Here is a 72,089-nt window from a genome sequence, read left to right as displayed (position 1 = left end):
AACACTGGTCGGCTTATTGTATAATTCACAGCTCACAACACAATTATTATCACATCAAGTGTTAAACACACACACACTTGTTCACAACTAAATATCTTGCCCACAATTTAACATCCCATAATGTCACAATCTACCATCACAGGTTTACATGTATCTCACAAATTAACACATATTCAACTTAATACTTATACTTGATGTTAATAATAATATTATAAGCAGGCACTGCTCATGAATTATACAATACACACAACCTCACACTCGTGTTTCAAACACGTTTAACACATTGCGCTACAATTTAGCACTGGTTCCTAACTAGGAAAACTATATTTTTCCTTTAATATTGCGCATCAACATTTTTCTCAAGATAAACGCTGATCGGGTTATTGTATAATTCATAACTCACAACACAAGTAAAGTCACATCAAGTGTTAACCATACACTTATTCACAACTAAAACTCATGTTCACAACTTCACATCTCATTATGTCACAATCAATCATCTCATGTTTACGTGTATCTCGCAATTTAACGCATTCAACTTTGCACTTATACTGAATCTCCATGATAATATTATAATCGCAAAGTAGTATATTATTCTACAATTTATCATATATTCAATTTATCACTTATATACAATTTCAATCATAATTTCATAATCCCAATATAATTATTTATTATGCTAATCTTATTTAAAACAAAAACAAATTATACAAAAATATTTCTCAATCCACGGGGAGTAAAATCCCTCAAACAATTTCACATAATCATACAAGAAGAATTTCAATACAATAAACATCCCAACATAAACCTCAATTTGATCCTTTAAGAACCCCTACACATGTTCATTCTAACTCAAATTTCGATACACTCATCCCTTAAATCTAAGCGGGCTCACATGGGTATTCTGACAGTAATAGCGACATCTCTAAGAGTTTCCTGAGATTCTTCAAGCTTTTCCTCTAATTGTTCTGATAAGGTTTCCAAGCGTTAGAGAGAGGAGAAGGGATTAAAGCCTCCATTTTACTGTCTATGTGCAATGAGTATTTCTCCCTTCACAAACATTATTTTGAAAATCCCAATGGCGAAGAGGTGTGCAAATGAATATCCAACCCGATATAAATATTTCACAACAATCCAACGGTTTTAATGAGACAGTTTTGGGTTTCTGCGGGAAAAGAAAAAGCTACAATGAAAAGGGTATTTCTCTCAGCTTTGACATGTTTTCATAATTCCCAATGGTGAGAATGTTTGGAAATTAGTTCCAAATTTGGTGCTCAAATTTTACAACGATCCAACGGTGAATGAGTTCGAGATCATCATTTTTCCGAGATAGGTTTGATGGTATGTGGGAAAAAGACAGGGTTTTGGGAGAAGGAGAAGGAGAAGGGAAAAGGAAATAGAAAGGAAGAGGAGGCGTAGGAAGTATCGTCACTCTGAAAACAGACCTAAGATACTTATATTTATAGTTAGGATACTCACAGTCTATTCTTTACTTTATTTTTCTTTGATTATTATTTTATAAACAAATACTCTATTTTATTTCCTATCAAATAAAAAAATAAAATTTCTTTCTTTCTTTTTCTTCAAACCATTAATTTAATACATTTATTTCTCCTTATTTTTTTAATTATAAAATATCACCATTTTCTAAAAATCTCTTTTTTTTACTAAAAAGCCTTTTTAATTTATTTACGAAAAATGAGATGTTACATCCGCATTGACTACACCATCATTAAGTTGATTCAAACTTACAAATGGTGAATCCATATTTTGAAGCATCCTGCAACATAAGGCTGGTTAATACAAATCACATCACGATCAATACAAAACTGCATTTTAATATTCCAATTTTAGAATCTACTACTCTTACACACATTTTTTAGAATAAAAAAACATATACATGTTCAAGCAATACCAAACAAATATCGAACCTCTTTGCTAGAACCTTAGTAGCCTCAAAATCTGCATTGTACACCACTTTTGTACCATAGATACAGTTCTGGAGATGTATTTTGTCTATACACAAATACATCATCACTTTAGTTTAATACCTTTATACACTAAATCACACCACAATAATAGAATAAATAACTACAACTATAACTATTTGTAATACCTTGAAAACTCTTGACTTTAGAAAATTGAACAATGACCACAACATTGTCAACTTCTCAAGATGCCAAAAAAGCATTTAGTTCATCCACAAATGAACCAAAAATAGTATACTCAATTCGAGCACTAATTTAAAAGTCATTCATCAGTCCCAAAACTTTAAAACAGATAAAATAAGGAAATAAAAATGAAATATGGAAAATTGATATCCATACCCGTTAGCCTCTAGTTGGATAACATTCATCTTGCTCCTTCTACCATTTCTTTCATTTTCACGTTAAGTGACCACACTAGTCAGCATCCTCATCACATCTAAGTAGAAGTAAAGACATTAGCTAAAAACTTTTGTCGGTTGAATACTGACACAGAAGACAAACTATATTTTTATGAAATAAATTATTAATTGAATTAAATAACTTACCCACTTAGTAGTCACTATCATAACCACCACTGTGACACCCTCTACCCCGACATATAAGTAAATAAAATATATAAAAAATATCGGTAACCAAATTCACACGGGTAAAAGGTTCACATTCACTTCACTATTATCAATTAAAATTTATTAAAAATTATATTCGACTCGAAACAAGGCTGTCAAAATTTACAAAAATATTTTGTTAAATCAATGAGATAAAATAAAATAGACTAACATTATACAATTAATATAAAACTTATGCCCCACTGTCACATCCTATCAGAGTATTGTGTCCCGACGTCCTTCAGCTCAAGTTTCCTTTAAGCACTTCACCTAGCCATCTGCTTCCCCGAACACAAGGTTCAAGATCATCACATGATCCAAACACAAACAACAAACCGGGAGTGAGTTATCACATTCCTAACTACTAGAGAGAAACAAAATAACATATAGTAGCCAAATACAATTTACTTAGCATATCTCACATTATTTCATCACTTTGTCATTCAAAATTCATTTTTCAATCATCAATCAAACCTTTCAATCATCAATCACAATACACAAGAATCACACACTTCGATCAAGACATAATAACACATCAATTTCATAATGAACAATTAGCAAGCACATGAGACAATTATACTAAGACTCAAGCTTATATGCAATGTGGTACCATGTCAATGAAAAACCACCCTGGGGCGCTTAAGAGTACATAACAAGACACACCACACAATGGGTTTGTCAGGTCACTCTCACTAAGTAAGATCATAGGGAGACCAGTGAGGGTCACGATGTTTTGCGAGAATGCTCCAACCATATGGGATCAGCATAGGCTTAAAGGAGCACTCAAACCCGGTGACCCCCAAGGCCTACACTCCGAAGAGTCTGTCAGGGCCTCTCCCTCCTGATTCAGGTCCAACCCCTAAAATCATTTTAGCACACTGGCACTGCTCGTGAATTATACAATATCCATAACCTCACACTCGTATGTTAAACACGTACAACATATTGCGCTACAATTTAACACTTGTTCCTAAATAGGAAACCTACACTTTCTCTTTAACACTGTGCATTTACACTTTTCTCAAGATAACACTGGTCGGGTTATTGTACAATTCACAGCTTACAACATAAATAATGTCACATCAAGAGCTAATCACACACTTATTTACAACCAAAACTCATTCACAATTTCACATCTTATAATGTCACAATCCACCATCACATGCTTTCACGTATCTCACAATTCAACACATGTTCTACTTTACACTTTTACTCAATCTCAATAACAATATTATAATCTCAAGGCAACATATTATTCCATAATTCATCACATATTTCATTTATAAACACTGCTCATGAATTATACAATATCACGACCTCACGCTCATGTTTCAAACATGTTTAACACAATTGCACTACAATTTAACACTGGTTCCTAACTAGGAACCTACACTTTCTCTTTAACACTGCGCATAAACATTGGTCGGGTTATTGTATAATTCATAGCTCACAATATAATTAATGTAACATCAAGTGTTAAACACATCCACTTATTCACAATCGAATATCATGTCCACACTTTAATATCACATCAACCATCTCATAACATTCCTAATGATATTCATAAGGTACAACACACACATGTTCATCAAATTTAACCATAATATTTTCAAACTCCAACACTTAATAATTTTTGGAATCATACTATAACACTCTACAATATTATTTACATAAATTATTAATATAAATAATTACCTCTATATATATAAGCTAGCATACATCATATTGAATCACAAATATCAAAGTAAGCATTCAATGCACAAATTCAAAATAATTATATGAACACTTTCGTCAATTTCAATTATGATATTAATTTTTTAAATTATATATAAAAACCTAAAAAAAAGCAAGAAAAAGAGAAAATACAAAATCAATATCTCTCTCTAAATTTTTTCTTATTTTATTTCATCAATTCATATTAATTAGAAAAATGCTCGATTTATAGGGTTCACGCTCAACACAATAGCATATCAATTTCACAACAATTGGTTTATCAAACATATATAATTCACTGTAATAATTATAAGGATAAAATGAAAATTACAAATACTCCAAAACTCATTCCAATTGATACTCTAAGGATCCCTACACATGTTCAAACTAATCCCCAATTGTGAATAACTCATCCCTTACCTCTAAGCGGGCTCACGTGTTTTCAGCCAGCGATAGCAGCATCTCTAGCGGTTCCCTGAGATTCCTCCAATTTTTTTCCTCTAACTGTTGCGATAGAGTTCCCAAACGTCAAAGAGACAGAGAAGGGATTGAAGCCTCCACTTGTACTGTCATCATGCGATTTATTTTTCTCCCACTACTAATATTATCTCGCAAATCCCAACGGTGAAAGCGTGCGAAACTTAATTTCTAACAACATACCCAAATTTCATGAAAATCCAACGGTTAACGATACCGGGATCGTAGTTTTACCGAGACAGCTCTGGGTTTCTGCGGGAAAAGAAAATGCTACAATGCGAGGGGTATTTCTCTTAGCTCAGACATAATATCGAAATTCCCAACGGGGAGAATGCTCGTAGTTGGGTTGAAAACGTGGTGCTCAAATTTCACGACGATCCAAGGGTGAATGAGTCCGAGATCGTCATTTTTCTGAGACAAATTAGGTGGCCTGCGGGAAAAAGAGAGGGTGTTGAGAGAAGAGAGAAAAAACGAAATTGTGAGGCAGAGGAGGCTGAGGAGTCAGTCTGAAAACTGACCTAGCATGTTGCAATTTATAGCTAGGGGCATTTACGACCTATTATTTACTCTATTTATTTATTTATTATTTATTATTTTATAAAAATAAACTTTATTTTATTCTCTATCAAACAAATAAAAAATACCCTTTTTATTTTCTCTCAAATCATTATTTTAATTAATAATTATATCTCCTTATTTATTTATTTATAAAATCTCATCATTTTTTAAAAAATTCTATTTATTTATAAATAACAATCCTTTTTAATCTAGTTTACAAAAATTGGGATGTTACAACCACTAACAATATCACTTATAGGTACAAAATCATATGGCTTTGTTAAATAAAAAATGCACAAGAGAAATTATATAAGAGAAGACTTTTATTGCTTCCCAGGAATACAATTACTCAATGACAATTTGCTCTATTTATAAAAGAAATTGAGCCATTACACTAGCCACTAACTCCTAGGTGCCCAACGTGCAAATGAAACAAACCGAAAGACTAAGAAAACATTATCCAGCAATAACAGAATCCATTGAAATACCCCACGTCACCTAACAACAATAACAATATCAATAACAGAAACATAAAAATAACTAAATGACCCACGTCACCTAACATTCCATCCCGTAAACTGAAAATCAATATTCAGTTTAAGCAACAGAACATTATCTCTAAAACTAATTATTCAAAACTGCACACACCAAGCAATTTTGTAGCTTCTGAAATAAAGGTGCTTTGAGAGGTTTAGTAAGTATATCAGCAACTTGATCTTTACTTCTGCAGAAAATCAGATTTATGATTCCATCATTTGAGAGATTCCTCAAGAAGTGATACTTCACATCTATATGTTTAATGTGGCCATGTAAAACTGGATTCTTAGAGAGCTTAATTACTGAATTGTTATCACAATATATTGGAGTTGGTCCTTGTTGCTTGAAACAAAGCTCTTCAAGAATTTTTCTCACCCAAATAGCTTGGCAGGCACATGAAGTTGCAGCAACGAATTCAGCCTCATTCGTAGTGTTTTAAACTCTGAACGAAGTGTTTGAAGCTACTGCCTCTTTGCCCATGCAGAACCTTGGTATTTCTTCTTCACAAAATCCCAAATGTCCTTTGATGTATCCTTGCAAAGGATAGTTTCCAAGATTGGGCGATCAATTGCTTGGAAAAGACAATTCTTTGCCTTGAGATCCTTCAAACGCAACCCTTCTATTTCAGTTTTTTGTGCATTTGTCATTGCCATGCCGGCCTCTGGTATAGGAATTCCATTCGATACAACTTGCCAATACTCCTTGGACCTTAAGATGTTTTCCATTAGCATGCTCTAGTGGTCATAATGACCATCAAATCAAGGAATAGCAGGTTGCACGAAATTATCTGTGGCCATTGTCCTTTATTGCTGCTGCTAAATAGGAATCATAATGAATTTTTTCAGACTCTCTGCCTCACTTCCTAGTGTTTCCCTTGGACTTAACCTTTACGTGTTTACACTCCCACACTTCCCTTTTTACACTCAAAAATCAACCTTGCTCTTGGTACCACTGTTAAATAAAAAATACACAGGAGAAATTATATAAGGAAAGAGAAGGCTTTTATTGCTTCCTGCAAGAATACAATTACTCAATGACAATCTGCTCTATTTATAAAAGAAATTAAGCCACTACACTAGCCACTAACTCCTAGGTGCCCAACGTGCAAATGAAACAAACCGAAAGACTAGGAAAACATTATCCAGCAATAACAGAATCCATTGAAATACCCCACGTCACCTAACAGCAATAACAATATCAATAACAGAAACATAAAAAAAAAACTAAATGACCCACGTCACCTAACAAGCTTATAAAAAACATCAACATTTTCCACCAGTGTAACCTTAGTAGAGTATTGAAAAGAAATCTTATATTTATGGTGGGATGTTCTATAAATACCACCATTTTCTGCAATCCTGAAAAACTGGATTGAATAAACTTTGCCTTCCTTTAATGCTTTCTAAAATTTGTAGATTAAAGTCCTTTTAACAGAACCATGAATTCTATCCCCTTACAACCAATCACAATGGGTTAATCTTTCAGGAAACTGGAAACGAGTAAACAAAATAAAACCTTTTGAAATTTAGAAACACAAATTAAAAAAAAAACACAAATGTAAACCTTAGAGTCCACAAAGACTATTTCCATGGAAAAAGACAATTTAGGGGTTGAGTTTTCCCTCTAATCGGATACATCAGACACCAACCACGTTCATATGACCATAACCAATATCTTCTAGCAATCCTTTTCAGCAACAAAGTTGTATTTGTGAGCCATTTTTTCAAAATAAAAAAACAACAACAAAGTGTATTTCTAATGCAAATTGTTTTTCAGCAAATGTATCATAACTCATCCCTTAGTTTTGAGTTATTTATAGATGAACATAGTAGAGAAGGAGAGTCTAAGCCTTTGGAGGGAAGACAAACAAAATTCAAATTCAAATTCAAAATGGAGCAGATTTATTCAATCACACATATAATCTAATCAGAAAAAAGATTAACCTATGCTGATCTCCAAAAATGCCTTATAGGTGCAAAATTCTAGGTGTATGAAGATAATATTTTTGGGTCCTCCTCCCAAAAATTTGTATTTGCTGTGTGTTGTTAGTCTGCTACACACAAAGACTTATATGTCTGCAAAGGAATGCAAAATTGGAATACAACTTTGTTTGCTTGTGGCTATTGAAAATGAATGAGAACGCCATTGTTGTCCATGTATTACGCAACCAAAAGACTTTGAATGATATGGGTGGTTCGTATATAGCATTTTTATTTTTCCTCAAATAGCCAATTTTTTGAAAAGCAATTTTTAGTCTGATGCACCAGGTATGGACATGTGTATTTTTTTTGCCATAAAATACAATTTGTGAGTTATCAAATGTTAGTATTATAGATTATAGATTACTAAGTCTTCAAATCAATAATTATTAAATGGTTGTTGCTAGGTGCACCCAGCTTATTCAGCTTGATCCGAGTATGCTATGACGTGATCCACATAGGTTTTTATTGATCCGTAGAAGCTATATTTGATCCATAGTTGACATAGATGATCCACAATTTGGTTACGGATGAAGTTGATCCGTAAGCCAATCGTGGATCAAGTTGATCCGCAAGTTACTTACGGATCAACTTGATCCGCAAGAAGCTTGTATCTTTATTTTTTTATTTTAGAAGGGGATTTTATTGTATTTTTGAATACGAATAACATAAAATTTGCACAAATTCAAATGTTAAATCATTCCAAACATAAAATAACATTACATTAACTTCAAACATTACATTAACTTAAACAGAGTCGAAAGAAATAAAATTAGCATCAAATACGACAATTAAGTCATGCTAATTTTGCGATAAGGACATATTATCTTCCATTTCAATTACATACTTACTAAAAATAACTAAAATTTTTATTGGCCCAATTTTTTTCTAGTAGTTAGAATGCACTAACACCTTCAACACGTCATTGTTCGTTTTTAGTTCAATAATTTCGAATTTGATATTTTTATCTGAATACTCATAGTGACTTGGTTGTTGAAAAAACAATCATCGTACCGTTTGTGTTTCATGAATACCATAAGGGGGAATCCATGAGGCGCAACTTGCTTGATCAAATCCTCCAGTTCATCCATGATACATCCGGAAGGAATGTCAAACTTTTTGGGATTTTTTCTTGTGAACGAGTAACCAACAAACTCATTTTGGCGTGGCATGTTCCACCCCCCATTGTAATATAGCAGGGCATCATGAGTAGGGGTCATAGTGGCTTCAAGTATGTTTAATATACCAACCGGTGTTCTACCAATGATGCATAATAACTCAATTGGACCAACACTTGAAAACTGATGATTACACATTAACATTGTGTTAACATCATCATCATTTTTTAGTTGCATACATTGAAAGCGAAGATGGTTACCTATATCTGTGAATGACCGCTGGTAGTAAATTTCATCCAAATATTGTTTGTCGGTTAGTTGAAGGATATTGTGTATTCTGGTTTTTAACGTTTGAAAATCACAAGCGTTAGGTACTCGAAAAGGTACTAGAGTGGAGGTTGTGGAAGCAAAGCTTCATGATGAATCAACAATGATTCAAAGGTGTTTTGATTATAACAATGATGACAACAAAAGATGATAACAAAGGTGATGAACAAAAAGCTCAAAAGATCAAAGAACAACTCAAGTGAATCAAAGAACATCTCAAGTAAATCAAGAACAAGTCAAGAGTTCAAGAATCAAGGAGAATTCAAGACTCAAGAAGAAAGCCTAGAATCAAGAATCAAGACTCAAGATTCAAGAATGAAGAAAAGACTCAATCAAGACAAGTATTAAAAAGTTTTTTTCAAAACTTTGAATAGCACATGAGTTTTTGACAAAACCTTTACGAAAGAGTTTTTACTCTCTGGTAATCGATTACCATATTGTTGTAATCGATTACCAGTAGCAAAATGAGTTTGAAAAAGTTTTCAAACTGAATTTACAACGTTCCAAATATTTTCAAAAGGCTGTAATCGATTACAATGTTTTGGTAATTGATTACCAGTGCCCTTGAACGTTGAAATTCAAATTTAAATATGAAGAGTCACATCCTTTCACTCAAAAGCTTCGTGTAATCGATTACACTTATTTGGTAACCGATTACCAGTGACTGTTTCTGAAAAATCAAAAGATGTAACTCTTCAAAAAGCTTTTGACTTTTTCAAATGGGTTTTAAGTTTTTCTAAAAGTTATAACTCTTCTGAATGACCTTCTTGACCAGACATGAAGAGTCTATAAAAGCAAGGCTTTGTTTTGCATTTTTAATCAATCTTTCTAACAACAATCTTGAATACTTTTGCCTTTCCAATCAATCCTTTACAAGCCTTGAAATCTCTTTGAAGTTCTTCTTCTTCTTCTTTGTACCAAAAGCTTTCTGAAGTTCTCTAGTTTTCTAAACCTTGAAAACTTGTGCTATTCATCCTTTTTATTCTCATCTCCCTTTGCCAAAAAGAATTCGCTAAGGACTAATCGCCTGAATTCTTTTTGTGTCTCTCTTCTCTCTTTTCCAAAAGAACAAAGGACTAACCGCCTGAATTCTTTTGTGTCTCCCTTCTCCCTTGTCAAAGAATTCAAAACGACACAGTCTGAGAATTCTTTTGATTCTTCCCATTCCCTAATACAAAAGCATTCAAAGGTTTAACCGCCTAAGAATTCTTTTGTATCCCCATTCACAAAGTATCAAAGGTGTAACAGCCTGAGATCTTTGTCTTAACACATTGGAGGGTACATCCTTTGTGGTTCAAGTAGAGGGTACATCTACTTGGGTTTGACTGAGAACAAGAGAAAGTACATCTCTTGTGGATCAGTTCTAGTGGAGGGTACATCCACTAGGGTTTCAAAGAGAACAAGGGAGGGTACATCCCTTGTGGATCTTTGCTTGTAAAAGGATTTTTACAAGGTTGAAAGAAATCTCAAGGACCGCAGGTCGCTTAGGGACTAGAGGTAGGCATGGGTTGTTGCCGAACCAGTATGAAAAATCTTGTGTGTTTGTTTCCTTCTTCCCTACTCTTTTACTTTCTGTTAAGTTTCTCTTCTACTCCTCATTCTCTTAACAATTTAGTAAAAGCCTTAAAAGAGTAATTTTTTAATTAGTAAAGGTTTAGGAATAATTAATTCACCCCCCTTCTTAATTATTCTGAGGCCACTCGATCCAACAGAGGTTTGAAAATAAACACCACTGTCGTTGTGAACAATTGAACCATTTGGAAAAATAAAATCTAATGTGGAGTTCACAATTGTCTGACTGCTTGTTTCTCCCAAGAATGTCATACTTTATTCAAAGAGTTGAGTTAGGAATGAAAGTTTGATTTTTTTACAATGTTCGACTGTCTGATATATATAGATGAGTTTCAGTATCATTGATTCAATTTTTAAAAATAAATACATACATGTGCACATGGTTTCTGTCTGTGTTGTCAACCACACCATTGACCTGACATGCTAACACACTTTATGTTAACACGCTTGCATTTTCCAATGTGTAGTTAAGTCTTACAGTGTCCTGTCACGCTTTATGTTAACACGCTTGCATTTTCCAATGTATTGTCAACTCAAACAACAATTTATCATACATGCGTACTTTATTTTAGTTACACCAATTATGATTTTTTTTGAAAAAGAAACAATTAACTAATAATTTTCATGTTAACATAACAACTAAACAAATGTACATTTTCAATCATCATTTAAGTCAACATAGTCTCTTTTGTACATCGTGAAGCTTCTATAATGCTGCATTATACTAATATATGGAGTTGGCAACTGCTTCACCTTAGGATGACAATTGCTAGACCATAACAATGCTATCGGAGGTAAAGGACAACGGTCTTTTAAATAAATCTGTGGTTCATGCATAAAAAATAAATATTAACTCAATCGTACACAACTGATTTCATAATTTTTTTTAAAAAACTTGATATCTACAATGTACCTAAACAAAATGATTGCCATAGACGTGACCGATACAAATTATGTGATGCACCAAAGAATCTCTCAGTGGTTGACTTCTAATAGGAAAGAACGTCATGCTTTGTTGGTGAGACAATGATACAAGGATTACATTATACCTTGATGCAATCACATATCCCATGTCGGTTTTATCCATCCACTTATCCATAGTGACCTGAATGAAACAAATATAGACGTTAAAGTTAATTTTAAAGTTAAGTCTTAAAAAACAAAAACATAAATTAAATACCTTGGTTAACCCATCAACATGTAGTGACATCCTTAAATCCTCAAATCTGTCCGTGCCACCAAAGAGCTTGATATAGTCTTTTGAGAATTTGCCAAGTTCTATAAGCAGATGGGTGTGTACCAAAGACCAATAGTCTTCACCCATACCTAATAAACCAGCAACCGACTGACATCCACAATTTCCATCAGCTTCGACATCAATAATATTATCAATGAAGTCATGGATAAATGGCTGAATTAAATCCAACATAGGCATCATCCTTCTTGGATTGAGTTGGTCAGAAGATGATGAACTACGCCTCACTGATGAATTGCTATTTTGTTGAGAATGAAAAACATCTACATACTTCCAGTAAGATGGATCGCGCTTTGTTGACCTTGGGTTTTTTTTCTTCGGTTTCTTCGGTGCACCTTTTGTGTTAACCTTTGCTGGAGGAGGACACATCGAATTTTGATTAGGGTATGCAATTTCGCAAAGCTTAGTCTTCAAAGTAAACTTACCACAAACATCAAGTTCTTCAAATCTTTTGGATATTGTTTCCATTACTTCCTTGATGCTCACTTCAGGCTTAGATAACCCTTGGTCTGAAAAACTGAGTCTCCTCCAGAACATATGGATTGAATCCAGTGGGATGCAACCAACAACATATTTGGATAGCTCACAAGCACAAGGAAGACCGTGCATGGTTCTCACCACACAACCACAAGTGGAAGGATTCTTGCCAGCATAGTGAACATGCTTAAATTCAGCAGCAATCTGATTTAAGCATACCTTGAAACCATTCCAAGTAGCCTCTTGTATAAGGTTTTTTTGAAGACATGTACAACGACATGTGTACTTGTTTCAAATGATGCTTTAATTTCCGTGTGCTGTAGCGTTATCATGTTGTTCATTGCATCCTAGACACCGCATAAGTCTCCAAGGCTATTTTGTAGCACTCTTTTTAAAGCCAGTGAGCAGATTCAACCCTACATTTCAAATACACAAATAACAATAAACATATACAACAATAAAAATCCATCAATTCATCAACGTTAATAGAAATAAGTGAACAATTTCATACATGTTTGTTGTTGTGTTCCCTAAGTGCATCACCTTATTCGTCCACGCGGTAACAAATTTTTCCTTGTGTGGGATTATCCATGTATCCTTGACATAATCAACAAACATTGGCCAAGGTGAACAAACCATTTCAAACCTCTTTAGGCACTCATCAAAATGTTGCTCCGAAGGACAATCAACAAGAGTTCCCCAAGCATCCATGACATATTCCCAAGCATTTCTTTGACCAATTAACGATTTACATTTGGCCTTCACATTCTTGTTTATGTGAAAGCTGCACAACAAATTTTTACACTCAGGAAATATAATTTTCACTGCATTCATCAATGCTAGGTCTCTGTCAGTGACAATAACTCCAAGGAGGACATCACGTCTTAAAAATATACCTCGGAAGCGTTCTAAAGCCCAAACCACATTATTAAGACGTTCACCCTCCAGATATGCAAAACCGGCAGAGAATGTCATCCCAGTTGGTGTCACCCCAACAAAATCGAGTAGTGAGAGTCTGTACCTGTTTATTTTGTAGGTATTGCCTATCAAAAACACTAAATTACATGCGTTGACTAACTTCACTACATCAAGGTGACACCAAAAGATATCACGAACCACGTCTTCATCCTTTAATCTGTGCCAATGAATATACTAATCCCGTTCAAGAAGTTTCATTAGATGTGCATTTCAGTATCACTTCCTCTTATGGAAGAATGGTATGCACTTCTTGTATTGTATATTTGTTTGATGGTCGTGCAACTATTGGCATTGTGCTCCTTCAGAGTCTACAGAATGTTTCTTGGTTTCACCATTGACTTCGTCATATCAACAATAAGTGTCTTTTCAGCTTTAGTCAATCGCCTGACATATGGATGTCCAAATAATGACTTGGCCAATTCATGATTATGAATCCCACAAATCAACTTCACCATCCAGCCTTGTCCTCCAACCATTGGCTTGCCACAAAGCTTGAAAAGACACCCACATTTCCTAGTCTCAGTGTCTCTTCTAACAAATTCTTTCTTCCTACACCTATACTCGCCACTCCACTCCTTTCACAACCAATTAACACAAACGAAGTCCTTCCTCTACTACCTGTTTTTGTGTCAGACCTTAAAATCACCGTCACAAATCCATTTTCATAAGTAACGGATCGAGCCAACCGCAAAACATCATCTCGGTTGTCAAACACCTACAAACCAATCCAAATAATTTCAGTTTCCTACAACATATTCATTTTATTAAATCACTCACAATCATGAACATTATTACCTGAGAAGTATTGAACGCATCCGAACAATCAACATGTGGTTCATTCACACCACATTCTTCTTCATTTTCATCCATATCAACTTCTTTAGGCATTATACCTTCATGCATCCACTGATCTTCATCCATCTTAACAATAAATCTAAAATTTCAACACAGACATACAACACATAACCGAACTACACATAACATACAAAAACTATACATAATAACTCATCATTAGTAAAAAGCCAAAACCCTATTTCATTCTACACGTATAAAAAATTCAAATAAAAAATGACAATACAAACAAAGTAATAATTTAAAAACAAAATTAAACTTTAAAAATTCAAAAAATAGAGTCTGTTACGGATCAAGTTGATTCGTAAGTCTTTTACGGATCAAGTTGATCCGTAAAAGACTTACGGATCAACTTGATCCGAAGCAATGAAATCTACATGCGGATCAAGTTGATCCGTAAACTTCTTACGAATCAACTTGATCCGCGCGATCTGCCATACACCAGAACACACCCAACACTGTGTACCTCGTATGTCGCCGACGAGCACCGCAACACCGAACACCGGTACCTTCACCTTCACGGAACCTAACCGTTCAGCGAACCAAACCGATAGCAAGGGAACAAACAAAATACGGGGAAACACTGCGTACCGAAGAGAGAAAAGGAGAGAATGCGCAAATGGAAGCATTGTGCCGTTTTTAAAAGCTGGGTGCAGTAAATGGAAGCACTGTTCATGGAAAAGGGAGAAAGAAGGAGCAACGGGGATACTTTTGGAAATTTCAAAAGTTGCTGGGTGGACCAGCAATAATGATGGGTGCACCTAACAACTCCCTTATTAAATTAGGTTTGAAATTCAAATCAAAGTTACTGTTACTAAGTAAAAAAAAGGGCGAGGAAATCGTGTTTTTTTTTTTATAAAATGGATTGAAGTAAGATTGGTGGAGTGGAAAACTTAAAATCCAAATGATGTAATTTCCCAAAAGTCTTCAAAGTGAAATTACAATATTTTCACAAATATTTTAACTTTAGAAGTTGGCAATTGAGTTTGTAAAAACAATAATATATATATATATATATATATATATATATATATATATATATATATATATATATATATATATATATATATATATATTTCAAGTCTAAATTGGATAAATGAAGTATCTAATTAATTTCCTGTATAAAGTTTTTATGGGGAAAAAAGTGGGCTAATATAGGTTGTAGTAAATTTTTAGATGTTATAACAATCTATCCGTACATACAAAACTAAAATGTATTCTTATACGTGACTTAAATGCTTAATAACTTTCTTTAGAAAACAAACCTTTTTGCTTATTTTAAAAATAAGTTAATTTAAACAAATTGTATATATATAAATATAAATTCATATATTTCAAATATAAATTTATAATCTTTATTGACTTAATTAAGTTTTTCATATTTATAAGTCATTTTCAAATTATTACCTAATATTTATTTTTTTAACCAAGTGCATGAAAAATTTGTTAAGATTACTACTTAAGAAATTCATTTTTTATCATATAGCTACCTCAAAATTTTTTCAATTTCATTTGTTAATTTCCCTCTGTTAAGTAATGACGTAAGAAATTAAGTGTTATGTTATCACACGCAATTATTGATACGTTATTAAAGATGATGACGTAACAATGAGATATTCATGATAAAGACATAATGATGTGACACTTCATTTGTCTCGTCATTGTTTGATGAAAAACGTGAAAAATAATTTATATTTCAAATATGAAAAACTTAATTAAGTGATATTTATTTTAAAGATTTCCTAGTTTACACTCATTTAGTATTTTTTTTTAAAAAAATTATGTTACCCTGTTATACAAAGTTATAACTTTAATTTTTTTGTGGGAAAAAAAAAACTTTTCAATTTCCTGATACGTACTTTAATTTAAGTGTAACTTTTAGTAAGCCACACACAATATCTACCAAAAACCAAGACAGTTATAAAATGAGTTAAGACATAAGCCAGGTACTAATGTTTTGTCTTTATTATTACATATAACCAAAATTGATGAAGTTTTGTAGTATTAAATTCAAAGTTTAATCATACAGCGAAGAAAATTAATGAATTGAGAAAGACAAAAAATAGTACTTTATTAGTAGCCTTTTTTCCTTGCTAAATTTGAGATCAAATTACGCTCCTCTGTCCGAACCCGCCCTTTCCTTCGCGGGTCTCATCGACAATTTTTTTTTAAAATTTTCAAGTTACCCTACCCTACCCCACTAGGGTGTCCCTTTCCACTTTTGCTCCCATTTCTATATTCTCGTTTATTGCCTCCAGCTCCTCTGTCCCTCTCACACCCGGCTTTCGCTTTTTGCTACCCACTACCCACTACCCCTCTTCTTTGCATCCTCTTTCTCTTCTTCAAATCAAATCAAATGTTATCTAACTAAGCTCTAGCTCACTCACACTCACTTCCAGTTTCCAGATCTCTACACTTTCTAAGTAGAGCCCGTGAAACAACCACTCTTTAATTACTCACTCACATTGCGCTTCTCACTTCACTTTTTTTTTCTTTTCTCCTCACTTAGATCCAAGCCGTTTAGTTTAAAACGCTGCGTATAGTAGTTTTAAGTTCAGTTCCTTAACTCGGTGCTTTCCTTTTTTTGGTTTTCAGCTTCTAGAAGCTTTTGCGGTTCAATGGAAGTGTCGTCGGAGAAATCCGGCGAAGACGTGGCGCCGGAAATGCTTCAGAGTTCTCCGAAGAAGAATGTTCCAGAAGCTTCCAGAAGAGCTGCGAAAACGGTTGCTGACGGTCCGGTTTCGGCGAAGAGGAAGGTTGAACCGCGGACCGGTTCGGTCACGGCTGCGACGAAGAGATCAGGTTCAATCGGAGGTTCTGCGAGTGCGGGTTCTGCGCCGAGACGGAACAGCACCGGAGGATTGTCTCAGAAAGCGTCGATCTCCGATGGAAGGAGAAAAACCGGTGCGGAATCTGCCGCCGGAGCTAGGAGCGGTGCTTCGTCGGGGAGCGAGCCTGTGCGGAGGTCGCTACCGGAGCTCCGGCGAAGTTCGGTGACTTCTTCACGCGTTGCTGTGAAGCCGGCTGTGGCCTCGCCGGCGGCTCCGGCTTCGGCTTCGAGAACTTCCGTTGCGAGTAAGGTGGAGGTGGCGAAGAAGCCGGTGAGTAAGCCGGCATTGTCGGCTTTGACTTCGGCTTCGTCGTTGTCGAGAAGGATTGGTTCTTCGTCGGTGGATAGCACTGCCAGCAGCAGCGGTTCTGCTCGGAGGACGGTTTCAAGGGTTTCGTCGCCGACAGTTTCGAGCGGGTTGAAGGCGGGGTATCTGTCGACGTCGCAGGATAGGACGTCGGCGATGTCTGGGAGGAGGAAGGGAAGCACTGCTGATAGCAGGGATTCTCGGTTTATTGTTCTTCCGCAAGTTGAGATTAAGGCCAATGATGATTTGGTAAGTTTTGAGATTATGGTGGCACTTTTAGTTTTCTGTTTAGGATGTTATTAGTGAGTTACTGTTGAGTTTCATGTGAAAGTGGAATGATTGGGGAAGGAATAGGAAGAAGGAATTATAGCTGCATAGGTGTGGAACAATGGAGGTGAAATAATTGCTGAAAAAAGAAGGAATTATGCATACTAGTTGAATGATTTTTTTGGAATGTGAGTAGGGCAAAGGCTCCATTTTGGAGTTAATATAGTAGCGTGCACAATCATGCTTGTTGAAGTTAGTTTGATTGACCGGGTTGTATATTTTATTCCTGTTGAGTAACTATTACTAGTCGGTGTTAAGTGTATTTGAGTGGTTTAGGTAGCATGAAATGGGCTCACCCTACCTTGTTGCCTCCTTCCATTTTGGGGGGTGGGGGTGCAGTTGTGGGTATCTCATGTTTTATTTGAAGCTAAACTTCTATTATATTGTGAGCAACTATGATGTAGTTTTCAGATGCAGTCATTATCTAATTCTCATTCATCTTGATATTATATTAGAGACTGGATCTTAGAGGACACAGAGTTCGTAGTCTCAATGCCAGTGGATTAAACTTATCCTCAAACCTAGAGGTAAATGTATCTTCTTCTGTTTAGCCCACTATTTATTTTAGAGAACATGTTCAAAGTTGTTTATAGCAGTGTTGTAAAATAATTATTTTATGCCAGGTAATGGCCATATTTTATTAAAGTCCTATATGGCAAATGAGCATCGTCACATGAATAGATTTATATGAATATGCTCTCTATTTGTCGCTGTGATTATTTTAGTCATTTTTCTTTTCTCTTTATACTATTTTAGAATTTTGGATTAAGGACCTAACTCAACCCCACAAAAAACCAGTTTATAAGGTGAGGATTGCTCAAGCCTTGTAGGCATTGCTTAGGCCAATCTTTAGTTGATGGGAGATCTCAACCTGTTAAAAGTTGATATCTCTGTGGCTCCACGTCATGAAGCTTAACTCAATCTTTCTAGTCAGCCCCTTTGTAGGTAGCCTTTTTTGAGACATTGTGGCTTAGGGGTGACTGCAACTAAGATGACTTTCCAGCAGATAGACATTATTTTTTTAATATTGTCACTTTTCAAGGTGACTACTTTAAATGTTTTAATAAAATTTTTAGCAGTGTCCATCCATATGGAGTTGATTCCAGTGTTCGAACCAATGAACATAATTTTTTTAATTTTTAAGTGGGCACTTGATGAGGAGTGTTTGACACGTATTATACAGGTGTTGGCGTGTTCAACACTCTAACTCCATAAGCAAAAAGTGTCTGTGCATCATAGTGCATTATTTGTATGTTATTTCTAGTAGTCATTAGCACTCTATAGCAGAGTAGCTGAGTGGAGTGTCTGCTATGGGATTCAAATAGCAGCAATTGTAGCCTCAATAGTGGCCAAAATGGCAGTTTTTCATGTGCTATAACGTCATATAGGCTTATGAAACCTAGTTTTACCCCTGAAACAATGTTGTTTAGTTCTGTTTTTTGGGTAAAATGTATTTTCTCTCCCATTTGTTAATGCATTTTTGTTTTAGAAATAGTTGGATTTGAAACCCTCCTTCCTTGACCATTCAATAAAATATTACCTTTGTTTTGATCTCAATTCCTTCACACTTTACAACAGTAATATTTTTCTTGTGTTTCATTCTTTCTTCTTCCTTTAGACTTCCCAGTTTTCATTTTGCTAATTTTTGTTTAATTTGTTATGTTCCTTTTATATTAATTTCAATTTTCACCATCTTTAAGTTTTTATTTTACTTTATTTCATTACTATGTTCTTACTACTCCTAGATTGATGGTGATTGTGTGTATAAATTGTGACTTAATATTTATATTTATCATGAATTTCTTTATTTTTTTTGGTTTTTAGTATTTATATGTTTTTTGAGTATTTATATGTGCCGCATAGATTATATAGTTTGTATTATGATATTTAAAATAGCAGTCATTCTTCCTCCTGCTATAGTATTTTCAGAGCAAGCTGTTATGCACTGCTATCTACAGTTGATAACTATGATTTTATTGTGGTCAGATTGGTTTAGCCGAATACATACCATTTCCCCAAATGTTTGCCCTCTTTGAAATACTAGAATGAGTTAGTTGTTGGTTCAACTGCAATTGTTTCTGTCAATGGCTTTAGGTTTTGTTCTTTAAGATTATAAAACAAAATTTCTGATTTTCCATAGTTTAGCTCAAGCATTCAGAGTGTAAAGGACAGAATTTCAAGTTGTATTTTATTGTACCTGGTTTGTTTCTGTTTTGAGGATTTTTCATAATTCATAGCACTTAACTTATGATTCTTATTGGCAGTTTGTTTATCTCCGAGATAATCTCTTGTCTACACTGGAAGGAGTAGAAGTATTGACGAGAGTGAAGGTTTTATATAATAATTTACATTTGGGGTGTTACGTTTGAATAATCTCAAATATAATTGTTACAGACTGATTGAAAGAAACTATTTTCTTTCAGGTTCTTGATTTGAGTTTTAATGAATTTAAGGGACCTGGATTTGAGCCTCTTGAAAATTGCAAAGTACTGCAGGTATGTTGTATTGTATTTAATTTAATTTTACCTTTTTATGTGTGGATGATGTTGTCTTATGGCTGAGATAGGAAAGTTGAAAGATGTGAATTTTTATTTAATAATAGCAGTGTGAAATCCTTAACTTTGTATGCAGCAACTCTATCTCGCTGGAAATCAAATCACATCATTGGCAAGTCTCCCTCAACTTCCTAATTTGGAGGCAAGCTTAAAAAACTCTGCTATCTTTGTGATTTAAATTTAATTCAGATCTTATTGTGGTCTTCAACTTCAGTGTTCATCTTTTTTTTTTTTATATATCTTTCATTTTTGCAGTTCCTGTCAGTAGCTCAGAATAAGTTGAAGTCTCTTACTATGGCTAGCCAACCTCGACTCCAGGTTGTTCAGTTGTATGGAGTATTGTCAATATGTATTTGTTGTGTTTTTGTGTATGCATGTGTATAACTGAATTCTCTTTGAATGAAATAATTTGGTGCAGGTCTTAGCTGCCAGCAAAAACAAAATTTCTACTCTTAAGGGTTTCCCATATTTACCGGTTCTTGAGGTTAGTAGGAAACCATTTTTATTTGGCCTAATCTAACTTAGTGATCAGACATCATCCCACTTTTATTCTAGTAGACTTTCTATTGGACATAGTTTATCATTCTGTGTTATTGTTTGATAAATTATCTTTAGCCTTTGTGGGAGTCTGGGATGTTGGATGAGTTGGAAATCTTTAAAAAAGGGGGGGGGGGGGGGGTGGGGATTGAATAGATTCCTTGAAAATTTACCGCATCTTTTTAATATTCAATTAAACCAATAAGCCCCTTTGTGTGAATCAATGTTTTCTCAAAATAGTTTATGAACCAAGAAAACCAGTTAACACAAAACCTTTAAAAAACAGCATTTTGAATAAAAACTTATTACAATTCCAATTAACAACATTGATTGCAAAACTAGGATAAGAGAAAGAGAGAATCACAACAAGATTTATACTGGTTCAGTCATTATGGACCTATATCCAGTTATACCCGTCAACCCTAGTTGGATGTTTCAATTATGAATTTCAATGTATTACAAAGACTATGCACACACAAAGAAATTCAAAAACTCCCTTCCAACTTGAACCCTACAAGTGGAAACCCTAACAGTTGAAACACTATCAACTCTATGCTTGGTAACCCAACCAAGATTAACCTTGAAGAAAAGAAATCATATAAAGGATAGAATACACTTAATAGTGCAGATTGAAACTCTTAAAGCTTTAACCATGATGATTAATCCATGATGAAGATTGCATGATCCTTAGGCATCATTGTCTCTCATGGGGAATGCAAAAGGATTTCCTATGCAAAAAGAGTCAAAAGAGAGGGTATTTATAGATTTAACTGATAAAACCGTAATAATCAATTACCAAATCTTGCAATCGATTAAATACCTTTTGTTCTGCATTTCTAGAATTGTGGTAATCGATTACACCAACTGGTAATCGATTATCTCGATCAACAGATAGCAAACATTACTCTTTAGAAGCAGTCGCAGTCGATTATGAAATCTGGTAATCAATTATTTTGACTTCTAGAGGGATTCCTAAGTGTTTTAGACACAATGTAATTGATTATGAAAAGTGGTAATCAATTATCTCAATGTACATAGACTTCCTTCTCCTTAAAACAAGCATTGTAATAGAGAACTATATGTTGTAATCGATTATCCCGATGGAACTTAGCTAAATTTCAATAAAGTCAGTTCATATACTTGTTCTAACACAATGTAATTGATTACACAAACTTGTAATCGATTACCTTATGTTGAACATGAATTGCTCTAAAAGCATAGTGAATAATTCAATCTTATATCACACTTGATAACCATCTAAGCATGTTGAAAGAAACTTAAACTATTCTACAACATACATGCCTAGACTAAAACAATTAATACAAATGCCGCATCTATTTAAACTTGTTTGGCATTGCAAAAATATATCAAAAACCAAAACTAAAAACTAAGTCTTCATGAGATCAACATGGGAAATGCCTAGTAATCTCTTGAAAACATATATTACTTTAGTGAGTTTTGGACACTAATCTTTATTTAATTTATGGATTGTGTTTTTCTGTTTGGGTGAATTGCTGGTTTTTTTAGATAAAAAGCACCAAGTAAACTGTATGGGTCGATGTGATGTGTGGTTAGGTTCTATGTTTCATTATTTTGGCTATGATTGTCAAGAATTTTATCATTGGTTCCCTTTGTCTAGGAACCTATGTTTTCATATGGTCAATTGTTCTTGTTAACATGTCTAATACTCCACTTCACATGAAAGCCCTTTTGGTTTTGGAGGGTGTAGAAATACATGCCTGCCTTGTGTTGAAGTTCACTTTGATTTTGATTATTAACTATATTTTAAACCCATGCATTGCACAAATTCATTTAAATTATACATTTTTTATATTTGTATTTAGTATTTTCTTAAAAAAATATATGTATACTATTAAAATTATCAATTTAAAAAAAATTAGTAGCATATTAATTATAATTACATTAAAATTGTGGAAGATCATTTTTGTTATTGTGAATACAATGTTTACATGTACTTAAATTTTGTGTGTTTATTTTTTTTTGGTTAATTTTTGTGTGTCATCTATAACTATTAATAAAGGCAATAAACAATTTCGTGTACACATTTACTATTCCTAATTTACCCTTCAATTACTTTTGAAAAGCACCCACAAATATCTTTCCAACATGATAGTTATTACAACTACATCTAACTCAAAAAAATAAAAAGAAGACGATTAAGGCACAAGGTACTCTAGACTGCCTGTTTTTTTCAACAAGTAATTAATTAATGATTTTTAAGTGTATTTATTGTAAATTTTTTTAAAGGATATTTTTAAAGTTATTAATATATAATTTCGAATAAAGTTTGTTAACCATAACAGTTAATATATTTCAAGTTTTAATCTTATCATTTAACTATTATAAGTAATTTAACAGTTATTAATATATTATTTTTGCTGAGCAAAAAAAAAAAAGAAAAAAGTAATTTCTATTTATAAGAATTATTATTTGTGTTACTAATTTTTTTAATATATTTTTTTGATAGGAAAAACTAATAGTATATTATTATCATTATTATTATTATTATTATAGTATGTAAGATTTGAATAAAATTAAATAAAAATATAAAGTATATTGATATATATATTGATATATATATATATACACATAATTTATATAATAATTTCTATCCTTAATTATTAATTTTTAAAAAATTGTATAATAAGTAAAATGTTACTTTTTAATATTAAAATTATTAAAATTAATATGTTATTATTAAAATTATATATAAATAGTATTATTCTCAGTAATTTAGTTCATTAAATACATTGTAAAGTTAAAATTTAGTTCAATGACTATAAGAACTTCAAGGCTCCTTGTCTATATATAATATAGGTAGATATCAGAGTTATTGGGATCCAACTTGTTGACCTTGCTTGATTATTGACTGATGTTAACCAACCATTGTGGGCATGATGGTAACCATTATATAGATTGTAAACATTAGTTTAGTATAGAATATTATTTTCTTAAAATAAAATTATAAATATTTCTGTTATGCAGGGGTGACTAAAGTTGTGTTTTTGGCCAAGGGTTTCTCTCACCAAGTTTTTAAATTAGTCCCTCCTTACATTTTAATTTTTTTTTTATGAATTTAACTGGAATACATTGGTAATGTAAAGATTTTTTACATTGTCATCTAATCATGGATTGTCATATATTTGAAAATTGTTGACTTATAATAATTGTTTTAAAAGTCATATTTAGGGTGATTTCTAATTGGCTTACAATGAAAAATCGTTATACTAATAATTTATCAAAAATAAACTCATTTTATTTTGTATTCTTACTATTACCAAAATGTTTCTAATTGGATTTGCACCTTGGCCGTTATTTATGCATTAATTTAGTCATGTGAGAAACATTTGGTACTTATGCAATCTAGTTGGAAACTTTCACAATATAGGTACTAGTTTAAAATTGGATAAACACGGTAGTTAACCTGCATGTTTCAATTTCAAGTAACTTTCAGAGACTTAAATTAATGTTACTTTCTTTGATTTTTTCTGCACTGTAGCATTTGCGAGTAGAGGAGAATCCTATACTTAAGATGCCTCATTTGGAAGCAGCCTCAATATTACTAGTTGGGCCTACTTTGAAAAAATTCAATGATAGAGGTATGAATAGTAAGGTTTTTAGCCTTTGGTATCTATATTTTTTGGTTGAACCGATAGACAAATAATTTTTACCATAGGTTAAGGAGTACCTGCCATATATGTTTCTTTAAGTGATCTCTACTGGCATCATTGAGCTCTTATATCATGTATTAAGATAGTTTATTTATTGAATATGAAAAGTTTTGCAGATCTCTCTCGTGAGGAAGTGGCACTAGCAAAGCGTTATCCTGCACATACAGCTTTGTGCATTAGAGATGGTTGGGAGTTTAATCGCCCTGAGCATGCTGCAGAGTCAACTTTCCGCTTTTTAGTTGAGAAATGGAAGGACCATATTCCTCTGGATTTTTTTCTCAAAGAAGCCTCCATAGATAAACCTGTGGAAGAAGATATGTGTCGTTGTCATTTCACAATTATTCATGATGGTGCAGCTAGTACAGACCCACCATTAGTTTTAAAATATCAATGGTTTTGTGGTGATATATCACTTTCAAATTTTATCCCTATTCCAGAGGCTACTGATGAGGTAATGAGTTGATTACATCATTATCACTGCTTCATATTTTTGCTTCTCTTGTATATTTGTTCATGTTATTTGTGTTCATGACATTTGTATGATTTTTAGGTTTACTGGCCAAAGCATGATGACATTGGTAAAGTTCTGAAAGTGGAATGCTCTCTCACTTTAGGAGAAATGGTGTATCCTCCTATATTTGCCATCTCTTCTCGTATTTCACGAGGTAGGTTTGTCTTGTTTCTGTATATAATGTATAATTTAGATGAACAGCTAACTATAGGAATAAAGTGACCCACATACTTTTTTTTTTTGCACAGCAAAAATTTATATTATATATTATAAATAAGAATCAGTACTAGGTGTACTGAAGTGTACAACAGAAAACATAGGCAATGAAAAGCGAAACCCAACTAAAAGACAAGTACAATACAATACAGCTGACAAGATATGTCAAACCCCTCTAAGAGAGTTCATCCTTCAAGTTAGTTGACCAAAGGTTAAAATGAGTTTGGAATCCCTTCTCCCACATACTTATTATCATGAACCTGTGGAAGTGCACATGATATTTACTTAAAAATGATGTACTGTGGATTCCTTTCTTATTTTTTTGTTTGTATTCTTCATATCCCTGTTTGCTTTTATTGTTGTTTGAAGCAACAACATTTATATTCTCTTTATGTTATTGTTTGTATGAGGGAGCTGAAGCTTTGTTGTGCACTGCACTTTGTAGGCATCAGGATGTGTGAAATAGTATCAAATAACTTGTTTCCTTTTGTCAAATTTCTAAACTTAATGGATTTGTGTGTGTGTGTGAGATACACTCAAAGAAGGGGAAAATGTGCCCGTTAGAAACCATGAGAGAAAAAGGGTAAGAAAGTGAGAGAAAATAGTTGTGGATAAAATTTGTGTGTGTGTGGATTTGTCCATAAAAGTTGATCAAGAACACAATTTGTCAGGCTGTTCACAGAATCTGTATGAAGATAGATCCTTGGATACTCATCTTGAACAGGGATGCAGTAGACTTTGATGCTCTTTTCAATGATATTCTCTCTGAGAGAACAGATCCAGTTCCATATGTTTCTTCCTTGAGTGAAGATCTGCATTATATGAGGGGGAAACAATGCTAAGGTTATCAGAGTAGAGGATAGGAGTGAAAACCAACACCTCGAGCTCTTGAACTAGAGTCTGAATCTGTTAGATTCAATCTTAAAAGATATATATGCTGTATCCCAAGAATTGTGGCAGACGATGTGGGACTTCCTAACATCTAATAGAATTCTAACATAACATAAAAGATGTTTTGAGAGAGAAAATCTTTAGAAAAGACAAGTAAAAAATATTATTGACCACTGAGGTGTGTTACAACTTGGTATATATAGGCTTAGATAGTTAGTTATGACAGCTATTCAGCTGTCAATAACTTTTTTTTTTTGCTCAGCAAACATAGATAATATATATTAATAATGAGTACCAGTGGTACTAAAGTTACAGTATTTTAGGGGCCAGCTGGTTCCTATGGCTATTGGTAGGAACAAAGCTAGCACCACAGCACCCTGCTACCTAACCCGTGCTACAAAAACCATCCCCCAAACTCCCAAGCTAAGTACAGAAACCTAGTGATAGGTTGGTAGTCCATTGGTTGAAATGAACTGTAAAATCTTTCTCGTTGGACTTGAGCCATGACCAAAGTAATAGTAGGGCATCATCCATAACTTTGCTACCGTTGAAACCTTGATTTTGAAAGACTATTCTGTTTCTTTGTTGCCAAATAGTCCACGTTACTGCAACCCACCAGCACTTCCACCTTGTAGACTTTGTGATCCCAACAACCCGCTGCCCATGCTGCATAAAGTGCTCCCTTGGGTTTTGTGGAGGTGCAGTCAGTATTCCGATCCAAGATAATGATTCCCACCAAAGAGGTAGGATCTTACTGCAGTTAAAAAACAAGTGGGCAGCGTCCTCTTCATGACTGCGGCAGAATGGGCACATCGTGTCACTCACCGCCACTTGTCTCCTATTGAGGTTCAGCTTTGTTGGTAATCGATCCTTAATTAACCGCCATGCGAACACTGATGCTTTAGGTGGAATTTTGAGTTTCCAAAGTTCCTTAAAAACAACCTCCTGATTAGACTCCATTATATCTCCCAACAACAGTCCATATGCACTTTTAGATGAGAATTTGCCTCCTGGGTCAGGTTTCCACCACCAGAAATCAGGTCTGTGTGGAAGAATTTCCTGCTGTGCTATCTTCCCGATAAAATCATCCGCCATTGCTATCTCATTGTCGAACAAAGGACGCCTCCAATTAAGCTGCCATTCCCAAACTGCACCCGAAAAACTCCCCATCTGCATAATAGTCTGCTGCTGCTGAGAAGAAATCTGGTATAACCGAGGGTATTTTAGCTTCAATGGTACATCATTGTCAACCCAGCAATCCTCCCAGAATCGACACTTGTCACCACAGCCCAACCTCCATTCAGTTTCCCTCATAAGTGCCCTGTTTTGTTGCAGATTGTGAGTGCTGACGATGTCCTTCCACCATATTGAGTCATGGCCCCCTGTTTTCCCTTCTTCCAAAGACCTCCAGCCACCATACTTAGAGACTAGAATCCTGGCCCATGGTTCGCCAGGCTGCTGGAACATCTCCCATCTCCATTTTGCTAACAAAGCAGTGTTGAAAGTTTTGATGTCTTTTATACCAAGCCCACCTTTATCCTTAGGTAAGCACACCATTCTCCATTTGACCCAGGCAATCTTTCTATGGTCTGAGCCGCCACCCCATAGGAACCTCCGTTGAATGGTCACCAGTTTATCAGCCACTTTTAAGGGTACCCTGAAAAAAGAAAGAAAATAGATAGGGATAGAAGAGGCATCATCATCGCAGCCTCAGCCGCAGGCATCGAGTTCCGGCCAAAACGGCGTCGTTCGCGATTTGCTCACATTGGCTCGTCAGCTCATCACTCAAGGAAAACCTTCCTAGGCCCTCCAAGCTGCTGAAAGATCTTTCATTTTGATTGGTGGAGTAGCCGTTGGCAGTAGATCCGGTTGCAAGCTGAGTTTTTGATCCGATCTCTCTCAGAATGTGTTGACTTGGTATGCACTGAGATGAGTGAGAGAGAGAGACACCCAGAGAGAGAGCGTCACCCAGAGAGAGAGAGAAACACCCAGAGAGAGACCCAAACACTGTGAGAGAGAGATACGTAGTGAAAGAATCCAAAACTGGGAGAGAGTGGAACATAGGGAGAGAACCAAACTCTGAGAGAGTGCACGAGGAGGTGAAGGAGTCTGAGTGGACGACTGTGAGTCATAGGAAGCATCGGAACTTCCCACCACGTCGTCATGGCAGGAGTGGGAAATGCGATGAAGACCACCCTCAACGAAGGAACTGGAGAGATAGAACAGACATTACTTCATTTTACTTCACTCGATTTCATGATGAGGTAACAGAAACGGAGCTGTGGACTCATTTCCGTAAGTGGGGAGACGTAAAAGAGATTTTCATTCCTAAGAGGAGAAACAGAGAAGGGAGGAGGTATGGTTTTGTACGCTACAAAGGGATCTCTGATAAAAGAAGAATTGAAAAGCATGTTAACGCTCCGAAATATGGAAGAGGACAGACGATGATGGAACATTACAAGATCGTTCCTACGAAGAAGGGGAAGAGAGTGGTTGTTCATGGTCAAAAAGAAGCACCGCTCAGGACAACAAGGAACAAGGTATTTCAGAAGACATATGTAGAAGCAATGGCCGTATCGTCTGACAGAAACACACCTGGGACAATTGCAGATGCTAAGCTGGTTAGTTATGGGGGACCACAACCTCGGATAACCTTAGATATATTGGAGGGAGATATACGGCGATACGAAAATATGTGGGTGGGAAGACTGAAGCAGTTAGAAATCTTCGAGCTTTTAGAAGACGAGGTATTATGGAAACTGGGACCAGGTGTGTCGCCCAAATACTTGGGTGATGACATGGTCCTTCTTCTCGGTCTCTCCGACACGAGAGCAGCGAAGATCATGGCGGAAGAAATCGAACAGGGTTCATCCTTGTTTTACTCGTTGACGAAATGGAAACCACAGCTCCATACCGGAAACAGGCTGATATGGCTCCGATGCTGGGGTATCCCATTAGTTGCGTGGTCAATAGACAACATCCGTAAGATGGTGGCGGTGGTAGGTGACCTGGTGGAGGTAGACGACGACGTCGAACACATGCAGAGACTCGACCGTGCTAGTCTTGGTTAGGACTCCTTGACCACCGCTAATACAACAGGTAGTAAAAGTTCACGCCGGAGGAGAAACTTACCGCGTTCACATGGTGGAAGAGAACGGCGGCGACGGGCTGAGTAATAGGCGTTGCGAGAGGAGTACATGGGAGTCTTCGGAGGAGATTCTATCGGACGACGACGATACTGTCAGTGTCCGATCTTGGAGAGTCGCGGCGGAGCCGTCATCACCGGACGGAAACTGCGAAGGCGAGAGGCGCGAACCGCTTTCTACCCTTTTACCCACTGGTCTCGACATAGCTGTTGACCCAGTGGGTGAAGACCACCATGCAAGGGACCTCTGTCCAGTTCAGATTCTGAAAAGCACAACGGACCTAAAGAGGAAAGGATTTGAATCCATCTCTGGTCAACACATACCACACCTGCCAGTTGACGAGGAAGAGGAAATTCCCAGAGCAGAGTTACAGGTCAACTTAGATGAGAAAAGAGAGTTTGAGGCCAGCTCAGTAGTAGGAGCTTCTGAAAATGTCCATTTTGAGCATGTGTCAAAGCTGGGTAGAAATGTTAATATCTTTAATAGCTCCAACGGTCTAATTGCCCCAGAGACCGCACCACCTCATAACCCAAAACTTATTGGGCCTGAATCCAGCTTGGACTTTTCCTCATATACCTCCCCCGAGGCCCAAAATAACACCTTTGCTAACTCTAAAGTGCAACAGCAGGAGCTAAGTAATACTTTGCAAGTGTACAGAAGAAAAAAATTGGGCTGAAAGAAAGAAGCCCAAATGGAGGTTATGGAAGACTTGGATAAAGAATTTGCAGACACGGAGAAACCATTCAATTCTGAAAAACAGTGGGAGCTTATAAATCAAATGGGGCTGACTTATGAGGGCAATATTCATCAGATCAAAGAGGTGCTGGCTGATATGGAATACAGAGATAAAACAATGGCAGTTGAGAAGGGAGTAAACTTTACTGATAATGATAATTCTGTCATATAATTGCAGAGGTTTGGGCAGGGGGATCAAATGGGCTGCTATTAAAAAGCTCAATCTAAAATACAGGGTGGACCTTGTGTGCATCCAGGAAATTAAGAAGGAATACTTCAACAAGCTTACCTGCCAGAGCATATGGGGGGACTCTAATGTCTCATGGGATAGTGTTCCCTCAGTTCACACTTCTGAGGGATTACTATGCTTATGGAATAATTCTGTTTTTGAAGTAGACAGCAGGGTGAAAGGCAGCAACTTCCTAATGCTTGCAGGTAGATGGATGAAGGATGATCAGAGGTTATACATTGTTAATATATATGCTCCTTGTGACCTACAGGGGAAGAGAACCTTGTGGGAAGAGTTGAGACAGCTAAGAATCTCTCATACTGATGGTCTTTGGTGTCTCCTTGGGGACTTCAATAGCATTAGAAGTCAGGAGGAAAGAATAGGCACATCTCAAAGAATGGGAAATAGCTCTGATATCTTTGAATTCAATAACTGGATCTCTGATATGGAATTGCAGGAGATCAAATCTTATGGTAGCAGATTTACTTGGTTCAGACCCAATGGATCTGTGAAGAACATATTATATAGATGTTTGGTCTCAGATCAGTGGTTGACCCATTGGCCGGATTCCTCTCAACATGTAATTCCAAGGGACTTTTCAGACCACTGCCCAATATTATTGAAAACAGATATGGTGGATTGGGGCCCTAAGCCCTTTAGGGTGCTGGATTGGTGGCTCAAAAATAAAGAATATCAAACATTGGTGAAGGAATCATGGACCAGAGATCAGCAGGCTGGTTGGGGGGGATTTGTGCTTAAAAATAAGCTGAGGAACTTAAAATCCAGCTTAAAGCAGTGGAGCAGAGAGTTTGGGGATGTCAAATTCAAGAAAATTCAGCAGCTGAGACAGCAGTTAAATGATATTGATAATATCGCTTGTGATAGAAGCTTGATTGAGGCTGAACTTATGTCTAAGAAATCTATTCAATATGACCTGTGGATGGCTTCAAATGCATACGAATCCATCTTAAGGCAGAAGTCCAGGGCTAAGTGGTTCAAGGAAGGAGACAGTAACACAACCTTTTTCCACAAAACAATCAATTTCAGAAGACATCATAACAATATACATGGAATTTTCAGTGAAGGAATATGGGTCCAGCAACCTAAACTGGTCAAGGATGAAGCTGTCAAATTTTTTGTTAGAAGATTCTCTGAGGAAAATTTTTGTCGACCTACTTTGGATGGGGTTCACTTCAATAGGATCACTCAGCCAAAGAGAGGAACTGATTGCTTCTTTTTCAAATCAAGAACTTCAAGCTGCTGTTTGGAGCTGTGGAGGAGATAAATCTCCTGGACCGGATGGATTTAATTTCAATTTTATCAAGGAGTTTTGGGGGGTGATAAAACCAGAATTTAGGAGATTCGTGGACGAATTCCATGTGCATGGTAGCTTCCCTAAAGGCAGTAACGCCTCTTTTCTGGCCTTAATTCCAAAATCAAATCAACCTCAGACTTTCAACGACTACAGACCTATATCCCTTATAGGATGCATGTATAAAGTAATAGCCAAATTATTGGCAAATAGACTGAGGATGGTGGTGCCTAACCTTATTGATGAAAGACAATCAGCTTTCATAAAGGATAGACATATCCTTCATGGAACCTTGATTCTCAATGAGGTTGTGGAGGAAGCTAAAAGATGTAAGAAGCCAGCTTTGATTTTTAAGGTAGACTTCGAGAAAGCGTATGATTCTGTTTCATGGTCTTTTCTGGATTACATGTTGGATAGGATGGGTTTCAATTCTACATGGAGAAAATGGATCAATGCCTGTTTACAATCTGCCACTATATCTATCCTAATAAATGGCAGCCCCACAAAGGAGTTTGCTCCCACTAGAGGTTTGAGACAAGGGGATCCCCTAGCCCCCTTGCTCTTCAACATAGTGGCTGAAGGCTTAACTGGAATGATGAGGGTTGCAATAGAGAAGAATTTGTACACAAGTTTTCAAGTAGGGAAGCAAAATGAGCAAGTTAATATTCTGCAATATGCAGATGATACAGTATTTGTGGGGCATGCTTCATGGGATAATGTTATTGCTTTGAAGTCTATGCTGAGGGGTTTTGAATTGGCATCTGGATTGAAGATTAACTTTGCAAAAAGTCAAGTTGGGATCTTTGGAGCTGAGGTCAACTGGATTCATGAGGCAGCAGAATTTTTGAACTGTAGACATATGGAGATTCCTTTTTATTATCTGGGCATTCCCATTGGGGCAAAATCCACCAGCAGCTTGGTGTGGGAACCGCTGATCAGGAAATATGAAGATAAACTGTCTAAATGGAACCAGAAAATTTTATCTATGGCTGGAAAGGTTACTCTCATCAATTCTGTCCTCACTGCCCTCCCTATTTATACTTTATCTTTTTTCAAGCTTCCTCGAAGAATAGCTCTCAAGCTTGTCTCCTTGCAAAGGAACTTCCTATGGGGGGGTGTTCAAGGGCATAAAAAAATCCCTTGGGTGAAATGGGAAGTAGTTTGTCTCTCTAAAGAGGATGGGGGTCTAGGAATCAAAGATATTTCTAAATTCAATACAGCTCTGATGGGTAGATGGATATGAGCTTTATCTTCTAATCATAATCAGCTGTGGGTTAGAATCTTATTGTCTAAATATGGTGGATGGTCAGATCTTAGCAGTGGGAGGGATAAATCCTGGCAGTCTCATTGGTGGAGGGACCTTCGAAAGTTATATCAACAGCCTGAGTTCAGAATTATCCAGCAGTAGATGGTATGGAAGGTGGGAGGAGGGGAAAAAATAAAATTCTGGAAAGATAATTGGTTGGGGGAAGATTATAAACTTGAACAGCAATTCAATCAGCTATTCCTGATTAGTGAGCAGCAGAACAATACCATATCCAACATGGGAATCTTTTCCCAAGGCAAGTGGTGTTGGGACTTGAAGTGGAGAAGGAATTTATTTGACTATGAGCAGCATACAGCTGTCACATTCATGGAAGCAATTACTGACATTCAAATTCAGCCTCATATGCAGGATACTCGAGTTTGGAAAGCTGATCCCAATGGTATATATTCTACTAAGTCTGCTTACAGACTTTTGAAGACCAGCACCCCAATTATGGAGGCCAACATCTTGAAGATTGTATGGAATCTGAATGTACCCCCAAGGGCTGCGATTTTCTCTTGGAGACTTATCCTAGATAAACTGCCCACTAGAGGAAATCTCCTTTGAAGAATTGTGCAGATGCAGGACACTTCTTGCCCTCTGTGTGGGAATGCTCAAGAGGAGGTGGATCACTTGTTCTTCAATTGTGAAATGACCATAGGGCTGTGGTGGGAATCTATGAGCTGGAATCAGATGGTTGGCCCCATTGCATCATCTCCAGCAACACACTTTATTCAATTCTGCGAGGGCTATGCAGTAGGGCATAATCAATCTTGTTGATATGGATGGTGGGTAGCTCTGACTAACTCTATATGGAAGCATAGAAATCAGCTGGTTTTTGAGGGTAATCACTTTCAACCATCTAAAGTGATGGAGGATGCTTTATTCCTCAATTGGTCATGGTTAAAGACCAGAGAGAAACACTTCAGTGTTTCTTTCAACCAATGGTCGTCTAACCTTGTGGCTTATTTTAGTTGATAGGGGCTGGGTATATTGGATATCTGTATTGGGTTGGATGTTTTATCCTTTGTAGTGACTTTTGGAGGGTTTGTTTTGGTTGGGAGGCGACACTCTTAGTGTCATGTAATTACGTGTAATTATCAGTACTTCTGGTACTGATCTGATATCATTAATAATATATATATCTATGTTTGCCTTCCAAAAAAAAAAGATAGGGATAGAGGTTAGGATTGCATTGATGAGTGTGACTCTCCCCCCAAAGGATATGTGTCTCTCTTTTCATCTGGCTAGTTTTCTCTCACATTTCCTAACTATGGGACCCCAGACCTCACTACGCCTTGGGTTTGCCCCTATGGGGATACCCAGATACATAAAAGGCATGGACAACATGTTGCAATTAAGATAATCAGCTGCCTCCCTCTGCCATAGTTCTGATTTCCCAATTGCACCAACACAGCTTTTGGCATAATTAATCTTTAGACCTGAAACCAGCTCAAAACTTCTCAAGACAGCCTTAATAGTCTTCACGTTATGCATATTTGCTTCGCCAAAGAGTATGGTATCATCAGCGTATTGCAGAATGTTGACTGGCTCATTATTTTTCCCCACCATAAAGCTGGAAAACAGTCTTTTGTCCAAAGCTTCCCTCATCAGACCCGTAAGTCCTTCCGCCACTATATTGAAGAGAAGCGGGGCTAGGGGGTCACCTTGTCTAAGGCCCCTCTGTGGGATAAATTATGTAGTTGGACTGCCATTGACCAAAATAGACACCGAGGCTGAGCGAAGACAACCCTCAATCCAGCCAATCCACTTGGCACAAAAACCCAATCTCCTCATCATATATGATAGGAAGTCCCAGGACACCGAGTCATGTGCTCTTTCAAAGTCAGCTTTGAACATCAAACAAGGCTTATTACACTTCTTTCAAAGTCAGCTGTCAATAACTAACCTACTAACTAACTCTAACTAACACACTTAGCTGAGATTGCAGTTGAAAAAGTTCTTGAAATGCAAGTTAAGATCTTGCTTTTAGAGACTTTTTATGTCTGGTCAAGAAAACCATTGGAAGATTTATAACCTTGAGAAAAACCTGAAAATCATTGGAAGAGTTACATCTCTTGACTTTTTATTCAAAACTTGTTACTGGTAATCGATTACCAAAATTATGTAATCGATTACACAAAACATTTTATGAAAAGATGTGACTCTTCACAATTTAACTTGAATTTCAACATTCAAATACATTGGTATTTGATTATCAATATATTGTAATCGATTACACCATTTTAAAAATCAATTGGAACGATGCAAATTCAGTTAAAAGTTTTTGAAATCAACAATGTCTTGTCTTATGGGTTATAATTATGTGTATCTCTAGAGTAGATTTCTCTGTTTTAGCTTGGTGTAGAAGACAACAGTGTCTTGTCTTGTCAAGTTGTCTCTCCCCTCATTGTATATATATGTTGTTTGAATGTAATAAAAGTTAAGCTGTGTGAGTGATAATTTCCTCACTACTACAAAATCTAAGTCTCTCTTTCAATCAACAAAATTACTCCTACCCTCATTCTTCCCATGGTCCTTTCATTCATAGCTTCAATTCCCCTTTGTTCTCTTTCATTAAACGTTATCCTATCCCCAATTCTCTCTTTTCTTTTTCTGTTCACTCCCTCTCACCACTTTCAGTGTCCCTCTCATCTCTTTCAACACTCCAGTGAAGATGAGGTGAAGATGAGGTTTTGGGAGGGAAAAAGAGAAAACGAAATTGACGTGAAGATGAGGTGTAGAAACTATCATCAGTTTGAAAATTGATCTCACATGTCTCTATTTATAGCTATGGTACTCAGCCTATCATTTATTCTATTATTTATTTTTATCATTTTATAAAAAATAAACTTTATTTTATTCTCTATCAAATGAATAAATCAAATATATTTTACGAAAAATGGGATGTTGGATAACACCCCTCTCCTTCATAGAGGCCTTCCAATACAGGTGAGCCTACTAGAATAGGCAAGAACTAAGATGGGTTATAGGCTCTGATTCCATGTTAGATTTCAAATTAAAACCAATTGACACTAAGTGAAGTGGTTCAATAGATATATAAGTTGCATCCCTAGAACTGAGACAGGTGATGTGGGATTTCTTAACAATATGATTATATGTGATATATATAAATTTCATAAATTTTGTAGGATCTTACAATTCATGTTACGATCCTTCGATTTATGATCCATACTCCCTTTCCCAATCTTGAGTAAAATCTTGATTTTGACTACCATGGTCGAAACTTTTTCCCTAATAAAGAAGATATCGATTTCCATATGCTTGGTTCGTGCATGAAGGACATGATTGTGAGCTATAGCAACTGCACTCTGATTATCACAGAAGATCATGGGTATGCTGAAGGAAACATTCAATTCAGTCATAAGAGTCTCAATCCAAGATATTTTTGTAGTAGTCTGGGCTAAACTTTGATATTCTGCCTTTGTACTAGACCTTGCAACAACTTGCTGCTTTTGGGACCGCCATGATATGAGATTAGGACCAAAGTGGATAGTTGAAGCAAAAGTAGATCTTCTGTCTTCGATATCAGAAGCCCAATCTGCATCACATAAGGCTCTAAGAGGATATGGTTGTCCCAAAACAGCAGGTTTAAGATTGTAGAATGGGTTTCAGTAATTGTGATTGTATCACACAAATGATCCTTTATTTATGGTGAGATTGATTTACAATATATTTTTTTTGGAAGGCACAAAATATATATATATTATTAATCTGATCAAAGCAGTACAAGTGGTACTGAAAAACAGACATACAAGCACCTCTGGTGCTGCCCTCCAAAAAACCCCAAGCTAACCCGATAAAAGGCAATCCGACTTAGCTTAACCAAAGGATTCCGATATGTTGGAAGACCAGTGGTTAAAACTAATGTCGAAACCTTTCTCTTTAGATTTAAGCCAAGACCAAAGTAAGTACAAAGCCTCGTCCATGACTTTATATGAGTCAAAAGGTTTTTCTTGAAATATCAAAAGATTCCTGTGCTGCCATATAGTGCTAGTTAGGGCAACCCACCAAGCACTCCATCTACTCTGATTTATGTTTGCCCCAAAATCATCACAAAATTGAACAAAATGTCGAAACCTTACAATATATGGAAACATAATATTTGCTAATAATGATATAATCCCTAATAATCAGTTACTGATATTTCCTAATTACAAAACATATCTTTAGTACTCCCCCTCAAGCTGGAGCATATGTCATATGATCCAAACTTGTTACAAATGTTGTCAACACAAGAACCCTTGAGGGATTTAGTGAACATATCTGCAAGTTGGTCACTAGAGCTCATAAAGTCGGTGATGCTTTCTCCTGAAAGCACCTTCTCTCACAAAGTGACAGCCAATCTTTGTGTTTAGTCTGTTCATGGAAGATCGGATTTGACGCAATGTGAATAACAACTTGATTGTCACATATTAGTTTAGTATTGAGTGTCTCCAAATTTTAACTGTTGGAGATGCTGCCTGAGCCATGTAATCTCACATGCAGATATTGCCATAGCATGGTACATGGCTTCAACACTAGATTTAGCCTTTTTGCTTATTGCTTCTCCAGGAGATCATGTTTTCTCCAATGAGAACACAATATCTAGAAGTGGACTTCCTATCTGATGGTGATCCTGGCCAATCAGCATAAGAATAGCAAACAATTTTGACATTGCCTTTATCTTCAAATATTAATCCGTAACCTAGTGCATTCTCGAGATATCAAAGGATACGTATGGGAACATTCCAATGACTCAAATGGTTCCTTTAGGAATTGGCTAACCACACTAACTGCAAATGTGATATCTGGTTTAGTGATAGTGAGGTAATTAAGTTTGCTGACTAGACGACAATATCTTTTGGGGTCTTTCAATGGCTCCCTTTGACTCTGAAGAAGCTTCACATTAGGATCCATAGGAGTGTTGCTCGAACGACAATCAAGCATACTGGTCTCGATTAGAATGTCTACAACATACTTCTGTTGAGAAATGACTATGCCAGATGAGGATTGGACAACTTTGATTCCGAGGAAGTACCTGAGCGGACCTAAGTTCTTGGTTTGAAATTGACTGTGGAGGTGAAACTTGTGGCAGAGAATGTCATCAGATTCATCACCAGTGATGAAGATTCCATCGACATATACAACTAGAGATGCACATGCTAGATGGTGAATGGAGGGAAAATACCAAGTGATCAACTTAACAATGAGTCATACCAAACTCTAGCAGAGTGGAGCTGAAACAACCAAACCAGGCACGAGGAGATTGCTTCAAGCCATAAAGAGAATGTCGAAGTCGACAGACAAGGCGTGAGTCGCTTGAAACTGTAAAATCAGGGGATTGATCCATGTACACCTTTTCTTGCAAGTCACCATGTAGGAAGACATTTTTGATGTCCAACTGGTGAAGAGAGCAATGTCGGATGGCAGCTGTAGCAAGAAAAAGACGAACAGAGGTGATATTGGCCATAGGAGAAAAAGTGTCACCATAATCAAGACAAGAAATTTGAGTATAGACCTTAGCTACCAGGCGAACTTTGTAGTGATCAATTGTGCCATCGGCTGTGATCTTCATTATATACACCCAACGACACCCAATAATGGATTTATTGGGAGGCAAGAGAACGAGCTCCCATGTGTTGCTGGCATCCAAAGCAACCATTTCTGCCAACATCCCTGTTGCCAATTGTGGTCAGCCATGGCTTCACCTGAGACTTAGGTATAGGCACAAAATCCAAAGAAGAGATGAAAGAGAAATAGGAAGGAGTTAAATGGTCACATTTAAGAGTAAAGGCATACTTAGGATTATCATTACGAGTGAACCAAATACTTTTGCATAGTGCAATGGGATATTTATGTGTAGGCAGCAGTGGTAGAAGGGCATTTGTAGTAGGAGATGATGTTGGAGGATCACTAGGTGGCGTTGTCAGTGGTGCCTGTGTCCGACGATAGTAGACCTGCAATGGAGGTGGATTAGGAGCAACGGTTGGCATTGGAACAATAGGTGGAACCTCTAGAGAAACATTTTCAACGGTGGAGGAAAACGAAAGAGTAGTTGTTGCGTCTCTCTGTTCCACGTATCGTTGGACCCTCTTCCACGTCTACTGGGAATTCCTTTGCCCTTGTCTCTTACTCCTTTCACTGTGGAGGATGTAGTGGTGGTGGACGTAGTGGAGGATGTGGTATTCAATGTCACTACCACGCGAAAAGGTGGGGCTGCGGCAGAAAGGAAAAAAGGGAAAATCACTCTAAAAATCTGATACCATATTTGACACCATCAATTGTTGTTATCAATTCTAATTTTAATTAGGTTTAATGACATTATCAATTGCTATTATTGGTGATCATTTCACTTGTGTAACCAACTTGATGTCATTCCTATTTATAGGCTGCACATTTTTTAATAAAGAGATAGACCTTGAATTTGAGTTTTTAATTACCTTTTAAAGTGTGAGAGTGAATCTCCTTAGTTACTTGAGTGATTCAAGAAATTAGTTTATCAAGGAACACCACCTTGTGTGTGACACCAATTCCGGAGGAGTGATTCTTCCAACCCCCTTCTTCGTTCTCCTTCTTCATCTTTCTAAACCTTCATTCTTTAATCTCACTTGAACACCATTGTTATCGTCTTCATTTTTCATCCAAACGCATTCAAACTTTGAATCAAATACCTTGCATTCAACCCTCCGTAAACTCGTCACTTTCTCTCTCATTCAATAAATTTCATAAAAAAGAAAAAAAGAAAAACCTTTGAAGATCCATCTTCAACCCTTGTGCAAATGGGTTTACATCAATATTGAATTGGTTTCTGTAATTGTGTGTTTGTATCATACAAATGATCCTTTATTTATAGTGACATTGATTTACAATATATGGAAACATAATATTCCCTAATAATGATATAATCCCTAATAATCAGCTATGGATATTTCCTAATTACAAAACATATCTTTAATAAAGATGAAGACCATGCAGCACTGTACCTTTCAAGTATCTTAGGATTCTTTTCACTGTAATCCAGTGGGAATCTAAAGGATTGGCAAACTTTGTTGACTGAGTAGCTTATCTCAGCCTAGTGATAATCAAATATTGTAAAGAACCCACTACAGACCTGTATAATGTAGAATCAGAAAAGAGATCTGAGCTTGTTTTAGTGAGCTTGCAGTTGGAAGCCATAGGAGAAGAAGTAGTTGAGCCTCTTCCATATTTGTTTTATGCTAAAAATCTCTGTTGTATTTACTCTGAGTGAGGAGCAATGACTTGTTAGGAAGAGTCTTAACTTCAATTCCCAGACAGTAGTCTAGCAGACCAAGTTGTTTAAGAGAAAATTTAGAATTAAGCTGAGATGTCAGGTGCTGAATCAGCCGAGTGGAACTGTGAGTAAGGATGATATCATCCACATAAACTAAAATATACAGTGAGATGCAGTCTTGTAAACAAAGAGAGGGGTTACACTTACTAGCCACAAAACCAAACTGAATTAGAGTAGATTGCAGCCTCTCAAACCACTGTCTTGGGGCTTGTTTGAGCCCATACTAGGCTTTATTCGGTTTACAGACCATAGATGGATTTGATTGTTGGAAACCAGGGGGTTGAGACATGTAGACAGTCTCATTAAGCAAGTCATTAAGAAAGACATTATTTACATCTAGCTGAGCAAGAATCCCTTGATTTCTGATTGCTAGAGTTAAAATAAGCCTAATAGTGACTGGTTTCACTACTGGCGAAAAGGTTTCTGAAAAATCAAAGCCTTGAACTTGATTAAAACTTATTGATAGAGCCATCTGCATTTTCCTTGACCCTGAAAACCCATTTACAACCAATAGCTTTTCTGTTTGATGGAAGAGGCACTGAATCCCAAGTGTGATTCTTCATCAAAGCCTCATATTCTAGTTGCATGGCTGAAAGCCAATTTGGATCAGTCAAGGCCAGTTTCACACTCTTTGGTTCACAAGGAGTTAAAAGAAGGGAAGGATTTATTCTTGGTAAGTGAATACTAGATTTGGATCTAGTTCGTATAGGTCGAGTATTGGCTGGTCTAGGTGGAGAAGGGGGAGTGTTTGAAGATGAAGGTTCTGTTGTATTAATGTTTGATGATGAAGGAACAGAAAGATAGGGTATGACAGCATTATCAGTCACTGGTGAATCTGTTTGCTCAGTATCAGAAGACTGAACAGGAACAGTATCAGTTTCTGATTGATCTGATATACCATCAGTTACTGACTGAAACAGGGGCAGTATCAGTTTCTGACTGAAGAGGAACAGCCGCAGATTCTGATTGATCAGGCTGAGGATTAGTAGCTATGATTGGTATGGATGGAAATTGATAAGTGGAAGAGGATGAAGATAGTTTATTAAGAGAAGAAGCGACTCAAATAAAGTAGCATAGGGAAATTTAAATTCATTAAATAATACAATATCTTTAGAGACAAAGATCCTACCAGAAGGGGAAAGACATTTGTATCCCTGATGGGAAGTAGAATAACCCAAGAAGAGACACTCGTGAGACCTAAAGTCCAGTTTGTGATTATTATAGGGTCTGAGTAAGGGAAAACAAGAACAACAAATGTTTTTAGAAAACTGTAATCAGGGAATTGTTTAAAGAGCACATGGAAGGGTATTGAAAAATTCAGAGAAGCTGTGGATGTAATAAGGTCATGTAAGAAGGTGAGACCTACTTATAACTCGACCGTATCACTAATCGATGTGAGATTTCCAACACCCCCATTATGCCTAGGTCTACCTCCAACAACTAAGGTGAGCTAAGGGGGACCACAATTAAGGTGGCTTTCCAACATGTATGATTGCAATTGGATAATAAAAGAGATCTTTTTTAATATTTACAAATGATGTAAATTAAAATATTTTATATAAACAAATAATTTTAAATATAGGAAATTTAAATTGATGTATTCAAATTAATTATTTTAAAAATGAAAGAACTTAATTGAAATAATTAAATTTCCCTGCATTTTAAATTCCTTAAATATGAAATCCGTTATCAAAATACTACCTTAGAGGAGTTAGATGAGTTGGAGTGGATTGGTATTGAGCAGGGGTAAGACAGAAAGGGATGGAGAGGAAGCAAGAGTTGAAATAAGAGGTGAAGTGGGGAGGTTATATGACATGAGAAATAGTAGAGACTAAAAGGGAGCAGATAGATTAGAAGGCTCATTGTAGCAACCATAATTTTTTACTTTTGGTAAAATATTTTAAAAATTGGTAGTGTGAAACACTACATTGTTTATGTATCAAAATTTAATGTATAGAAAAATATACATCAACAAAAGCCTTTCTCCACTATATTAAGTTGGTTGCATGAATCACAGAATGACATTTGGCTTGGTAAAGACCAAATCTTTAGAGATATTATTTATTATGTGATCTGTAATAAGTTTCCTATTGTTCTTGGTCTCCTCTCTTTTCACAAGACTAAAAACCATGCAATATGTTTTTCTCACTAGTGCTTCTAGTGGCCTTTTTTCTATGGTCCAGACCACCTTAACTAATTTTTTGTCATCTTTCCCTCAATTGGTGTTATACCAAGATCTCGTTTACAATCATGTCATATCTTGTCCTTTCTCGTGTCTACTCTCTACACATCCTTCTTAACACTAATTTTTGTTATTGCTACCTCTTTCTCACATTGCTCCTTCAAAGCCCAACAACATTGCCTACCATAGAGTGTAGTAGACATATAGCTGTACAATCAAACTTGCCTTTGAGCTTGGTATGTACATTGTGATCACAAATAATCCTGATGCTTTTCTCCATTGTATCTATCCTACTTGTATTAAGTGTGTGATTTCCTAATTAATATCCCTATCATTAAATGCAGAGAAAATATGAGCTGTCTATTAATTTATGATGTATTCTATTACACTGTTCAAAGTTTATTGAATTATTGTTGACTGATGTGTCGTTCTTACTGGTCAAAGACTCAAAGAACAAGGAACTTCCTGATTTCAGGGTTCCATATCAATGTCCTGTTCTTTTAATAATTTCTTAATATGTACATTCTTCATGCATCATGAATAATTTTGCACTTCTATTTTCTCCAGGGAATGGAATTCCGAAGGTTGTAAATCTTGAAGTGTATGGGGAACTGGTAGAAGGAAGTATCATTAGGGGTTGTGCTAAGGTTGCATGGTGCGGTGGAACTCCAGGAAAAGGTGTTGCTAGGTGAGATTACATTTCTTGTATTTGTACATGTGTCTGTTTGTATCATTTGTATACCATAAGACTATGTACAAAATATTTTTCCTTATAAAAATGGTGTGATGCAACTATTCCATTTATCTTGTTTTGTTTCTTGCTTTAGTTGGTTACGGAGGAAGTGGAATAGCAGTCCTGTGGTCATTGTTGGGGCAGAAGATGAAGAATATCAGTTAACCATTGATGATGTTGATTCAAGTTTAGTTTTCATGTTCACGCCAGTAACAGAAGAAGGTGCTAAAGGAGAACCTCAATACAAATATACAGATTTTGTAAAAGCTGGTAAGGATTGCTTTTTTTATTTTTGTGTTCTTTGCTTTTCATGTAGGTCTGTTTAGAATATGCTTGGTAGCCTTTGCCAAAATACTAATCTAGATTCATTAACAGATTTAGCTCTTGTTAGAATATATGGTCAATAATAATTATGATTTCTTATTGTTTTTTTTTGAACTGCAAAGATAATTTATATTAATGAATAAAAGTACCAGTGGTACTACATGATACAAAGAAAGTTTGACTTCTGAAGGAACAAAACAAACAAACAACCATCACAATAACAAACCACAAACCCTGCCCTTCCTAGAAGCATTAATTAAAAGCTAATGGCATTGCTGAGGACCACTGAAGAAAAGGGACATTGAAATCCCTTTCCCACCCCTTCAACCAGGTCCACATAAGGAAAAGAGTACTATCTGCCAGTTTAGAAATATCAAAGGATTGACTATGGAAGATCATATCATTTCTGAGCTTCCAGATTGAGTTTGTAGCTGCCAACCACCGGATTTTCCATCTTCTATCAGTAGCCAATGTTCCTGCAGTAGGTGAATGCTGGAGGAAATTATCCATTGGTCTACAATGGATGATTCTGACTTCCTTCGCCCAGGATAAGAATTCCCACCACAGGGGCTGGTGGCTGGCCCTAACCTGGTCCATTTGGAAGACAAGGAATAGCATAGTGTTCTCTAATGCATCTTTCGATGCAAACAAAGTGTTTGAAGATGCAATTTTCATTCTTTGGACCTGGCTTAGGAATTATGAGAAAGGCTTCACAGAACATTTTAATTACTGGTCCAGCAATATTAGACAATTTTTTTGTACTACTAGAGGTTTACTTTAGCTATTACTTATGTTTTTCTTTGGGTTCTATAGAGTGGTTCCTTTTCAGACTATTTTGTCTGATTATGGAACCATTACCATGGTTACCCCCCTTATGTATTTCAGTACCTCTGGTACTCCTATATATAATATATTATCTTTGCTGACCAAAAAAAAAAATAAAAATGGGATGCAGACTCAGGCTTGCTGTGGCAGAATGGACAAAGGTCACTGTCTGTTTGAATTTGTCTCCTAGCTAGGTTATCCTTAGTAGGAAGTCTATCCCATAACAATCTTCATGCAAAGGACAAGGCTCTCGGAGGGATTTTAATATCCCAGAGTTGATGGAATGCCAAATACTGAACTTCAGAAGGCTGCTCATCTTTTAAAACTTGGTAAGCAGATTTGGTAGAGAAGATTCGATTAGTGTCAGCTCTCCAAACCCAGGTGTCCTTCAAGTTGCTATTTAACCTGATTGCTGAGATTTGGTCAATGAATTTTGAAGCTATTCCCATCTCATTATCAAACAGGTTCTTCTCCAAAGGAGATTCCATTCCCACCCACTTTCGGAGAAGGATCCCATATCAGCCACAATGAGGTTTTTTTGGGAGGAAATTCGGTATAATTCTGGAAATTGGTCTTTGAGGGGAATCCCATCATCAGCCAAAGCATCTTCCCAAAACAGAATTTGGTCACCCCTACCCACCTTCCAGCAGAATTGATTAGAGGTAGCAATCATATTCTGGTGTTGATTAATAGCCCTTAGGTCAGCCCACCAGGGAGAAAAATAATATTTTTGAGGCCCCTGATCCAATCCTCTCCAGCCTTTATATTTAGAGATCAAAATCCTATTCCAAAGCTGGTGTGGTTGATGAAACATCAGTCATTTCCACTTGATTAGGAGAGCATTATTTAGGATGTTAAGATCTTAGATCCCCAGACCTCCCACATCTCTAGAAGCACAACATTGTCTCCAAGATACCAAGGCAATCTTCTTCCCTTCTCGGTTACCACGCCAAAGAAAAAGTCTTTGAATGACAGATAACCTATTGATCACTGCTTTAGGGGCCCTGAAAAAAAGACAAGTAGAACAGAGGTAATGCTGTTAGGACAACATTAATAAGAGTGAGTCTGCCAGCCATGGAGATGCTTCTCTGATTCCACCTGTTCAGCCTAGCCTCAAATTTCCTAATTATAGGATCCCACACCACCTTTCTTTTGGGGTTAACTCCAATAGGAATACCTAAATAGCAGAAAGGAAATTGGAGCAGAGCACAATTGAGGTAATCTGCAGCATGAAGGCACCACTCCTCAGACTGACCTATAGCTCCAAATTTGCTCTTAGCAAAATTAATTCTCAATCCAGAGACCCTCTCAAAACTCCTGAGAATAACCTTCACAGCTTTGACATTGTCCATGGATGCTTCTCCAAAGAATGTAGTATCATCAACATATTGAAGAACGTCCACAGGCACCTTATTGCTCCCCACCAAGAAACTTGTAAAGCAGTGTTTTGATACCGCTTCCCTCATCAAACCTGTCAAGCCTTTAGCCACTAAATCAAATAGAAGAGGGGCCAATGGATCCCCTTGTCTCAACCCTCTTTGAGGCTTGAATTCAGTAGTGGGGCTGCCACTCACAAGGATAGACATAGTAGCTGAGGTGAGACAGCGCCTGATCCACCTTATCCATCTCTCATGAAATCCCATTCTTCTCATCATGTAAAAAAGAAATTGTCAAGACACGGAGTCATCGACCTTCTCAAAGTCCACTTTGAAAACCATGCAAGACCTCTTAGACCTCCTAGCCTCCTCAACCACTTCATTAGCCACCAAAACTCCATGCAACAATTGTCTCCCTTTAACAAAAGCTGACTGCCTTTCATCAATAAGCTGAGGCATGACCTTTCTCAGCCTGTTAGCCAGCATTTTAGCAATACCTTTCTCAGCCTGTTAGCCAGTATTTTAGCAATAACTTTGTAGATGTAGCCTATGAGGGAGATAGGCCTGAAATCACTAATAACCTGGGGATCCTTTAGCTTAGGTATAAGAGCAATAAAGGAGGAGTTACTTCCTTTAGGGAAAGAAGCATTAACAAAGAATTTTGCAATAAACCTAAGAAATTCAGGTTTTAGTTCCTTCCAAAAATGCTTAATAAATTTGAAATTGAACCCGTCTGGCCCCGGACTTTTATCATTCCCACAGCTCCACACAGCACATCTCACCTCCTCTTCTTTAAAAGGTTCAACCAAAATATCCCTCTGAATAAGAGTTAAAGCATTGAAGGAGACCCCATCCAGGGTAGGTCTATGAAGCTGGGATTCATGGAATCTACTCTGAAAATGCTGTAAGATTTCAGCCTTAATGAGGTTAGGATCTTCAACCCAAGAGTCATCAATCATCAACCCTCTCAAGGTATTTCTCCTCCTGCTGTGGTTGATTAACTTGTGAAAATACATGCTGTTGTTGTCCCCTTCCTTAATCCATTTGCTTCTAGACTTCTGTCTCATGGTGGATTCATAGAGGTTAGCCTTTTCCCAAAGCTCAGCTTGAAGTTTCTTCAGCTGCTGGACTTGTTGGACAGAAGGCTGGGATGACATAGTCCAGGTCATTCAGATTCTGCTGAAGTTGCTTCATCTTGTTACACAAGTCTGCTGTATTCTCTTTACTCCACAATTTCAATCTAGCTTTGAGGATCTTGAGCTTGTTTTTTAAAACAAATCCACCCCATCCAATGGGCTGATTGGCAGACCAGCAATCCCTCACCACCTTCTGGTACTCCTTGATCTTTAGCCAAGCATCATAAACCTTAAAGGGCTTAGGGCCCCAGTCGATACTCTTAGATTTCAAAATAATAGGGCAATGGTCAGAGTAGTTTCTCTCCAAATTAAATTGAGAACTATCTGGCCATTTAGCTAACCACCCATCAGTGACCAACACTCTATCAAGCTTGCTTTTATAGGTTCCATTTGGCCTAACCCAAGTAAAAGGCTTTCCCATGCAAGGTATATCATCAACCTCCAACTCAGCAATCCAATCATTAAATTCAGCTATAGTGCTGGTATCAGAACTGCTGTGATTACTCCCCATTCTTTCTAAAGGGTGCCTAATACAATTGAAATCCCCTACAAGACACCAACATGTGTCTTGGGATTGGATCTTTTTACTCCTTAGATTCTGCCAGAACTGTCTCTTTCCCAGAAGGCCACAAGGTGCATAAATATTAACCACAACCACCCTTTGCATTTTAGGCAGCCAGACTCCACCTAGCATAATGAAATCCTTGTCAGAAAAACGAAAGTCAACCTGAAAGGTATTATTATTCCAAGCAAAAAGAAGCCCCCCAGCAGCATTCACAGCAGGCTGCCATTCCCAAGCCACATCAGGTTGACCCCACAGAGATTGGCAGCAAGCTTTATCCATAGCTTCCCTCTTAGTTTCTTGAAGACAGAGAAGATCAATTTTGAATTTCCCCACCAAATTCCTGATAGAGGCCCATTTAATGCCTCTACCCAACCCTCTAATGTTGTAGGAAAGGATATTCATCTATGAATATTCCTATTCCCCAGCTCCATAGCTTCTTTCCTGTCCCGAGACTCCATATTAGCAAAGCTGTGAATACCTTCATCTTGTTCTATATCAGCCTGTATGCCTATAATTTTTGCAAGGTGCCATTGCTGTTTGGCTTCTTCCATGACTTGGGAATTGCTTTCTTCTATACTTTTTAATTCGTCATATGCTTCAGAGACTCTGTGTTTTGGGCCTCTGTCTTGGAACTCACTTACATGTTGCTGATCAATACCTTCATTTAACATGTTTGGCTCTTCTGCTACAGGCTCGAGTTACTTCCTCTTTGGTTTGATTATTATTACATTAGAGCATCTTCAATGGCAGTTCTTGTTAGGTTGTTAAGTTTAAGAATCTGTTGATACTGAGAATCACTATTGGTGGGGGCTGACACGGCTTCCTGCTGTAAGAACCAATTCTTATATAAACAACAGGTTCTTATGAGTTATGATTGAAAAATCATTTTGTGTGATAATTTGAGGCCCATTTTAAGTTCTTAGATAATTGCACCAATGGAGTGGAAAGTTGTTAAAGTTCTTAAACCTGATGTAGCATACAAAATGAGAGTTGGAGTGTTTTAGGTAAAAGAAAATTGACTTAAGGGACTGAATTGCATTAATTTTTAAACTAGAGAGTTAATTGAGTTGAAAATAAATTGGGGAATATAAATAAAAAATTGCTCATAGTCCAAACTGAACGGATTAATTATATGACAGGGAAGTATAAAGTTGGCAATGATTCAAAAATAGATAAGTGAGATCATGGAGTCACTAATATTCTTGAACCTCACAATTCTCATGGTACTGTCTAATTGCTTTCTGATTGTCATATTTTTCTCATATGGCAGCTCCTCCTTCTGTCAGTAATGTGAAAATAGTTGGAGATGCTGTTGAGGGAAGTACCATTAAAGGAGTTGGTGATTATTTTGGTGGAAGGGAAGGTCCTAGCAAGTTTGAATGGTTGCGGGAAAACAGGGATTCTGGGTCAGTATTCTCTTCACTGAAGGGCATGGAAGTATCAAGTTAAAAAATAAATTCTCTTATTCTAAACTTTTGATTTGTGCTTTTGCATATTTGAAAGTGTGTTGTTGCATTTATTACAATGCTTTGGGGATCCTTTCTTCTTTTATTTAGTTTATAATTTTATTTTCTTTAGTCCCTTATTGTTCTTTACTAAGCTCTTTTCTCTTGTTTAATTGTGACAAATCTCTGCAGAGGTTTTTTGTTAGTGTCAGCGGGTACATCTGAGTATACCTTGACCAAAGAAGATGTTGGTTGTTGTTTAGCTTTTGTGTACATACCCATTAACTTTGAAGGTTAGCATCCAGACTTGATGAATCTTTTCCAAATACTTGTGGTGTGTTTTTGTAATATAATGGTGTATCTTTCAGGTCAGGAAGGAAAATCTATCTCAGTAATGTCTCCTGTTGTGAAACAAGGTACCTTGATGAGTATTAGCAATGTCTCCTGTACTTTGGTTCTGTTTTTTCTGTCAGTGCCATTACATAATGTTTTACTAGTAGCTGGTGCCATTTTTTGGTCTCAGAATGGTATTAAGTTCGTTGTCATATACCAATTCTCCTAAGCTTTTAGGAGAATTGGCCTTCGGAATTATATGAAAGCTTCTGTGTACAGTAGTCAGGAGGTCATTCCTTGTTGACTCAATCTTAAATATCTATACAACGTGCAAAGAGCCTATGGATTGTCAACGTATCAAGCACAATCAACTCTCACATGATGGGGTGTAATGGATTTATAAAACCATCCCGAGCCTCCACGTATTAATTTAAGCCATTGGGAGAGTTAGTCTTTGACACTCATCTTCAATTAATGTGTGATTGTTGGCTCTGGACAATCTAATGCTACTGTTACTCTGATAGGTTTGAGTTATTCATCTTGCTTTGATCTCAGCATATTGATATGCTTGATCCTTCTATTGTAAGGGAATTATTAGTATTTTCTTCTCTGTGCTCGTCTTGCTTTATATTGATTGTCCTCAATTTCATATCTTCCTCTATGGATTTTTCCTGTTTCCATCCTACAAAAGAAAGCTTCAACCTTTCCCACTTTGCATTCTGACAATAATTTTTATACATTTGAGGCAGCAGCATTCATTTTTCTAAGAATTTTAATGTATTATGTTTATACTCTATTGCTTATGTGTTTAGTTCTTTTCCATTCTTTTGGTAACATGATGAAATGTTTTCCGATGACGATTTAAAATATTCAAATGCTGCTGATTTATACTGACTGTTAGAATGGCTATAATGCTTTGTTTTGTTTTCAGCACCCCCAAAAGTAATGAATGTCAAAATAATTGGTGATCTACGAGAGAATAGCAAGATCACTGCAACTGGTATTGTAACTGGAGGAACTGAAGGATCCAGCAGAGTTCAGTGGTATAAAACAAGTTTGTCAACTTTGGATGAAAACAGTCTTGAAGCATTAAGTACTTCCAAAATTGCTAAAGTAGGTTTTTATTTTCTTTTTTTTTTTTTGGGGGGGCGGGGGGGGGGGATCCTATAGTGATACAAATGATTCTTCAAATTCGTGGCACCATTTTCCCCCTATACATCTAGTTTCAATTTTTTGTTGGGTTTTGATCTATTCAGGCATTCCGCATACCTCTTGGAGCTGTTGGCTATTACATTGTGGCAAAATTTACGCCCATGACTCCTGATGGTGATTCCGGTGAACCAGCATTTGTAATATCTGATAAAGCAGTTGAGAGTAGGTGTACTTGTTTCTTCTCACTCCCATTTGTTCTTGATCTGTTGAGAATATAAATCCTTTTGGTAACAGGAAAATAAATCCCATAATCTACATTAACTGTTTTTTCCCTCAAATTTCACATTTATTTCTTTTCAAACCAGCGTTAAATGATTTAAGAGGGAAGAGAGAAAATGTAAGAGATTTCTTATTGAGGAAATTCAATCCAGCTTGAACCTGATTATACTTTAGTGTATATAGCAGTTATACAACTGTAACTGTCATCTAACCCAAGTTAGTTAGAGACAGCTGTAACACAGCTGTCCTAACTGTTATAATTATGTGTATCTTTTGATAGATTTTATGTTGCTTAGCTTACTTAGTTCCTGCTTATCTTGTTCTAGAAGACAGCAGTATGACTTGTCTTGTCAAGCTGTCTCTTTCCCCCTTGATGTATATAAATATGTTATTTTGAATTCACTAAAGTTAAGCTAGTGTGAGAATAGTTTTTTCCACACATAAGTCACAGCTTCAAGTCTAACTAACAGCAGTCGAACTACAGACTATAGTTAGACTCAGCTTTAGCTTACAGAGAAAGAAAAACTACACTACACCGAGTAAGTATACTCCTATAAGCATCTAACATAACTTTCTGCATTTCTTACAGCTCTTCCCCCAAGCTTGAATTTCTTATCTATCATTGGAGATTACAGTGAAGATGAAATACTGACAGCTTCATATGGATATGTTGGAGGTCATGAAGGAAAGAGTATATACAGTTGGTATATTCACGAGGTATGTACTTACATTAATGTTCCACAGTTTATGTCTAGTTTATTTAATTAATGTTATGGGAGTCCAATCCTTATCTTTGCAACAATGTAAATTCTTGCTCATGTAAATATGCACCAAAACTCAACGGTAATTGCCTGAGAACTGCCTGCTTTGACTTTTGAGCTAAATATAGTTATAAACCAAGGATTCTATTTCTATTCACTATGCCAGCCCTACCATTTTTGCTATGTATACTAGAATATTTGACGTTTAGTGATTGCTTTTTCTGAGTTAATATTTACTAAAGCTTAATAATGATTTTTTTTCTTATGCATTTATTTGAATTAGTTATATTTTTTTTTCAACTCCTATAATAAATTTCTACTAAAGCAGTTTATTGTGTTATGAGGTTATTGAAATGACTAATAGTAGTTAATTGTGCCTTAGAAGTGATTGATGTTAACCACATCAGTAGTTGTTGTGGTGAAAGTCCCACATGGCGGAAGAGCTATGAGGAAAAATGAGGCATGTTGAAGTTTCACATCAAATGAAGATAGTGTCGAGATAAACTATATAAGTGGGGAGTAATCCTCACCTTACAAACCGGTTTTGTAGGGTTGAGCTAAGCTGATGAAAAACTTACTTTCTACATGGTATCAGAGTCTATCCTAAATGGATCCCTATGGTTCTCTAGGCAGGTAGTCTTGAGTGTGAGGGGAGATGTGGTGAAAGTCCCACAATTCTCACCTTACAAGCCGATTTTGTAGGGTTGCGTGAGGGGAGGTGTGGTGATAGTCCCACATGGCGGAAGAGCCATGAGGAAAAATGGGATATGTTGAAGTCTCACATCAAATGAAGATAGTGTCGAGATAAACTATATAAGTGGGGAGTAATCCTCACCTTACAAGCCGGTTTTGTAGGGTTGAACTAAACTCATGAAAAACCCACTTTCTGAAAGTTGTATACAATCATATTCCTTTATTCTTAATTGTGAAGTGAAGTTAACCATATTTACATATGTAGTTAATCAAGTGTATGGGTGGGTGCTGGTTGTAAAATTCCTGGGTGGACATTCAGTGTTTTCCTTATGATTGATTGAAAGCTCCTTAATATACTTTCTGGGTAAATTAGTTTGTCTGATGCGTTTCACAGAGGTTCCAGGAAACAGATTTTGATAGGCCAACTCTGAATGGGATCAGCTTCAATACCATTGATTCCCATCAGAATGCCATGTTAGTGGAGCACTTTCAAGAAGAGGAGATAAGGAGGGCTGTTTGGAGTTGTGGAAGTGATAAAAGTCCGGGCCTGGACGAGTTCAATTTCAAATTCATCAAGCAATTTTGGGAGGTCATCAAATCAGATTTTCTTAGATTCTTTGACGAGTTCTATGTCAACGGAGTCTTCCCGAGGGGCTTGAACGCATCATTCATAGCTTTAATCCCGAAGGTGGCGGACCCTCAAGGGTTGAATGAATATAGACCTATTTCACTCATCGGATGTACCTATAAAATCCTCGCTAAAGTGTTGGCTAATAGACTGAAGAGAGTTATGCCCCTCATAATTAGTGATCATCAGTCAGCATTCATACAAGGTAGGCACATGCTTCATAGTGTGGTGATTGCAAACGAGGTAGTTGAAGAGGCCAAAAGATGTCAAAAACCATGCATGGTTTTCAAGGTGGACTATGAGAAGGCGTATGACTCAGTGTCTTGGGATTTTTTGATATACATGATGAGGAGATTGGGTTTTGGACCGAAGTGGATTCAGTGGATACAAGGATGTTTAAAATCAGCTTCCATCTCAGTCTTGGTAAATGGAAGCCCTACGAAGGAGTTCTATCCACAGAAAGGTCTTAGACAGGGTGACCCATTATCACCCCTTTTGTTTAATATTGTTGCAGAAGGTTTGAGCGGTCTAATGACCAAAGCAATTGAGGGAGGATTCTATAAGGGATTTTTAGTGGGCTCAAAGAAGGTGGAGATTAGCCTGCTTCAGTATGCAGATGACACTATATTTTTGGGAGAAGCAACATTAGCGAACGTAAGAACAATCAAAGCAATACTTCGTGCATTTGAGATGTCATCGGGATTAAAGATAAATTTCGCCAAGAGTAGTTGTGGGGCCTTTGGGGTGCCTGAGCAGTGGACTTATGGTGCATCCAGTTATCTCAACTGTGGATTGATGTCTTTTCCTTTCACATATCTTGGCATACCTATTGGTGCTAATCCTAGAAGATGTCAGACGTGGGAACCTTTAATTAATAAGTGTGAGAGAAAACTGGCAGGATGGAAACAGAGACACTGGTCTTTCGGGGGGAGAGTGATTCTCATAAATTCAGTGCTAACATCTATTCCAATTTATTTTCTATCTTTTTTCAGGGTCCCTAGGCAGGTGATTAGCAAGATAACCAAATTACAAAGGAACTTCTTATGGGGTGGCGCAGCTGATCAAAATAAGATCCCTTGGATCAAGTGGGAAAAGGTGTGTTTGCCAAAGGAACAAGGTGGGTTGGGAGTCAAGGATATCATCTCGTTCAACACATCATTATTAGGAAAATGGAAATGGGAGATGTTTCAGAATCAGGAGGAAACTTGGGCTAGAGTCCTTGAATCGAAGTATGGAGGATGGAGGAGTCTTGATGGAGCTTCGAGGGCTAGTACTGAATCATCATGGTGGAGGGATCTAAAGATAGTAAATCAAAGCATGAATCAAGGTCAACAGCTGAATAGGTTGATATTGTGGAGGGTCGGATGTGGGGACAAGTTTAAGTTTTGGGAGGATAGGTGGATAGGCGGAGACAATTGCTTGGCTGATAAATATCCTAGATTGTATACCATATCAGCTCAAAAACATCATTTCATTCATCAAATAGGTGCTTCGAAAGAAGGTGGGTGGGAATGGAATCTTCAATGGAGGAGACCTTTGTTTGATAGCGAGATAGATATGGCGGTAGCTTTCCTCCAACAGCTGGAAGGGTTCACAATCAGGCCGGAATTAAGTGACCAATGGAAGTGGGCAGCAGAGCCTAGTGGCTGTTATTCGACTAAGAGTGCATATAAGGCAATTCATCATGTCACAGTGGGAGAAGAGCAGGATGGAAAGTTCAAGGAATTATGGAAGCTTAGGGTCCCATTGAAAGTGGCTATCTTCGCGTGGAGGTTGATTCAAGACAAACTGCCAACTAAAGCCAATTTGAGAAAGAAGCGGGTTGAGTTACAAGAGTACTTGTGTCCCTTATGCAGATCTGTGGAAGAGATTGCAAGTCACTTATTCTTCCACTGCAGTAAAGTTAGTCCTCTATGGTGGGAGTCACAGTCTTGGGTAAATATGATGGGTGTTTTCCCTTATCAGCCGGATCAACATTTTAGTCAGCATATCTTCGGAGCTTCCGTAGGGTTGCAGGGAAAAAGATGGCAGTGGTGGTGGTTCGCTCTCACTTACTCGATTTGGAAGCATAGGAACAGCATCATTTTCTCCAATGCTAATTTTGACGCTCATAAATTAATGGATGATGCAGTGTTTAATTTATGGACATGGCTCAGATGTTTTGAAAAAGATTTCTCTCTACATTTCAATCAATGGTCTTCAAATCTCAAAGATGCTTTTCTTAGGACAGCAACATAGGTTTAGAGTATAGCTCCAAGTCTTATTTGAGTAGTTTTTGGGATATTTCAGCTACTGTATCATTGTCTGTCCAAAACTACTTGTAATATGGCTCTAAATCTGTATATTTTAGTACCTCTGGTACTCATCTATAATATTATTATTTTTGCTGAGCAAAAAAAAAAAATTGAAAAATTTAATCGAGTAAAAAGGATCAGAAAATAGGTGCAGGTTTGACCTACTGAAATAAATAGAAATGTATTCCTATTAGTGACAAATTTCCTTTAAATTTAAAATTTATGTTCTAAATGTCTTCTGGTATGTGTGTGCAGGTTGAAGGTGATTCAGGTTCTTCGATACCAGGGGTTTCAGGACTTCAGTATCATATTACCAAAGAAGCCATTGGAAAATTCATCTCATTCCAGTGTACTCCAGTACGTGATGACGGTGTTGTAGGTGACCTAAGAATTTGCATGGGCCAGGAGCGCGTTCGCCCTGGTAACAGATTTATGGGACTATGCTGCAGAATATGAATTCATATTTGGTCTATTTTTTTGAATAATATATAAAGAAACTCACATCATTAACATGGGTACCAGAGATTTTTAATATTAAAAGTGCCTGCTGAGATAAAAGATACATAAACTGGCGGATCAAGAATCCTCCATCTTTCATAAGTTACAAACAAGAGAAATTATACATAAAATTACCAGCTTTGAAGAGAAGTACATTCCTTTTGCAAGTATAATGTAGGAAAAAATTTAAATATTTATTTGGAGAAAAACAAGTCTATCCATAAAATATGTGGAGGGAGATTAATATTGCTACACATTCTGGTATTATGCTTCTTCCAAGTATACCAAACTATAGCTAAAGCAAATATTGCAAAGCCTCTCTATCCTTTCTACCTAAAGAACATTTACATTGAATTAGGAACATGACTTGGGCTCTGTTTGGATAAACTTTTTAACAAGCATTTATAGTAGAAAATAATAAAAAGGTAAAATCAATTAAGCTTTAAATTTAACTTATGGATAAAATCAGCTTTTGGAGAAGCTAAACAAGATAACTTCTATAAATTAGATTACATAAGCTAATTTCAACTTATGGGAGAAGCTTAATTTATCATCTTATTTTCTTCTCCTATTCATGATTATTGTTATTGGAAAGATTTTACAGTTCATTTCAACCAATGGACTACCAACCTATCACTAGGTTTCTGTACTTAGCTTGGGAGTTTGGGGGATGGTTTTTGTAGCACGGGTTAGGTAGCAGGGTGCTGCGGTGCTAGCTTTGTTCCTACCAATAGCCATAGGAACCAGCTGGCCCCCAAAATACTGTAACTTTAGTACCACTGGTACTCATTATTAATATATATTATCTATGTTTGCTGAGCAAAAAAAAAATATACAAATCGGCCTTATTAATTAGGTAGACATGTCCAGTACTCTTTAAAATGTCTGAATAATTTACACAAAAGCTGCCATCCTACCTTGCAAAACAAACTGAGGTAGTCATTTATTTCAGAACTATTAAGACAAAAACAAGAGACAATGAAAATTGTGTCTCAATTACACTGTGGAGGATACTGCATATACTGTGGATCTTGAATACAAGGATTTGTAGTTACTCTAGTTACTATAAATGTATAATAAGGTAGTCAAACTTGAGAGTCTTACCTACACTGGTGGAGGGTTTGTGGACTCAACATGTAATTAGTTACCTAGTATTACAAAAATCCATTGTTGATGTTTCCATAATTAATATTCTAATTTCTTAATGAAACACACTGATTAACTATTAGTGACAGATTCACAATTTTGATGTTCTCAATTCTCAATTATCGCTGTAAGTTCCTGAAAAAAAGAAGAATAAGAACAAAGGAACCTTGTTCACCTTGAGGCCAAAGGATACGTTGTTCATAATATTCTGTCTCAGATTGGCTGCCAAGCAATGAAGCCCTTGCAGCCTTTTCACAACCAAGCAAGAAACCAAGCTGTCATGTTTGTCACCCAGATCACAGGGATGGGTTGAAGCACGTGAGTGGGTGCTTGGAGGAGAGATTGGTGTTGCCATAGTCTGGTTAGAGAAATAAATGCACAATGGTCACTGGTTAGATGCTGATTGTGAAGGCATACAATACTGGAAAATGGTGTCATGGAAAGAGGAATTGAGGAAGCAATCATAGGACTGAAACAAATTAAGAAAAATGGGAGAAAGCCTACAAAATAGTTATTTTTGGCCTTTTAGTGCCTGTGGTTGCACCTGAGTCTACTTGAAGCAAACTCGTTGAATTAGGTGTGGAATTGAAAGTTTGACCAATTTTGTACAATCCCAACTGAGTTTACCTGAGTTTGACAAGGTCCAATTTTCCTAATAAGGCCTCACATTTTTGTGACCCTGAATTCGTAAACTTGCCCAAGTTTTGTGAGTTTGACAATCATGTATTGAACACATTTAGCCCATAGTTACCCTATTTACATTATTTCTAGTGAGTTTTTGAAGCACAATGCCAAAATTGGGAAAATGGCTCTAGGTTTGTTAGTCTGTGCAAGTCAATGGAGTTAATCCTAATATATCAAATTCCAATGTCCAAACAAAAGCATTGACCATCTAGGGAGCTTAGACCTCGAAAAAAGCTATTCAGGTAAAATGTAATGAACAGTGATAAGTAAGAAACAGTAAGTGAAAAAGGATCCTGAATAATCTAAGATCCAAATGCAAGATTAAGTGCATGAATTTGAGTATTATTAGCAGTTACTGACTTAGAGATGATTAGGGATTATGTCTAATTTAGGCAATATTTCTCATGTAATTAATATAGTATGTAGTGTAAATATATATTTTTGTTTTGACTGATTAGTCACATGGTTTTTTTCTCAAATATTCTAATTGTAAGCTATTATCTGCAAAACGTAAATAAGAATATGATACTTTGAACTCTTCCATCTCACTGAATGATTTCATCCACACTGTATGCATGATAATAGTAATAGATAAGATTTGCTTAACTTTTTTGGTTGCATGAGTTGTTGATGCCTTTTTGCTTTATCTAAGGTCATTTTATTTGTTGTATATTTTTATTCTCATTTAGTGAAGTTTTTTTTTTTGGTGATCAGGAAGCCCAAGATTGCTTTCTTTACACATAGTTGGAAATGCTGTTGAAGGAACAATTCTAAGAATTGAAAAAAAGTATTGGGGTGGTGAAGAGGGAGATTCAGTTTACCGCTGGCTTAGGGTACTTGTAACCTCAACTTTTTGTTGTCAAAGTCTTTGATATGAATTTATAAGTTTTAATTATGATTAAAGTCTTAGGTTTTATTTTGTGAATGTTTGAACTAGTAAGGTATTGTCTTACATTTATTGATAATGACAATAGTGAACTTGCGTTTATCTTTCTAATTAAACTTTAAATTGCTGATGATTTTCTTACTTTCCTTGCTCTTAGATATTTTATAAATCTTTGGTATTGGAATGTCCCTAACCAACTTGTCAAGAGTTTGCTCCTTTATTGGGTTCTTACCATATGTTTGTAGTTGTTATTGTTAAAAGAAAACAAGTGACTATGGTAGGACTCGTGTTAATTACACAAATGGAGGTTATATTACATTGAGGTTCCTGGATTAAATGTCATAAAGTCTATATATATGAGTGATTTCCTCCATTTTGTAATCATAAAATTAGAAATAAAATTAACTACAGTTTCCTCCTTTCAAATCTTTCTAGTTTCAAGTTCTAGAAACTGCCTTAATATATTGTAAAATAATAAAGCAGGAGACAAAAATTTCCATGTGGTTGCCATATAATTGTGGCATAAGTAGTACATGTTAGATTTCAACTTAAAACCAATTGGCACTAAGTGAAGTTGTCTAATAGATATATAAGTTGCACCTTAAGAACTAAGACATGCGTATGATCTGTTATGGGGAGAATCAATGGGGGAAAACCAGAATGGTGTTTTTTGAGGAGCTATGGAAACTTAGGATCCCACCAAAATCATCAGTGTTTGCATGGAGGCTAATTAGAGATAGATTACCAACAAAGTTAAACTTGAGGAGACAAGTGATGGTAAATGACATGTTGTGCCCATTCTGCAGCAATAATGAGGAGGATGCAGCCCCCTTATTCTTCAATTGCAGCAAAATCCTACCTTTATGGTGGGAGTCATTGTCTTGGATTAACTTAGTGGGCGCATTCCTGCAAAATCCTAGGGATCATTTTCTGTAACATGGAAATGGGAATGTTGGTGGAATAAAATCCACAAGATGGAAGTGTTGGTGGGTTGCTTTAACATGGACCATCTGGCAGCAAAAAATAGGATAGTTTTTCAAAATGAAACCTTCAGTGGAAGCAAAGTGTTGGATGATGCAGTACTCCTAATTTGGACATGGCTCAAATCTATGGAGAAAGATTTTGCACTACACTTTAACCAATGGTCCACTAATCTAAGAGAAGGGTTTTGTATTTAGGAAGGGATTGTAGGTGCTGGACATTTGTAATATTTTATAGTGGACTAGCTCGGTTCCTTGTAACAACCAAAGGAACCAGCTGTCTACCTAATCCTCATCATGTACTTTTAGTACCACTGGTACTCCTCATATATATAAATATATCTATTTTTGCTGAGCAAAAAAAAAAAAAGAACTAAGACAGGCGATGTGAGATTTCCTAACACCCCCCTCCACAGATGCTTGCCAATACAGGCAAGCCTACTAGAATAGGCAAGAACTAAGATGGGCTATAGGCTCTGATACCTACCATGTTAGATTTCAACTTAAAACCAATTGGTACTAAATGAAGTTGCCTAACAGATATATAAGTTGCACCCTAAGAATTAAGACAGGTGATGTGAGACTTCCTAATAGCACATTCCTCCATATCTTGTTTTATTGTGGTTACTGTCTTGATGATACTATTTATAGTTAGTCAGTTAATAATTTGGTTGATCAACTTACTATTTTATGGCTATATGCAGACCAGTTCAGATGGCACAAAAAAGGAAATTGCGGGTGCCACCGTTGCATCGTATATGCCCTCGATTGATGACATTGGCTCCTTTATTTCTGTTTCATGCGAGCCTGTCCGAAGCGATTGGGCTCGTGGACCCATGGTTTTGTCTGAACAAATTGGGCCTATAATGCCTGGTACTAAGCATTTCTTATTTTCTTAGTGTGCTCTTGAAGCTTTATATTGTTCAAAAAGACGTACAAATTTTTCTCAGACATCTATGTTTTCATGGATAGACAATTTTAATGAATCAACTATTTTTTACTTGCAAATTTAGGTTCCCCAACTTGTCATTCTCTTGAATTTCTTGGATCAATGATAGAAGGGCAGCGCTTGAACTTTAATGCTGTGTATACTGGAGGGTCAGGATTCTGTTATCCATTGCTTATAAGTTCTCTATACTTTTAGTTTTATTTATATAGTTACTTTATCCAATGAGGAATTTTGTTGCTTGCTTTTCAGGGAGCAAGGAGATTGTACCCATGAGTGGTTTAGGGTAAAAGACAATGGTTTACGAGACAAATTAAGTAGCAATGGTGACCTTTTTATTGTTGTTTTGTCAGCTAAGTGTTCTCTACTTGTGATGGCAAAAGTAAATGCTTAATGTTTATCATTAGCAGATTTTTTGGACTTGACTCTCGAGGATGTTGGTGCGTGCATTGAAATAATCTATACTCCTGTGCGCAAAGATGGAATCAGAGGCAGCCCGAAGAGCATATTGTCTGATCTGATTTCTCCTGGTAAGATTGTCCACCCCCCCCCCCCCCCCCCCCCCCTCTCCTGGTAAGATTGTAGAGATTGTATAGAAATACACATGGGGAGCTTTCTGGTGGCGTGTTGGATTATGTGAGGAAGTATATTGCATGAATTGATATTGGATTGATTGTGAATGATGATTTTTGTTCTTTGGTTTGGTTATGATGCTGGAGTGCCTTGGTGATTTCATGGAACTCCAGTTATATCCTTGTTAGCCACTGTTCCTAGGAATAGAGCCAAAATCCAAGCTGTTATTTTTGCAAAGCCTTGGCATTAGTCATGATTTTAGGTTGGTCACAGTGGATGGCAAGGCCAAGGTAGTTTCTGATGTTAGATTGTTTGGTTACTGGAAATGCCATGCAAGCCTTGGTAATCCCTGCATTTATGGTTTTCCTTGGTAACCACTCTGCATGTTAGAGTGTATATATGTGCAACTGTTAAAACAGTTTAGTAAGAGCTGTTAGCTTTTGCTAACAGCACCTCCCTCTTAGCTATTAACAGCTGTAGTCTCTTAGTTCAGAGTCCTATAAATATCTCTCTGTAATTAACTTTTGTGATATTCAATAATATGATCAGAGAGAGGGGGTTAAAGTAGTGACAAGGTGGGTCAGTTATTCTTGTCTTTTTGTTTGGTAATATTTAGCATGGAACAAAAAGTTGTCCTTTAGTTTCCTGAGTAACAGAATTTGAGTTTTTTCTATTACTACATCCTTTCTTTTATGCTGTTCCATAAGGCCAAAACCATTTTTAAAATCAAACTTAGAACAATTGTCATTGTGCCCAGCCCTTTACTTTCTAGCCCACACCTTATAAATAGTGTTTTCTTCTTTGTAATATGGCTTCTCATAATTCCTCTCGTTTCTCTGTCTTTCAACAGTTTGTTTCAGGTATATTTTTTTTTTAATTCTATAATGTTTTGTGAGATAGTTATAATCTAATTTCTTTATTATCCCCTTTGCACAGCGGATCCTAAGGGAATGGAACTTGTAATTCCTGACTGTTGCGAGGACAGAGAGCTTATGCCATCGAGAAAATATTTTGGTGGACATGAAGGGGTTGGAGAGTATATTTGGTATCAGACAAAGCATAAACTTGAAGGATCTGAACTACTAGATATATCTAATGCTTTTGATGTTGTAATATGTGGGACAGAGCCGTAAGTACTGATATGTTGTTCATGCTTTCTATGAGAAACTGTACCTGAAGTTGAGGATTTTGTGTATATTTTCCTTGTTATGGCAGAACATATAAACCATTACTTAAAGACGTTGGAGCTTATTTGGCTCTGTATTGGGTGCCTACTCGTGCAGATGGAAAATGTGGGGAGCCATTGATTTCAATTTGCAGTACCCCAGTTTCCCCTGGTATATCTATGGTTTTTTGCTGGAAGTTCATTATTCACTGTCTGATGATAGCTTTTCATCACATGGTTTGAAAATTATTTTGTTGTGGGTGGTGTGCACAGCTTGGTACCTATACATCTAATGTAGGGTGTGCTCACTGTAATTTGTGTGTATCTGGCTATTTGTGCATGTGATAAGCTGTATTATGCTTTAGATTTTCATTTCTTCTAGCCTTTGTTTGCCTTACTGACATCTAATGTGTGTGGTATTTAGCACATTTTATTGTCTGACTCCTTTAATAATTTGCAGCTCCTCCAGTAGTTTCTAATGTATGCGTGAAAGAGTTGTCTTCGGGAATTTATTCTGGAGAAGGTGAATATTTTGGTGGACATGAAGGCGAAAGTCTCTTTAGCTGGTATAGAGAAAATAATGAAGGAACCATTGAACTGATTAATCGGCCAAATTCTAAAATCTATGAAGTTACTGATTCGGATTACAATTATCGTTTGTTGTTTGGGTAATTATTCTATATTATCTTTCAGCCTTTTATGTTTGACCTTGAAGATAGTGTATGGTATGCCATGTTAAACATATTAGGTTGTCTGAACTTCAACTGGAAAGTGTGAAAGAAGAAATGGTTTTTCATCTTTTAAGTCCTTGTTGCTTTAGATTGTATAAATTATTGGATGATTGATTGCTGAAAGAAGCAACTTTCAGAGTTCCCTAATTTGCCACTTAATTTAATTAGGGTTAATAATCTTATTCTATTAGCGGGCTGGGCTTGTGCTAGTATTATTAAAATGGTGCTTGACCTTATTATTAGTGTAAAGAGGATGATTGTAATGTGTTGTATCACATCTTTACATGCCATATCAGTCAAATATCTAATTATTGCGACAGTCCTTTGTCTCTTTTCTACTCTTCCTCTTCTAAATTTTCTGCACATTTTTCAGTAGCTATAGTCCATCATAAAAACTTAGTCTCTTTAGTGTTAGCTACCGAAATCACCTCTGGAATATCACCAACGTTAACTTTTTCATCATATTTTCCCCAGATATACACCTATTCGTTCAGATTCAGTTGCGGGGGAACTTGTCTTATCGGATCCAACTAACACTGTTCTCCCAGGTAATCATTGTCCATTTCCCATGTTTGTGCAAGCCTTGCTTTCTTACATTGCATTTATTTTAAATAGTGAATCACCTTGTCCTTCAAGATGTTGAAGTTCATGGAAAATAAGTGTGGTTCTTGCATTTTCCTCTAGAGCTTCCATATGTGGAGATGCTTGCTCTGACTGGAAAGGCAGTTGAAGGTGACGTACTTACAGCTGTTGAAGTGATTCCAAATAGTGAGACTCAACAACATGTTTGGAGCAAGTACAAGAAAGATATAAGATACCAATGGTATGCAGATATACTTTATACTGATGCAGCATGCTGATATTTTTCTCAATTAACAAATTTAATGTTTATTTCCCAGGGGAGATTCATTTACCACTAAACGTAATCTCAGATGGCAGTGTAGAGAAGCCAACCTTAAAATTAAATGCTATACTAGATAGCAGACCACGGAGTGGCTGCTACACAAAAGATAACAGCTAGAATGAAAATACTTTAAAAATCTTAACAACCAACAAAATTAATAATCTGAATAATTTTGAAATATTGTACCAAAAACTAATGACCAATAATTGTTTTGAATAGTCAAGATTAAATGAAAAAAATCATTTGTATTAGTTGACATGTAATAGGCAACTTTAAGTACTGATAAGTAGTTTAAAAGCATAGCCAAATAAGTAGGTAAAAGAAATGATCACTATGGGAAGTGATGTCTTTTCATTTTTTAATAAGTTATCTAATTAGAAAATACTAGTTTTTGGTAAAATAGAAAATAAAATTATTGGAAAAACTCAAGCCTCACATTGGTTAGAAATAGTACCCAGATAGAGTATATATATGTGGGGGCCTTACAAGCTGGTTTTAAATTTGAGTTAGGTCTAAATCCAGATTCATAGATAGTATTGGAGTATGTTATTGTACAACTGTGAAAACAGTTCTGTAAGCTAATTGTAAGGGCTGTTAGCTTTTGCTAACAGCATATTCTGTTATTGTTAGTTAGAATCAGTTAGAGTTAGTTAGAATCTGTGTTTTCTGTTAGGATAACAGAACAGAGGTCTATATATACCTCTACATGTAACTCTAACAGAGAGAAAAAGCTGGAAGATGTTTTCCTTTTTACATCTCAATGGCACCACATGAGTAAAAATATATACTGGGTTTGAGTGACACAGCAGTGAGGCTCCTTTGTACAGGGCCTGAGTGACTCAGCAGCCAGCAGCAAGCAAGGCTCAATGATATCATGTGAGGAACAAGTATCTACCAACAAAAAGAAACAGAAATATGGTAGCAGGCGACACTCACTATCCCTGCAACTATTTACATATTAAACTAACTAAAAACTGTTTTTACCAATCAATTTTTTTTCTATTTTTAATTTTTGAAAACTAGAAACAGTTTTTAAAAATGGAAATCAAATGCACCCTAAATTTAACCTTTTTTTACTGCTTCTGTGCAATGCATGTGCCTAAATCTAGTTCCTTTTAATTTAGAAGAGTCTGAGGGTATCAAGGATCGTACTATTGACCATGTCAGTAGAGTTTGTTTCATATTCCCATGTCAATGATCTATTCTCCTAAATGCTGAAGCTGTTGGGTGATGGCATGAATATTTAACAATTAACAATTATTGGAGTGGTTCTTTTTTATTATCAGGAGAATGCTAGTTATTAACTCAACAGTGCTTCTAATCAATGCTGATTATATGTATCACATTAACATCATTTCAGGTTTTGTTCATCAGAAGTGGGAGACAATTTTTCATTTGATCCATTACCTAATCAGAGTTCTTGCTCCTATAAGGTGCGGCTAGAGGATATTGGCCATCATTTGAAATGTGAGTGTATTGTAACTGATGTGTTTGGAAGGTCAGGTGAGGCGGTATGCATTGAGACAAAACCTGTATTGCCAGGTAATTGCTTTGAATACTGAAGCAGTCTTGCTTTAAAATTTTATTCCTCTTTGCATTTTCTACCCACAAGAATGTCTTTAGTCTGCCTGTTTAGTTGGGTCTTCTTGACCTGTCTACAGCAACACAGAGTCAGTTGGGTAGAGGAGAGGTATATAGAGGGATAATGGAATGCACTAACTCGATATGTGTTAGGCTTCCTATCTATGTATTTATATGAAAAGAACAAGACCAGTTACAAATGTAGCATGAACAAAGCCCTTCCTAATAAACCTAAATATACTTGTTAAAAATATAATTAACCTGATTACAACCGGGAGCTTTAGTGAACATGCTATAGAAATCAGTCTCTGCTAAAGTTTCTCAACATGAAAATGGTAAACAACCTCAGTGCTTTGCCTCTCAATTAAGACTGGATTAGTAGCAGTATGTGAATAGCTCCTTGAATGTCAAACCACAATTCCCTGGGCACTGCCCCTTTGGAATGTCCACATGCCTGGTTTTGAACATTTTTCGTATGTTGTCAATTGATGGCATGATGATCTCAGACTTTGATAGTGACTATGCTAGTGCTTTAAACTCCTTATTACACATACAGTTCCAACTAGGATTTTGTCTCTGAAATACTTTATAGGCATTCATGTTGCCCACATCAAGGACCTGCTTCCCTTTCTCAAAGGAAATACACAATGGTTTTGTAAATGGAAAATTGAAATTGGATTGCCTGATGCCCAGCCATGTGATTCTTCGTCCTATCATTTCCCACTAAAATACTTGTAGCTTGCTATGTAATAAAGATTGTAGTGTTTTAAACTTATTGCGATTTCTTTTGTGATTGATTTTCCTTCAAAATTTTTGTTTTTTATTATCCCTTTGTGTAAGTATTATGTGTGCATTCTTAGGGATCCCTAGAATACATAAGCTGGAGATTGAGGGAAGAGGATTTCATACCAATCTCTATGCTGTTCATGGCATTTACAGTGGTGGGAAGGAAGGCAAAAGTAGAGTTCAATGGCTTAGATCAATGGTTGGAAGTCCTGACCTTATCTCTATACCAGGTATTTTAAATGCTTAAAGTTAGTTAAAACTAATATGTTTCCAATTAAAGAAATCAAGAAGTATCGTGATTGAATTTCAATACAGGGAAACATATTGCATATTTTGAAATTTTACCTTGTCCTATTGTTTGATGAAGAGTGCTAGCAATACACTTTCTATTGTTCGTCAAAATTTATGAAAAGCTACAAAACTTTTAAGTTAATCAAGAATATTTATGTTTCCATCTTCAAATTTCTTGTCTTTCATGCCATTGTTGCCTTTTCTACATTGTATATCTAGTTTTGTTTGTTGATGGACATTTACAACTATTTTGGCTCTTGCTGTTTTGTTTTGATCTTGTTTAGTCTTTGGATCTCTCTTTCAAAAGATTCACTTGTTGTTTGGCTGCTGCCTTAGTTTCTGTTGATATGTCTCTTTCTTATTGCCCCCATTGCAATATTTGACACCTTCATTGTGCCCCTTTTTTGCTGCCGTCATTGCAGTATTTGGCACCTACATTGTGCTTTTTCTCTTTGTCTAACTTTCCTTCATTGCAACATTTGTCACCTTCATTTTCCCATTTTGCTGCCTTTGTTGCAACTTTTGGCACTTTCATTGTTCCCCTTGTTTTCACTGCCTTCATTGTAGCATTTTCCTTCTTCATAGGTTGCCTTCATTATAGCACTTGGTAGTAGACTTCATTGTAGCATTTTCCTTCTTCATAGGTTGCCTTCATTATAGCACTTGGTAGTAGACTTCATTGTCGTGCCTCTGATAAACTGAAACCACTATTAGAAGGTACTGGTATACAAAGTTATTTTCGAATGAGAGCTTAGCCTATATTCACCAAAGGACTTTCCACATAAAGCTAGGAATAATATATATCCATTCACCATGTTGAGGGGAAATGTTAGAAATATAATTATGGAAATTTAAGTTATTTCTAAAATTAGGCTGAACTGAAGATTTATTACTATGATTAGACTGATTTGCATTTCTTAGAATTAGGCAGATTTGATATGATTTGTATTTTTTTATTCCTTTTTATTTCCTTAATTAGGTGACATGCCGTGAATAAAATAAATACCATATGTAATCTCTCTAAAAACTCAAGTCAAAAGTACAATTTAGATTTCTTTCAAGTCCTTTAAATATATACCCTCATTGTATTTTAGCCTATGCAATGCACATGTTAAATGTTTATTTTATATAACTAAAATCTATAAAAAAATACTTTTAAATATATAAATTATATTATAGTTCAAGTTTGTGATAAATATAAGTATTTTAAAACATATAAATTGTATTTTAGATTTATGATAAACAATTTATATTGTGACACAAGGTTATTTTTAATTATTGATAGTTTTTTAAAAAATATATTGAAATTCAATTTAGAAATAAAGATGAAAAAGATAGATCGAAAGAGATAAGAGGTTAAGACAAATTTCTAAAAATGTTTTCATTGAAGAAAGACTTCTAAACACACTTTTGTTAAAGAATAATTCCTAGAAATACTCATTCAAGATAACTTTTCTAATTTATATATATAGAGGATAATATTCTCCGCTGTGTAATACACACAAATTCCATTGTCTTCTTTTCTCTTCCTTTCAACATCTTCCATTGCTTATATTACTTGTTATGCATCTTCATTAATCCAACTGCTTTTTCTTTTCAATGATTAAACTACAGGAGAAACTGGCAGAATGTATGAAGCGAATGTTGATGATGTTGGCTATAGGCTGGTGGCCATCTATACTCCTGTAAGAGAGGATGGAGTAGAAGGACAATCAATTTCAGTATCCACAGAGCCAATTGCAGTTGGTAAGCTGAAATTCTTTATCTAATCAATGACATAGTCTGTGTATAATTAAATTATCTTTGACATTAGTAATCCAGGTTGAGTGTTGAAAATTTTGTTCATTTTTAGTTTTAGCTAAATGTTAATGAATTTATTAAATATGATTAACAGGCATTCATCCAGAGTATTGATACCCTTAGAAAAATGGGTGTTGGACTATTCCCATCAAACCCTATTCTTGTGGATCCCACAACTACAACCTTTAATCCGTGGTCCTATTGCACTAATGGGTGTCAGCCTTCAATCCCTCTTGTTGGAAATAATGACATTTATTGTACTTAGATGTTCATGTATATTACTTCCTAGACAGTAGACACCAAGTGGGATTGTGTATGGGTCTTGTTGCTCTCACTGACTGCGTGTTTGTCTTAAATATTATTGCAAATTGAGTAAAAATTAAACAAGAAAATATTTGAGGTTGAAAAAGATTAAATTCAACATAAAGATAAGATTAAAATTGAACAAATATTTAAAAAGGATAAAATTAATGATAGGAAGATTCCTAGGATTGGGGTTTCACACAATGATTTCCTTTTTGATTAATCACTTAACTTGACCACTCTCCTGGTGGCTATATTCAATTCAACTGTTAGGAACTTCTTTCTGAAGTAGGAAAAATAGAATCCACAAGGTAAAAATTGCACACAACAGAGGAAAAACTGGAATAGCTTTCTTATTGGTGATAGAGAGAGAACAACTCAAGAGCCAAGGTATACGAGAAATCCCCCGAAGAATCTTTCTCCTTTTACACTGGCAATAGCCCAGTAACTGTATAGTTCAAATTCTTTCCCTCTTACTAAAGATAGGACTCTTATTTATAGGAGTTACAATTTTACAAATAACAGAACTAACTAACTCTCCTATCCCTCTAAGTGTTTGTTACAACTTTTTGACCCTTTCCTTTTCCTATATTAAACCTGCAAACCCAAATTTTTTTTCTGCTACAGATTGTTGCTTGGACTCAGTCCTAACATAAACCTTCAATGTTCTTTGCTAATTCAATTAATCCTTGAAGGATCAAACCTACTCTCGTGATTTAAAGCCCAAGTCCCTTCTTATGAATCCAACAAATGGGTTCACCTCTTATTCTTCCCCAACACATCTAAAATTATGTGTATATTACAAATAATTGGGTGGGACCCAGTCTTGCCATTTATTGTAGTCGCAAGTGCAGCTATTCCACATGCACTGGTGTTTCTTTTTGTGCATATCTTTTCATCTTTCTATATTTTCTACCGTCTTTTGCAGTTTTGCTTCTTTGGTTTGTGGATATGGATAGTTGGAATTCTTCAGTTCTAGCATTTTTCTAGGAATTTCCACACTGAACTTAACATTGTATCTGATCTTTAATTAAATGCAGAGCCTGATGTTCTTAAAGAAGTGAAGCAGAACCTTGAACTTGGATCAGTGAAGTTTGAGGTGAGATATATATATATATATATATATATATATATATATATATATATATATATATATATATATATATATATATATATATATATATATATATATATATGTATATAAAAGTTTGGTTTTATTGTCATTGGCATAGTCTGAAAATGTATTGTTGATTGAGAAATGTTTGTAATACAATACAAACTTTCAAACACATTTTATTACTTGCTGAAATTTATTGGAAATCAAAAGATTGTGTGTTTCACTCTCCTTATTTAATGGAAACCTCTATTTGTGATTTAGTAATTTCAATCAATAGTAGAAAGTGTGTTAAAGAGTGTATTGTCAGCAATTCTTGTTGATTAAATGTTCTCGCTACCCCCATCCCAAGGTATATCAATTTTTTTTTTTTTATCAGCCAAAATAGATATATATTAATTAAGAACCAGAGGTACTAGAAAATACATAGACAACTCAGGATTGGTCCCTATGCAGTTTGAACCAATTCTGAGAAATTAAAGATCCCAAGGTATATCAATAAAATGAAAACTGTGATATATCTGTGTGGATGATTAGTTATTAAGTTCTGTCTGGAGATTCTAGTCCAACTAAGTTGATATGTGCTTATCGGAACAAGACACCTATATAGCTATGACAAATGTCTAAAAATTAATTATACAGGAAGAAAAATAATTTGATGGTTACTCAAGTGTGGCCACGTGGTTGGTTAAATGCTCCAAGATGCAGCTCTACTGGAGTTCTGGTTTCTGAAGGAAACCTTTCATAATTTTTAGGAGAACAAGCCTTCTTGTGTAAACCATTTTGTCCAAGTACCTGAAATGTTAAAACTACTTTTTGGATAGATTGGCTGGCATGTCTCTTCCCTTTGGAGTCTTGTATCTCATTGATTCATTGTATTTGAGTTTGAGATATAGTTCATTGAATAATATCATCTAAAATTTGATAGCTCTCCATCTCAACTTTGGTCTTCTTAAGCTTTGTACCTTTCTCTCTTCTTACCTTAGTTTTTATCCTTCATAAGCTCATTACTTGTCTTCTGTGACAGGTATTGTGTGACAAAGACCAAACCTCAAAAAAGGTACCTTATAGTCTTCTGATGTTAATGTATTCATTTTTTAAGTGGTGGAAAAGTCTAAAAGGGACTAGTACCAATTTTGTCATAATTTCTATTTCAGATTTCATCAGTGGGCACATATGAGAGACGTATCCTCGAAATTAACAGGAAAAGAGTCAAGGTGGTAAAGCCTGCCACTAAGACTTCTTTTCCAGCTACAGAAATTCGTGGTAGTTATGCCCCTCCCTTTCATGTAAGTTTGGTTTCCTCAGAAAACTCATTTTCCTTTATCGATTATGTATGTAGTTTTAAATTTGGGTTATCATATGCTTGATTTTCTTTATTGATCTTTAAATGTATCAGGTGGAGCTTTTCAGGAATGATCAACACCGTCTGCGTATAGTAGTGGACAGCGAGAATGAAGCAGATTTGATGGTACACTCCCGACACATTCGGGATGTTATTGTTCTTGTGATTCGAGGACTTGCTCAGCGATTCAATAGTACTTCCCTCAATTCCCTTCTCAAGATAGAGGCATAAATTCCTTTGCATTGTATAGTCATCATATTTGATATGGGAAACTGGGTTGTTGAGGCCAGTTCTCACATTTTGCTTGTCCTGAGTGTAAAAGTATTGTTATATTAAAAGAACAGTTTTTAATGCCATGTTCATTGCAGGCCATTGATTGCTAAATCTGTGTGTGTGGCTTAATGCAAGATCATTTAAATATTTTGCATTAAGATTTTCGTGCATATTTTAGATGTCTGAATGATATGCAATTTTTTTTTTGGAAGGCAAATGATATGCAATTTAGTGAGACATGAGTAGGGTTTATTATGTTGTAGTTTGCTCGCTAGCGAATTTAGATTTCTTAGCTGTGTTTGCATGCATGATAGTATTCGAGTTAAAACATACCCAGGACTACTAAGGAAATGGGGATTTGTTTAATGTCTTTAATCTAAAGCCAATGGTACTTATTCAATGCCTTAAAATTTAAGCAAAATCACCAGTCTGGTTAGAATTTCTTTAATATTTTTTTAGTAGGGTTGTAGAATTAAGCAAATTCATGAATCGATGAGCTAAAGTTTAGGCTTGTTTATATTGTTTTATTTTTTAGAGAGTAGTTTTTAGACACGGCAAACATGTTGATCTTGGATTCAAATTGTAATCCATCATTTATTGAGAATCTTGTTTCTTGTTAAATCGAGCATAGCCAAACACCTGCACCAGTTCACTACTGACGGGAAACTAAGGATTATGATTGTTCCTGGTGCATGGTTTGAATCACCCAAGTACTATCTACTCAATAGATTAGCGTTAGAGTTACATATCAACAAATGCATTCGAAAGTAATGGTTCTGGATGTACTGGAAACGCGATCCGTCTGCAACGATGACCCTTTTTGCAACTATCAGAATTATGCCTGATAGAATTACACCTTGCATTCCTTTTATCAATGCTGGACACCATCAAATTAGATCAACGAGCAAAGTTCATTGGAAAAAGGTTCTTTGGCAATTATTAACTCAAATGGTGTGTGAATAACTTCTTTAGATAGAGGAATCTAGCTGGGTGTTCATTATCAAGGTTATTT

At 36.1% G+C, this 72,089-nt stretch overlaps 1 protein-coding gene across 3 annotated transcripts; it reads left to right on the top strand.

The window, feature by feature from the left end:
• Window positions 1-16,690: 16,690 nt before the first annotated feature.
• LOC100807099 (187-kDa microtubule-associated protein AIR9) lies at window positions 16,691-71,160 on the top strand. 3 transcript variants are annotated; one of them, XM_003547520.5, is made up of 37 exons: window positions 16,694-16,859; window positions 17,032-17,822; window positions 18,356-18,427; window positions 20,165-20,230; window positions 20,324-20,395; window positions 20,532-20,597; window positions 20,711-20,773; window positions 20,874-20,939; window positions 24,513-24,612; window positions 24,801-25,135; window positions 25,235-25,349; window positions 43,095-43,215; window positions 43,355-43,530; window positions 48,757-48,892; window positions 49,124-49,224; window positions 49,300-49,347; window positions 50,196-50,377; window positions 50,521-50,638; window positions 51,285-51,412; window positions 55,327-55,492; window positions 58,114-58,232; window positions 59,970-60,138; window positions 60,279-60,363; window positions 60,464-60,537; window positions 60,622-60,741; window positions 61,721-61,913; window positions 62,000-62,121; window positions 62,410-62,617; window positions 63,155-63,228; window positions 63,365-63,503; window positions 64,945-65,126; window positions 66,026-66,181; window positions 67,857-67,988; window positions 69,386-69,444; window positions 70,487-70,519; window positions 70,617-70,748; window positions 70,859-71,160. In XM_003547520.5, the coding sequence occupies exons 2-37, from the start codon at window positions 17,055-17,057 to the stop codon at window positions 71,033-71,035; spliced, it is 5,073 nt and encodes a 1,690-aa protein (XP_003547568.1). In that variant the 5' UTR covers window positions 16,694-16,859; window positions 17,032-17,054; the 3' UTR covers window positions 71,036-71,160. The 3 variants fall into 3 exon arrangements, with proteins under 3 accessions (XP_040866056.1, XP_014623348.1, XP_003547568.1); XM_014767862.3 differs by lacking the exon at window positions 70,859-71,160 and having other exon boundaries at window positions 16,692-16,859; window positions 70,487-70,518; window positions 70,615-70,744; XM_041010122.1 differs by lacking the exons at window positions 67,857-67,988; window positions 69,386-69,444; window positions 70,487-70,519; window positions 70,617-70,748; window positions 70,859-71,160 and adding an exon at window positions 66,887-66,944 and having other exon boundaries at window positions 16,691-16,859.
• The last annotated feature ends 929 nt before the right edge of the window (window positions 71,161-72,089 follow it).

This window comes from Glycine max, chromosome 15 (assembly GCF_000004515.6).
Source record: "Glycine max cultivar Williams 82 chromosome 15, Glycine_max_v4.0, whole genome shotgun sequence".
Classification (NCBI taxonomy): domain Eukaryota; kingdom Viridiplantae; phylum Streptophyta; class Magnoliopsida; order Fabales; family Fabaceae; genus Glycine; species Glycine max.
Note: the sequence above shows the minus strand (reverse complement) of the source record. Positions and strands in the feature narration are given on the sequence as shown.

What these genes read in the sequence shown, in the direction of transcription:
- LOC100807099 (XM_003547520.5), top strand. Translation starts at nt 17,055, where the DNA reads ATGGAAGTGTCGTCGGAGAAATCCGGCGAAGACGTGGCGCCGGAAATG. An exon ending in AAAGATATAAGATACCAATG is followed by an intron (nt 63,504 to 64,944) that starts GTATGCAGATAT and finishes ACATCATTTCAG; the next exon opens with GTTTTGTTCATCAGAAGTGG. An exon ending in TTGGATCAGTGAAGTTTGAG is followed by an intron (nt 69,445 to 70,486) that starts GTGAGATATATA and finishes CTTCTGTGACAG; the next exon opens with GTATTGTGTGACAAAGACCA.